Source organism: Halichoeres trimaculatus, unplaced genomic scaffold, assembly GCF_033239565.1.
Source record: "Halichoeres trimaculatus isolate MK-OKI-2021-1 unplaced genomic scaffold, fHalTri1.1 fHalTri1_scaffold_2, whole genome shotgun sequence".
Classification (NCBI taxonomy): Eukaryota; Metazoa; Chordata; class Actinopteri; order Labriformes; family Labridae; genus Halichoeres; species Halichoeres trimaculatus.
This window is the reverse complement of record NW_027437180.1, coordinates 4,470,547-4,531,494: the sequence shown is the minus strand read 5'-3', so window position 1 is coordinate 4,531,494 and position 60,948 is coordinate 4,470,547. Positions and strand designations below refer to the sequence as shown.

Sequence of the window (60,948 nt, the reverse complement as noted above, 5' to 3'; positions counted from 1 at the left end):
ACGGGCGTTGAGCAAGGCTCCGTTTGAACCCCTGTCTCAAATCTCACCAAAGTTTTTATCACTCAAAACAGCTCTGCTTTTTGCTCTTACTTCAGCTAAGTGAGTGATCTGTCAGCCCTCTCAGTTGCTCCATCTTGCCTGCACATTCAGGGAGATTGCAGCTCGGCTGTTTTACGCCCGAATCCTTCCTACATGCCTAAGAACATTAATAGCTCTTTTAGATCAAGAGTTATTAAGTTGGAGGGATTTTCCCTCCTCCACATGACTCCGAGGAGGAGGCTGCATCACACCTTCTTTGCCCTGTGCGCGCTCTGTCTTGTTACGTGGAGCGCACGGCCACGCTGCGTCACTCTCAGCGTTTGTTTGTGCATCATAGAGAGCACTCGCAGGGGCGCCCTCTCTCTGCTCAGCGCCTGTCACATTGGTTGTGTGAGGCTATTTCACAGGCTTATGTGTCAGCTGGCTGTGTTCCTTCTGAGCACATCAGGGCACATTTTACAAGAGGCTTTTCCTCTTCTGTGGCTTTGCACAGTGGGATGTCAGTGGAAGATATCTGCGCTGCAGCATCTTGGTCTTCCCCATGCTCATGTGTGCGGTTTTATCTGAGAGATGTCTCTCTCTTCTCTATGTCCCACTCTGTTAGGGATCCTATCAGAGTGATGGTTGTGACATGAATGAATTCATTCTGTTTTCTGGATGAGACAGGCGTGTTATTGGGTCTGTTCTGTTCATTGTTTGACTGTTACAATGCATAACGATCGTCTTCTCTGCTTTTCAGCAACAGACAGATGTGTTTTAGGTCTGTTCTGTTCATTGTTTGACTGTTACAATGCGTAACGATCGTCTTCTCTGCTTTTCAGCAACAGACCAGCAGAGTCAGCTTCATGGATCAGGAGTATTCCTTATCTGGAGGCTGAGACAGATGTGTTATTGGGTCTGTTCTGCTCATTGTTTGACTGTTACAATGCGTAATGGTCGTCTTCTCTGCTTTTCAGCAACAGACCAGCAGAGTCAGCTCTTATGGATCATGAATATTCATTATCTGGAGGCTGATAAGGAACACATCATCAGGAAGTGATTTTTGCGCACGTTTTGCGCATACAGGGCACAGGAGTTCACATGATACAGGATTCTGTGAATGAGCTTGTGTGCGGACCTGAGTTTATTGGAAGCTTTGATGCTGGGTTTTTCGGATGAGGACCCAGTGAGGCATTGACTACATCCTGCTTCGCCTTAAACCCACTAGCGATAGCCTTAAAGGGCGAAGCCTATACGAAATAGAACGTTAGTTACGTATTGTAACTCCAGATTCTATGAGTATAGGCGCAGCCCTTTAAGCTATGGGCCTCACTGGTTCCCCTTATCAGCTGAAGAAAAAGGCTGTTATCGGGAGCAGATTGTATGAACCCGCGGCCATTTATAGGCAAGTAGCGCGGGAGGCCCATCACGTGGGTGGGCGTGGACTAAGTTTTTTTCAGTGCTGCGCTGACGCGCGAGGGTGAACCCACTAGCGATAGCCTTAAAGGGCTGCGCCTATACTCATAGAATCTGGAGTTACAATACGTAACTAACGCTCACGGCGCACGGACAAAGCGGGAATCACTGAGGACTTTAGACAAAGCCTGACCCCCCTTCTCTGTCCAGGCTGCATTCAAACACCAGGTCCAGCCAATCCTGCACAAGCGGCAACTCAGCTTTATCTGCATGGAGGATTTATAAATTTAGCGCTCACGGCACGAAAGAGTCACATTGTCTGAACCACCCTTCAACCATGCCTGATCAAGTGAAAGCGCCCAAGAAGGGCTCCAAGAAAGCCGTCTCCAAGGCCACCAAGAGCGGCAAGAAGAGGAGGAGGACCAGGAAGGAGAGCTACGCCATCTACGTCTACAAGGTTCTGAAGCAGGTCCACCCCGACACCGGGATCTCGTCCAAAGCTATGGGCATCATGAACTCGTTCGTCAGCGACATCTTCGAGCGCATCGCCGGTGAGGCCTCTCGTCTGGCTCACTACAACAAGCGCTCCACCATCACGTCGCGGGAGATCCAGACCGCCGTCCGCCTGCTGCTGCCCGGTGAGCTGGCCAAGCACGCCGTGTCCGAGGGCACCAAGGCTGTGACCAAGTACACCAGCTCCAAGTAAACAGCTCTGCTGACAACACCACCCAACGGCTCTTTTAAGAGCCACCCACTCATATCTAAAGAGCATTTATTCGTGAAACGAACAAAAAACTAAGAACGCAGTATTAAGAATTAATATTATCAGGATGTGAGTTCAAAGTGCCCTGTAGGATTCCTACTATGATTAGTTATGCTATACACTAGCACATGGCCTGCTATTTTGTTTAACTCCACTATTCTTCACTGCTCCAGTCACCTCTCCCAAGCCTCTGCTTCTGAAACATAATAAGTCCATCCAATATGTCCCATTCACAGGCGACACTATTTGCACTGCGTCGAAGTGACTGCTGTGCTGTGAAACATATGAGTATCACCCACTGAAATGCAGGGTTGCCACCTCCTAACAAAAAAGACTGATAGACACTGCTGCGATTATAAATGCCCAATTAAACTACAGACTGAATCTTATTATATTGTATTATCATATTAAGTGTTGTTGGTACAGCACAATAACAAAGACTTTGTGTTCATCAGTTATTCATTTGTAATGTAAAGTCGTATGAGTCCCTTTCCCTTTTGAGTTTTCCTGGTGTACTCACTCTCTCTCACTCCATCAAGCAAATCATTGTTGCGCTTAAGGTAAGGTTATTTATATATTCTACATGATTACTGACGAAGAATTAAAAAATATATTATAAATGTAATCATAAACATAATCGCTTTAGTTATCGCCTGACCTGCGGACAGCTCTTTTTTTCTGGAGCAAACAACAACGGAGCCATTACGCGGGAAAAACGCAAACGTGGCAACCCTTCTGGATTAGGCTCATTTAGTGTGAGAGCTGTGTGGCTCTTAAAAGAGCCGTTTTGTTTCTTAATTTGATGTCAGGTGATAACAGCTCACTTCTTCTTGGCTGCTGTCTTCTTGGCTTTGGGCTTGGCCACCTTCTTAGCAGGCGCTTTCTTGGCTGCAGGGGCCTTCTTCGCAGCCTTCTTGGGGCTCTTGGCGGCCTTGGTCTTCTTGGGACTCTTAGCGGCCTTCTTGGGGCTCTTTGTTGCAGCTTTCTTGGCCGCTGCGGGTTTCTTGGCCTTCTTTGGGGTCGCTGCTTTCTTCACGGCCTTGGGCTTCTTGGCCGCTGCAGCTTTCTTGGCTGCTGGCTTCTTGGCTTTAAGAGCGGCTTTCTTTACGGGCTTCTTGACCTTCTTCTCTACCACCTTCTTGTTCATCTTAAAGGATCCGGAGGCCCCGGTCCCCTTGGTCTGGACCAGAGTTCCCTTTGCAACAAGGCTCTTGACAGCGGTCTTGACGCGGGCCTTGTTCTTGTCCACATCGTATCCTCCGGCAGACAGAGCCTTCTTGAGAGCAGCCAGCGACACGCCGCTCTGCTCCTTGGAGGCAGCCACGGCTTTGAGGATGAGCTCGCCCACGCTGGGGCCGCTCTTGGCCGGCTTGCTGCTCTTCTTCTTGGCCGCTTTGGCCGGAGCAGCGGCGGGAGCTGGAGCTACTTCTGCCATAGTTTACTCAGTTCAGTGAACGCAACAGGAGACGTGAGGAGGATTCTCTGGGTGTAGAGTTGATAAATCCTGAGCGGGAGGCTGTCCTTAAAGCACACATGAGAACCGTAGAGACTCAAGCAAGCAGCAGCTCGTCCACTCAGTCTGAATGTCGGACAACTTGTGTTTTCTCTTTCCCTAAAAATGCTCCAAACTAAGTGTTCTTTAAGAGATCGAGGCTGATTGTTAAAGTAGGAGATACTGGAGCTTTTCCTCTTCACACTGAACTCATGTTTGTCTCTCAGGTTGTTGAGCTTTTGTTCAGGGAGACTCCAAACATCACAGATTGATCATGGTGATAGCAGCTGCTCATCGACTTGTCCTTCTCTTTTCTTTAATAAATTCATGTAAAACGCATCACAACTCAAATACCTCCGCCTTTTCTGTTATTTACAAGTGTATGTAGAGACAGAAAAGCAGAAAGGTCATCTACTGGTCGTTGTTTGTTTAGAATATCACGTTTTGAGGAAGCAGCAAACACACAGATGTAGGATGAGGACTGTACAGTTTCTCACTGTGATTGAAGGTGACTCTTTGGAAACTCAGGGTAAGAAATAATTGATTCAATGTATAATGTATGTTTGTGTTCACTTCTTTAACTGGACCTTTGTTAAGGCAGAACATCATGGACTAAGTAAGTGACGTTTTTAATGATTTTCTTTCTTTAAAGTGGACATATCATGCTTGTTTCTCCTTTTCACTATGCCAGACTAGGATGCCTGTAAAGCATTTCTGTCCTCAGTACAATTCATTTAGGTCCTCCATTGCCCCACAATAGCAAAAAATACAATATGTCATTTTTTTAAATTCAGGGGGTGTAAGGTCTTGTTTTCAAATTTATTAGATTATATGTACGTATTAAATCAGGGATACGCATGGTGTGTCCCCTTTCAACTCTGAACTGGTCCAGAAATGTTCTCACAAATTTTGGCAAAATTTATTCCATATTTCAAGCATTCAATAAAAAGAGTTATCAACTTTATGATTTATTTTTATTTCACCCCACAATTGCCTCTTTCAGCACTTGAACAAAAATATTATCAATTTCATATTTGAAGTTGTTTATAACAACTTTGTTTCAGTGGTTTTCAGGTATCCTGGTCTGAATTTCTTTCACTTGTGGATCAAACAAATAAAAGACTAAAAACAGAAAACTGTGTCTTTTGTCCATATCTGAACTTTATAAATGTTTATATTAGCATTCAATAAAATGGCCACAGTTATATATATATATATATATATATATATATATATATATATATATATATATATATATATATATATATATACTCTATTTAATTTGTCTGATCATCGTAGGTTACGTTATGTGATCTATGTTAACAAATGGGACATTGAAAAACAAACTAATTTTCATTTATTTGTTTTTAATTCAAGAAGGAAAAAAAACAATATTTTGTATTTAAATTTGTATCTAAATTTAAAACTGAATATCAAAGGAACACACAGATATCTTAGCGGCAATGTTTTGTCACAACACTTGTATAAGCTTGAAGTTTGCTGCCTCGCTACTAAATGTATCCATCCTGAACTTCAGACTTTTTCATCTGACACCTTTGTGAATGATCTATAGATAACAATAAAGCAGAACAGTCCTCAGGCTTTTATTCGAGAAGAGCTGAACTGCCATCCATGAACAACAATACAGATGCTGCAAGACGATTGAAGCTTCGCTTTTGTAGCAGGTCCAAAGGTAAACTATGGCCCCAAGACAAATAGAAAGAAAAAAAAAGTGTAACACATAAGTTTAGAAATAATTTCCTAAATATTTTTCAATAAATATATAAATAGAACATATACACCAAGGACTAATTACTGACCCTGGTGTTGTGTCGTGCTAAGAAGATGCAGCTCTCAGAGCAGCTTTCTCCAGAACAGCTGACTCCCAGTGTGTGAGAGCTGGACCCACACTTTCTTCCTTTGGTTGCTCAGCTCTTACTCAGTCACTCAGCCTTGCTCCTGGTACTTTCGTTTTTATTGAAGGCATGACAGCAGTGCTTGTGAGGATACAGTATTGTACCCAGACGAGTAGCAACGAAGGGGACACTAGGGGTCTTGTCTCCACTCAAGGAGAGAAGACACCTGTGAGGACAGCATGTAATGTTGCTTAATGCAAATCAAAGAGACACCTGCAAACAAGCACCTGAACCAGCAGGTGTCTATTTCTGTGCATAGTGTGAAGAGATTTAAAATTTCCACAGAAGCACCAATTGCAGCACAAATGTCCTAGATGAGGAAAGTAGAGGGCTCCTTCTAGAAACACTGAATGAAACAGGGTTAATCAAAACACCAGTCATATCTACCAGGATATGCTAAACCATGAGGCTCCAAAACGTACCAGATTAGGAGCAGCTCAGGAGCTGTAAGAACCCGCTCTTCTTTAAGAATAGAGATTTAAAAAAAACACACACACAACACTTCTAGTAGTGCAGAACTGTTCATTGCGGTGAACATCACTTCTGCTTGTACTCCAGTCTACTTGTCTGTGCAAACCCTCATTGAACAATCAGAGACAATACTTAAAATTGAAGAATTCTGCTCTTCATGGAATTATGTGTGTGGCCCTGAAAAGGACCTTTGGTTTTCTAGGTTGAGAGGTGTCGATGGTTTAACCTCCGAATCCGTACAGAGTGCGTCCCTGTCTCTTCAGAGCGTAAACCACGTCCATGGCGGTCACGGTCTTTCTCTTGGCGTGCTCGGTGTAGGTGACGGCGTCACGGATCACGTTCTCCAGGAAGACCTTGAGCACCCCGCGGGTCTCCTCGTAGATCAGACCGGAGATCCGCTTGACTCCGCCACGGCGAGCCAGACGGCGGATAGCGGGCTTGGTGATGCCCTGGATGTTATCACGGAGGACTTTACGGTGACGCTTAGCGCCTCCTTTACCGAGTCCTTTTCCTCCCTTTCCTCTTCCACTCATTTTCAATAGTCAGAGGTGACACACGATGTGAAGCTGATCAGATCAGATCAGATAGATACATGGTCCTGGGAAGACAGCTCAGGGCTCTGTTGCCCTTTTCTGTCCATTTTTTGAGGGGGAGGGCAGAGGAAAGGGAGGCAGAGGACTCAAAAGGATAATGGCATAAAACAGCAACAATGACTTGCAAACATGAGGACCAAGGCACCAAAACACAATTGTTTTATAATCAATGTTTTAAAAATCATGGAGAGAAAAGACTAGTTGACAGGTGTCTCTGTACAACTAGTGGTTCTTTGGTTCTTTTTCTTTATTTTCATTATTATTATCATTATTTTAAATATTTGTTTTGTCAGTTTCCTAGTGTTTTTCGAATGATTTAATCTATTTTATTGTTTTTTTTTGTTTTGTTTGTTTTTTTTTTGTTTTGTTTTTTTTTTCTCTTTAAATTGATAAATAATTAAATAGGTATCTTAAAGGAAAGTCACTGAAAAATTAATAAAAACAAATGAGGGGAAAACTTGAGGGGAAACAAGATCAATTTGTCAAGTTGTGTGTGTGTGTGTGTGTGTGTGTGTGTGTGTGTGTGTGTGTGTGTGTGTGTGTGTGTGTGTGTGTGTGTGTGTGTGTGTGTGTGCGTTTGTACGTATGTGTGTGAGTGTGAGCGTGTGTGTGTGTGTGTGTGTGTGTGTGTGTGTGTGTGTGTGTGTGTGTGTGTGTGTATGTGTTCAGTGTGCGTGTGCGTGTGTGTGCGTGCCTGTGTGTGTGTGCGTGTAGTGGAGCATCAGGCAACATCTGTGGCTCATGGTGGGTCTGGTGGCTGAGGGTCTCGGTCAAGTTGCAGGATGTATGACAGAGGGGTGTTCTCGGTGTGACGGGCTTCCTTGACAGTTTTCCTCAGGGCGGGGTTATTTATGGCAGATGACAGAAACTTGCAGGCTATTGTTTGGTGACGTTGTTTAATTGTTTTAATGCCCGATATGGAGTGGACATAATGGTTGTTGATGTATGATGGAAGTCTGTGGGCCAGTTTGAGTGCTTTATTTTGGATTAATTGCAGGCGGTGGAGTTGGTGATTGGAGATGGTGATCCAGGCGGGAATGGAGTATTCGAATAACAGTCTGATGTATGATAAGTAGACTTTGATGACTGTGGAGGGTGATGCGCCATGCTTTCCGCAGAGGGCTTTAAGGTGGTTAAGTCGGTTGTTGCCTTTTTGTTCCAGGTTACTGATATGTTTGGTCCATTTCATGTTGCTTTGGAATGTGACTCCAAGAAAAGTTGCCTCCTGGCTGAGGTTTATTGTCTGGGTATTGAGTGTGAGGTTGATGTGGGTAGTCTGAAAGCGAGGGTTTCTGGTGAAGATGACAGCCTGTGTTTTTATGGGGTTGAGTGAGATTCTCCAGAGATTAGTCCATTCTTGTACTTTGGTGATGCAGTGTTGTAATTTGGAAGCTGCGAGCTGTGGGGATTTTGAGGTGGTCCAGTAACAGAGGTCATCAGCAAACTGTGAGACTTTGGCTATGGTGGGTGGAGGGTAATAGATGTCAGAGATGTAGATGAGGAAGAGAAGGGGACTGAGGATGGAACCTTGAGGAACGCCAGCTTGTGGTGTGAAGGGGGTTGAAATGGAGGTGGAGATTTTGACCTTTATTTGCCTGTTATTGAGGAAGCTTGAAATGATGGATTGAGTGGGTTTGGGGAGTTTGAGGTTATTGTCAAGTAGTCTGTAAATCAGTCCATTATGCCATACCTTATCAAATGCTTTTTCAATGTCAAAGAATATTGCCAGGGTTATTTGTTTTTTGTTGGGGGTTTCAGTTTCACAAGTCACAGTGATTTAAATGTTAGCTGAGAACTTGAAAGAAGACAGGGTGCATGTTTTCTTCTTCTTTGAACTTGGATGGCGTCTGAAAACTCCTCCGCGGATCAGCGCCATCTGCTGAGCTCTCCGCAGAGCCGGATATTAGGACTTTATATCTGGGACCAGAATTGTCACAACTGTTGTTGTTAATGACCTTACCTGCGGTGGATTGATTTCCATTTTATCAGTCATAACTTGTAGGACACCCGGTGTTTTGTTCAGCTGCAGGTGTTCACACACAGAAAAGCTCAAAGAACATGTTTAAAAGTCTAAAAATCTGTTAGGGAGAACATTGTCATGTCTTTTAGAACAAAATGTACCGATGTGGTTTAGTTTCCCCACTAGTACGGCACTGAACAAACCATCACGGGTTATAAGAACATTAGATGCAATCCTTAATCCTGTATTTATTCATTTATTCATTCATTCAGTCAGTCATTCAAATGATCAGCTTGTCATCAACGCTGCTTGAGCCTGATAACGAGCCATTCATTTGAATCAGGTGTGCTGGAGTGGGGTAAGATCTAAAACATGCAGGGCAGGGGTCCTCCAGGACCAGAGTTGGGAAACACTGCTTTATACTGTCCACAATAAAAGGCCACTCTGAAATGTGCTTTTTTCTTTTCTTTTTTTTTTTCTTTTTTTTTGCTTTATTGGACTCAGGACCAGTCAGTATCTGGTGTGACCACCATTTGCCTCATGCAGTGCAACACATCTTCTTCACATAGAGTTTATCAGATTGTCAACTGTGGCCTGTGGACTGTAGGTCCACTCCTCTTCAGTGGCTGTGCAAAGTTGCTTGATATTAGTGGGAATTGGTACACGCTGTCGTATATGCCGGTCAAGCACATCCCAGACATGCTCAATGGGTGACATGTCCGGTGAGTATTCCAGGAATTGTGTATAGATCCTTGCAACATGGGGCTGTTGTTATCTTGCTGAAACATGAGGTGATGTTCATGAATGTATAACACAACAATGGGCCTTCGGCCTCATCACGGTATCTCTGTGCATTCAAAATGCCATCAATAAAATGCATCTGTGTTCTTCGTCCATAACAGATGCCTGCTCATACCATAACCCCACCACCAGCATGGGCCACTCGATCTACAACACTACAACATTGACATCAGCAAAGCGCTCACCCACACGAGGCCACACACGCCGTCTGCTATCTGCCCTGAGCAATGTAAACCAAGATTCATCTGTGAAGAGAACGCCTCTCCAACGTGCCAGACGCCATCAAATGTGAGCATTTGCCCACCTGGTCTGCAGTTGTGAGGCCGGTTGGATGTACTGCCATATTCTCTGAAACGCCTTTGGAGACAGTTTATGGTGAAGAAATGAACATTCAATGCTGGAGCAACAGATCTGGTTGACGTTCCTGCTGTCAGCATGCCAATTGCGCGCTCCCTCAATGCTTGCGACATCTGTGGCATTTTGCTGTGAGGCAAAACTGCACATTTCAAAGTTGCCTTTAATTGTGGACGGTAAAAGGTACACCTGTGCACTAATCATGATGTCAGATCAGCATCTTGATGTGGCACACCTGTGAGGTGGGACGGATTATCTCAGCAGAGCAGTAGTGCTCACTATCAAAATTTTAGACAGATTTGTGAATAATATTTAAAGGAAGTGGTAATATTTTTTTATCTGGAATGAATTTAAGATCTTTGAGTCCATCTCATGAAAAATGAATGAGGGCAAAAACAAAAGTGTTGCATTTATAGTCTTGTCGAGTGTATATCTATCTACCCATCTATCTATCTATCTATCTATCTATCTATCTATCTATCTATCTATCTATCTATCTATCTATCTATATATATAAGTATATATATATCTATCTATCTATCTATCTATATTAGGGATGCAAGATATTATCGGCACAATATCGGTATCGGCTGATAAAAGCTTAAAAACACTTTTATCGGTATCGGCAGATATATGAAAATTTCTGCCGATATACACAGCCGATAATGTGCTATTCAGTTAGGATTGTTACTATTTTCCATCTGAAAAATAAGCTCCTTAAATAAAATGTAGCACTTCATTTATTTGTACTGCAGAGCTCTGTGTCTGTCACCAGGTTGTTACAGTAGCTCTAAAATAATCAAATGCAACTTGGTTACGTTTGAAAATGCTTTGTACATTTAAAGTTCATGTGGTCTAAAGAAATTATTTTTCTGTATTTCAATACTGAGTGTCTTGAGTTTGAAAAAACAATAAACAAAAATACATTTCTTATTTATGGTAAAATCAAATGTATTTTGTCTTGTTTTATGTGTGTCTCTTAAACAAATAAGACCGTCACAATTAGAGTAACATATAAATTCCAGTACAGGATAGACTAAGCTTTCTTTACAATGAAAAAAACAAACAAACTTGTGATTATCGGTATCGGTATCGGTATTGGTATCGGCCAAAAGGGGTTGAGTTCATCTTCACACTGTCTGACTTTAACCCAATAAAAAAAAATAACAGAGAAATATGCTGAAAGAGTTCAGTGTATGAGACCTTTGCAAAAACAAAAGTCAAAATTGTATCCTCTATCAGTTTGATTTTTACAATCAGCAAGTCAAATACAGTATGTGATCAGACTGTAGGCAGTCTCTCACACAGATACACTCAGTGCGTGTTCCTACAGAGTTTGTGAAGACTGTGGACAGATACTCTCTTCAAGTTTAAGAGTAGGAGTAGAAGTAGCTCTGTGACTGTACTCCAGCAGAAGTAAAAGTTCCTTTATTTACTATTGACTTAAGTATGACGTATTGAGCACTTCTTTGTAAAGTGGGTAATGAGGCGGGGTTAAACTTCTAAAAAATGATCTCACCTCTCTGTGTGGTGCTAAAATGAAAGGGGGCTATTCATCCCAATCCAATTAATGAAACGTTATCTGTGTAAAAAGAATGATGACATCCTCACTAAAACATTTACTCAGCCTTGACCAGGTGAACACAAGGTGCATCATGAAAATCATCAAACACGACAAAGAGCTCACTCTAGTAGGACAACCTGTTACAGCACACACTGAATACAGAGGCTCTTACAGGAGAAACATAATCATTCAGCAAATGATACACACCTTTGTTCTTTTGCTCATAGCTTCACCTAGAAAATAGCATCTTATTAGTCCTGTTCCCACTGAAATATTTCACACTGTATCTTCTTCACCACGGCGCAACCTGTCCAAGTCTCTTCAACCACATATTTATGAAGCGCTCTGCTGCAGAAGGTGTAACACAGCCCAAAGCGTTTCTGACCTGCTGCTTTTTTTTTTTTTTCTTCCAATACACATTTAAGTGTATTAATATTTCCCATAGGAAAATATATTAAGTATAGATTTTTTAAGGAGAAAATTTATCATGAACAAACACATTTAAGTGTATTAGAGCTCAAGAGACATAAAACCCCCACATGTTTAAACCATTTAAAGAAATATTAACGTGCTGGGGTATGAGTAATTCAAGAATATAGTATATAATGATATAGTATATGATATATAGAAATGTTGTTTAACTGTTCCAGTGGGTGGCCTGCTGCAGGTCAATGTGTGGAAACACTTAGTGAAAACATCCTCACAGAGTAATCATCTCTGCCGTGGGGTAAATGAGGTGGTTCTTTGAAGAGCTTTAATACAATTGACAGCAGGTTTTATCTGTTGTTGTTCAGCACCTCGGACAGGGACAGCAACACCACACTCCCAGAGGAAGAGGACACAGAGGGAGTGAAGAGAAAACTTTCTGTGAACAAAGGGAAATCACAAAAACAAACAGGTAACAAAACACTGGTTTCTGCTGTTAATGTCAACTCAACACCATGCATAAGTTACTGTGTGATGTAAACGAATGAGAGAAACACAAACATTATGAAGCTGTTTTAACAGCTAAGAAAAACAGGATTCCCTTCTCCAGTCAAAACTGAAGCAAACATTTCATGGTGTATCTGACTCCTTGCTTGATGTTTTTCAACAGTTCAAAGTCTACAGTCAGTGAAAGCAAAAGCAGGTGTGTGATCCACATAGGAAGGATGGTCTCTTTGTTAAGTCAACACAGGATTTATTTCTGTGGCTTAGAAAGTATTTACTGCTCCTTGGCCATAACCTTATTAGAACATAAAATAATTCAGTTATTGAAGAAACATTTCTGCTGTATTCATCATTTTCAATTTGAAATTGAAGACTCATTGCAGGAGTTACAAAGCACCACTGTGTGGGAGCATTGGGCTGTTTCGTGGAGCGGTGCTTAGGACGTGTGGAGGAGAGCTCTTTCCTGCCTCCTTAACCTGTATTTACTGTTTCTTCAGCGTTGGAGTTAATACCTTTGATTTCACATTTAGTGAAAATAAAATATAAGTAGGCCTGAATCATAGTTTTTCACGATGCCTAAATTTTTTATAATGTTTTTTATTGCATTTAGAATGTCTTTTAGAGACTTCCGTTTGATTTATATTTTCTGTGGGATTGGGCTCTTTTGTTGGTGTGGTGGCTCTTAAAAGAGCCTTTGTGTTGTTGTCATTGAGCTGTAGGCTGTCTAAGCTCTCTCAAAGAAGGACAGAGGTCTCTGGTGCTCTAAGCTCAGTGTGTGTTGCACTCAGCTCACTCTGTCTCTGCTGTATCCACCAGAGAAAGAGAAATTACACCCTGAGACTACAGTGAAGTCATATCCTGTCCTCCTCTCCTGCTCCACATATTCAAATGAAGCGCATAAATTAAATAAACCTTTCTGCCAGATAGTAATTAAAGAAGGGAAAAAAGCTGAAAGTGTGTGTGTGTGTGTGTGTGTGTGTGTGTGTGTGTGTGTGTGTGTGTGTGTGTGTGTGTGTGTGTGTGTGTGTGTGTGTGTAAGCGTGATGGTGTGAGTAGGCAGTGAGAGTTTCTCTACATATGGAAGTCAGCTTAATTGGTTGACTTCAGTAAACTCACCTCTGTCATGAAGCACACTGAGTGGGTGCAAAAACCACACACACACACACACACACACACACACACACACACACACACACACACACACACACACACACACACACACACACACACACACACACACACACACACACACACGTCGACTTGGCTCAGGCTTGATAACTTTCCTTTGCTTGTCTGTATTTTGGTGTTTTATCAATCCTTCTCCATAGTAGACTAATCTATGGTAGGTTATAATTAGGTGATGATATAACCAACAAATCCAGGCGTCTTCCGTATTGATCCTTTTTCTTTCTCAAGGGTCCTTTCTGTGTAGCCCGGTCTGACCTGTTTCTTGTGCTTCCCTGTCGCACCTGCCTCTCTTAAAGTCTCTGCTCCTTTCTGCCAGCTACACATTGCAGAGTCAGGTCCAGTCAGCATCAGCTGTCAGTCATTGCCTTGATTATGTGCATAGGAGGTCCTATCAGATAAATTTAATAACACTTAAACCACACTTTTAAACCACAAGTTATAAAAAATAGTGCATAATTAATAAAAACTCACTGTGACACATTGAGAAATGGGTATGGTTTTGTTTGGCAGTTTTTGTTTAGAGAGGTGTGATAGCACAATAGCTAGGTACTTGCCTGCTTTTGAGCAGTACCATGTGGTACTACTGTGCTAATGCTCCATACAGTGTCTTTCAAAGGCTCAAGAACTGAGATTTCTGATGACTCAAACCGTGCACTTGACTCAACAATGCTGGGTAACATGGACATTTCTGCCTCACCCACCCTGGACAACATGGACACTCCTTGCTCACCCACCCTGGACAACATGGACACTCTTTGCTCACCCACCCTGGACAACATGGACACTCTTTGCTCACCCACCCTGGACAACATGAGGGACACTCTTTGCTCACCCACCCTGGACAACATGAGGGACACTCTTTGCTCACCCACCCTGGACAACATGGGGGACACTCTTTGCTGACCCACCCTGGACAACATGAGGGACACTCCAAAAAAAACTGGCATCAGTCAACAAAGAAATGGTAGAATATTAAAGGCACCCCCCCAAAAAAATTGTTGTGATTAATTATGATAAAAAAAGATGCATTCTTCTTGTGCATGGCAGTATATGGGCATGTGCTTTTATCATAATACATATTGTTACTCATTCCTCTAAATTCCCAGAGAAACTTAGTACTCAAGGTTTCATCAACATCCTCTAATGGAACGGTTTTGTTTAGAGCTAGGTGATGGTACTTATATACTTATATAGCACTTTTCAAGTCTTTCACCCAATCACACCACATTCACACACTGGTTGTGGTCTGGTTCTATGGCATGAGCCATCAGTCATATCTAATCCATTCACTCAAACTCCACTGAAAACCAGTGTATCCTAATCTGCATTGTTGACTTTAGTAAAGCCTTTGTTTGAGTTTTAAGAGATTTTCTTTTTTCCCACTTATTACAGCTAGGAAGGGGAGAAGCAGGTGGACCATTGAGGAGGTGAAGGCAGTTGAAAGGCACATGTCACATTTCATCACAAGTTTTAAAATACCAGGTAAAAGTGACTGTGAGTCCTGCCTCGAGGCTGAGGCACGGGCTCTGAAAAACAGAGATTGGGCTGCCATCAAGTTCTACATTCACAACAGAATCATATCATTAAGAAGGAAGATGAATAGATAAAACTAAATAAAGGAAAAATGTGGCCCAGGTTGAGTTCATATAAGGTTGAATTTTTTTTTGCTCTTTTTTGTCGTTGCCATTTTTAGATTTCTATGTTGCTCTGTGCTGCAAAATGCTTGGAATAATCAGCATGTTTTTTTTTCCTTCAATCCCCATTCTCCTGGTTCAGTTTCATCCTGTGAGAAAGTTTCAGATAAACCGTTCTTTGGAATTGTTACATCCAGGCATATACACAACATTCTTTTAACTGTGTGTTGTTTGGCTGTTATTTTGCCTTCCAAGTTTAGAATGCGTTCTAGTCAGTCAGTACATCTGAGTTACTGGCTTGAAGGAAACAAAGCTAGGTTTGAATATTTTGTGGTCTACATATGTAAATGTACATATGGTAACAATTAAAAATTCAAAAAGGTAGAAAGTCATTCAAGTTTTTATTTGCATCAACGAATACCTCAACTGGTATAAATGCAATACAATTATAACATTTTAAAAGTAAACTGACCACATTTTTAGCTGTCAACTTAAAAGTTGCCTCATTCAGGTCAGTTTTACCAAGTTTAGTCAGGCAACTCACTATTTAATAGTTTATTGTAGCAGCAAGCAGATGTATGTTTGGTGCCCAGGCTCCTGCCCCATCACTCCTCACAGTTAAGTTGATAAACACAATCCCTGAGCCTGCAGGTGGATGCTGGGATGGTGGTGGGAATGAAAGAACATACAGCAGTACAAATGCAGGGCAGCAGAGACATTGACAGGCAGAGGGAGAGATGGGACATTCCCAGATTAAATAGACCACCAAAATAAGAGACAAAGGATGTAATTGGAAGATGGTTATGAAGAGTGGGACACAGGATATGTGCATAGCAGTGCAACTTGAGTTGTCTGCCTGAACTAGCTCACAGGCTTCGCTCCATTTGTGTTAATTGGAACATCAAAAAAATCTTTTAGAGTTAATGTATGCCTATTAGTTGGATATTTCACACATGAAGCAGAATCCTAGTTAAAAAATACTCTACTTTTACTAGTCTTTAGAAGTCCTGTACACCTGAAAAATGTGTGTGTCCAGGGGTTTCAAATTTCACATAAACCTGAACTATCTGTGTGTGATGGTTTGTCTCTTATATGGTACAAAAACATGACGGTGTCCTCAACAGTAGCAGAACAGTCAGGCTTGACCAAAATATTGCTCTAGCCAAAATCTCAACATATACTTATTCCTGGGGTCAAAGAAAGTAAAGCTTTTGGTCCCCAGGTCTCTAGGAGCTTGGCAAAGGCGTGTCCTCATTTTTCACAGATTAGTCAAACGTCCTGATATATGCTATAAACACGTGTTTGTGTGTGTTTGATGTGCTAAAGTTCTCAGCTTTCTGTGGATGTATGTATGTATGTATGTGTGTGTGTGTTTCATTTGTTGGAGTCCTCAGGCTTCTCAAGACCAGACACAGCAGTTATGTGTTTATGTGCTTGTTTATGTGTGTGTGTGTGAGTGTGTGTTTGTTTGTGTGTGTTTGTGTGTGTGTGTGTGTGTGGGTGTGTGTGTGTGTGTTTGTGTTTGTGTATGTTGCTACAGCCTATAGCTCACTGAGGAGCATGTTTCTGAGGTTGATTTTAGCAGCATTGAGGACTGAGAGTCAGTTCTATTTCGTATAGGCTTCGCCCTTTAAGGCTATCGCTAGTGGGTTCACCCTCGTGCGTCAGCGCAGCACTGAAAAACCTTAGTCCACGCCCACCCACGTGATGGGCCTCCCGCGTTACCTGCCTATAAATAGCCGCGGGTTCATACAATCTGCTCCCTCTTTTTCTTCAGCCTCATGAAGCAGCACTAGAAGAACAACAGTAGCAGCAGGTATAGCTTCGTCAGAGTCCTTCAGAAGCTTCAGGCACCGGTGGCTACATAAGCTCCCATCACTAGAGTCGAGGGGCTCAAGGATGAGGGCTTCCCGCCTGTTCCTCCATTAGATCCAGGCCTGGCGGCTGTCTTCGGGGTTCGACCGAACCTAATTTGCGGCCAACGACAGGCCCTCCCCTCTCCCCGGGCCCAGATCACAGATCATTTTCACAGACAGGTCCCACCAGTGTGCCAGCCAGGCGTCAGCAGCAACTAACAACATCACTCTGCTGGCGTACTCCATTACGCAGACAGCAGCGGAGCCTGAGTAGCTGACTGAACGAGCAGAGGAGCTTAGCAAGGCAGCGAGCACGATCATCCCGCTCTGCGCCTCCGTAGTGGTGGCATCAGCCCGCGTCATGGCCTCGCAGCACCAGATACACCGCAACATGTGGCTCGGTCTGTCCATCTCGATCCCTGAGCAAGTTAAGAAGGAGCTGCTGGAGGGCCCCACCTCCGCTGACGCGCTGTTCGGCCAGCATCTGCATTCTCTTGTTGAGCACATGCAGAAGACGTCAGAGGAAGAGAAGATCTGGAGGCATGTGGCCGGCTCTCAGCGCCCAGCGGGTCGCTGCGTCACTCTCAGCGTTTATTTGTGCATCATAGAGAGCACTCGCAGGGGCGCCCTCTCTCTGCTCAGCGCCTGTCACATTGGTTGTGTGAGGCTATTTCACAGACTTATGTTTCATCTGGAGTGCATCAGAGCACTCTACGAGAGGAATTTCCTCCTCTGTGGCTTTGCACAGTGGGATGTCAGTGGAAGATATCTGCGCTGCAGCATCTCGGTCTTCCTCATGTTCATTTGTTTGGTTTTGAGGGACGTCTCCCTCTTCTCTATCTCCCACTCTGTGCTAGGAATCCTATCAGAGTGATAGTTAAGGACATGAATGGATTCATTCTGGTCTTGGATGAGACAGATGTGTTATTGGGTCTGTTCTGGTCATTGTTTGACTGTTACAATGCGTAACGGTCGTCTTCTCTGCTTTTCAGCAACAGACCAGCAGAGTCAGCTCTTATGGATCATGAATATTCATTATCTGGAGGCTGATAAGGAACACATCATCAGGCAGTTGGCTTTGCGCACGTATGCGTATACAGGGTACAGGAGTTCACATGATACAGAATTCTGTGAATGAGCTTGTGTGCGGACCTGAGTTTATTGGAAGCTTTGATGCTGTTTTTTTCGGATGAGGACCCAGTGAGGCATTGACTACATCCTGCTTCGCCTTTAACCCACTAGTGATAGCCTTAAAGGGCGAAGCCTATACTCACAGAATCTGGAGTTACAATACGTAACTATTGTTTGCTATCCATCATTGAGTGTGTATAATTGTGTTATTTTAATACTTTTTGAGCAGCAGATCATAAACATCAAAACCACGCAAAAAAAAAATCACTTTAGCATTAAGTGTTTTTTGATCTTATTTTGTTAGATACTCCTTCCCATACCACCGTGCTGTCTTTAAATCACACATCCTCTCACTCGCAGATCTTCTATCAGATGTGTGTATGAGGCTGTGATTCTACTCTGTTTTCACCATCTTTGTGTTTGTTTGCTTTAAAGTCGACTGATGGATCGCTTGTAAAGGATGCGGACTTGTTGTCGTGTGGTCGTCTCTGCTCATCTTGATCAGGGCAAACGCAGCAGAAGAGAAACTGATTCAGCAGAGGGCGCTGATCTACCAGAAACATCGAAATCCACACAGACGACAGAAAGGAGAGGAGGGAGAAAAGCGCTGCCTCGGAGCTCTGGCACGTCCTCATGCAGTGTTTAATGCAGCGAGCAGTGTGTCTCAGCTCCACATCGTACGCTACAGCTGACTATCGGAAATGAGTGGAAGAGGAAAGGGAGGAAAAGGACTCGGTAAAGGAGGCGCTAAGCGTCACCGTAAAGTCCTCCGTGATAACATCCAGGGCATCACCAAGCCCGCTATCCGCCGTCTGGCTCGCCGTGGCGGAGTCAAGCGGATCTCCGGTCTGATCTACGAGGAGACCCGCGGGGTGCTCAAAGTCTTCCTGGAGAACGTGATCCGTGACGCCGTCACCTACACCGAGCACGCCAAGAGAAAGACCGTGACCGCCATGGACGTGGTTTACGCTCTGAAGAGACAGGGACGCACTCTGTACGGATTCGGAGGTTAAACCATCGACATCATACTGCTTCAAAACTCAAAGGTCCTTTTCAGGGCCACACACTTTGTTCTGTGAAGAGCAGATTTTTCCCAATTACAAAGCATCGCCTGTGATAGTTCGATGAGGGTTTGTGTAGATAGGTACTGTGACGGTAGCAGAGGGGATGTTTATAGCAAAGGGACAGTTCTGCCCTATTTGAAATATAGTGTTGTTGAGCTCTCAAAGAAGAGCGGGCTCTCACAGCTCCTGAGCTGCTCCTAATCTGGTACGTTTTGGAGCCTCATGGTTTTGTATATCCTGGTAGATATGACTGGTGATTTGATTAACCCTGTTTCATTCAGTGTTTTTAGAAGGAGCCCTCTACTTTCCTCAGTTAGGACATTTGTGCTGCAATTGGTGCTTCTGTGGAAATTTTAAATCTCTTCACACTCTGCACAGAAATAGACACCTGCTGGTTCAGGTGCTTGTTTGCAGGTGTCTCTTTGATTTGCGTTTGGCAACATTACATGCTGTCCTCACAGGTGTCTTCTCTCCCTGAGTGGGGACAAGACTCCTGATAGTGTCCCCTTCTCTGCTACTCGTCTTGGTACAATACTGTATCCTCACAAGCACTGCTGTCATGCCTCAATAAAAACAAAACTGACATGAGCAAGGCTGAGTGACTGAGTAAGAGCTGAGCAACCAAAGGAAGAAAGTGTGGGTCCAGCTCTCACACACTGGGAGTCAGCTGTTCTGGAGAAAGCTGCTGTGAGAGCTGCATCTTCTTAGCACGACACAACACCAGGGTCAGTAATTAGTCCTTGGTGTATATGTTCTATTAATATATTTATTGAAAAGCTTCATAGATGTTTTAAAAAAATATATTTCTAAACTTATGTTTAACACTTATTGTTTTCTTTATTATTTGTCTTGGGGCCATATTTTACCTTTGTACCTGCTACAAAAGCTGCTTCAATCGTCTTGCAGCATCTGTATTGTTGTTCATGGATAGCAGTTCAGCTCTTCTCGAATAAAAGCCTGAGGACTTTTCTGCTTTATTGTTATCTATAGATAATTCACTAAGGTGTCAGATGAAAAAGTCTGAATTCAGGACGGATATATTTACACCATCAGGCCTCTACCTAAAGAGACAAGCACTCACAAGAAACCTGCTGCATAATAGTAGAAAATTCCTGAAACCACATGGCTCTTAATGTTCCCCATGACCTGAAAAAAAAAAAGTTTGGTCATAGTGAGGCAGCAAACTTCAAGCTTAAACAAGTGTTGTGACAAAATAATGCTGCAAAGAAATCTGTGTATTCTTTTGATATTTGGTTTTGAATTGAGATACAAAATACTGTTTTGTTTTTGTTTATTTTATAAAAACAAATAGATGAAACTTTGTTTTTTAATGTCCCATTTGTTAACATAGATCACATAAAGGGCAGTTTAATTACGGGTTGATTTTGATTTTAGTTTTTTGTTTGTCAGATCATTGTTAGTGGGGAGTTCTTTCACTTGTTGATTTTTCTTTTTCCTTTTTTTTTTAAATTAAAAAAGCTGTCGATCCTAATGCATGCAAGCAACTAGGTCAACAACCTACGATGATCGGACAAATGAAATAACAAAGTATGTGGATAAAAAAGCTTGTGGCCTGTAATTTAACTCACCTTTATTTGTGGAAAAAAGTGGGATATATATAAATATTTCCCATTTTAATATAAACATTTTTAAAGCTGAGATCTGGACAAAAGGAACTGTTTTCTGTTTTAGATCTTTTATTTGTTTGATCCACAAGTGAAAGAAATTCAGACTGGGATACCTGAAAACCACTGAAACAAAGTTGTTATACAGACTAAAAATATGAAATTGATAATAGTGTTGTTCAAGTACTTAAAGAGATAATTGTGGGGTGAAATAAAAATAAATCATTAAGTTGATGACTTCTCTTATTCAATGCTTAAAATATGGAACAAATGTGTCCCAAAATTTGTAAGAACTGTGAGAACAGTTTAGAGTTTAAGAAAAAAAAAAATTCAAAATGTCAGTTATTTTGTCCATGATGTTCTGCTTAAACAAAGGTCCAGTTAAAGAAGTGCACACGAACACACATTATACATTTAAAACCAATTATTTCTAACACTGAGTGTCCAAAGAGTCACCTTCAATCACAGTGAGAAACTGTTCACTCCTCAGCCTACATCAGTGTGTTTGCTGCTTCCTCAAAAACACCATATTCTAAACAAACCACGACCAGTAGATGACTTTTCTACTTTGGTGTCTCTACAGAAACTTGTAAACAACAGAAAGGAAAGGTGTTTTAGTGTACTGATGCGTTTTACATGGATTTATTAAAGAAAAGAGAAGGACAAGTCGATGAGCAGCTGCTATCACCATGATCAATCCGTGATGTTTGGAGTCTCCCTGAACAAAAGCTCAACAACCTGAGAGACAAACATGAGTTCAGTGTGAAGAGGAAAAGCTCCAGTATCTCCTACTTTTACAATCAGCCTCGATCTCTCAAAGAACACTTCGTTTGGAGCATTTTTAGGGAAAGAGAAAACACAAGTTGTCCGACTTTCAGACTGAGTGGACGAGCTGCTGCTTGCTTGAGTCTCTACGGTTCTCATGTGTGCTTTAAGGACAGCCTCCCGCTCAGGATTTATCAACTCTACACCCAGAGAATCCTCCTCACGTCTCCTGTTGCGTTCACTGAACTGAGTAAACTATGGCAGAAGTAGCTCCAGCTCCCGCCGCTGCTCCGGCCAAAGCGGCCAAGAAGAAGAGCAGCAAGCCGGCCAAGAGCGGCCCCAGCGTGGGCGAGCTCATCCTCAAAGCCGTGGCTGCCTCCAAGGAGCGGAGCGGCGTGTCGCTGGCTGCTCTCAAGAAGGCTCTGGCTGCCGGAGGATACGATGTGGACAAGAACAAGGCCCGCGTCAAGACCGCTGTCAAGAGCCTTGTGGCAAAGGGAACTCTGGTCCAGACCAAGGGAACCGGGGCCTCCGGATCCTTCAAGATGAACAAGAAGGTGGCAGAGAAGAAGGTCAAGAAGTCCGTAAAGAAAGCCGCTCCCAAAGCCAAGAAGCCTGCAGCCAAGAAAGCAGCAGCGGCCAAGAAGCCCAAGGCCGTTAAGAAGGCAGCGACCCCGAAGAAGGCCAAGAAACCCGCAGCGGCCAAGAAAGCTGCAACAAAGAGCCCCAAGAAGGCCGCTAAGAGTCCCAAGAAGACCAAGGCCGCCAAGAGCCCCAAGAAGGCTGTGAAGAAGGCCCCTGCAGCCAAGAAAGCCCCCGCGAAGAAGGTGGCCAAGCCCAAAGCCAAGAAGACAGCAGCCAAGAAGAAGTGAGCTGTTATCATCTTAGCATCTAATTAAGAAACAAAACGGCTCTTTTAAGAGCCACACACCTCTCACACTAAATGACAATTTCCTGCTCAGCACAGGTTGCCATGTCCGCTTTTTTCTCGCTCAGTGCAGCTCCCAACCCTAACCCTTTTTGTTCGTTTCTTTGTTTCTTTGTTTTTTGCATTTGTCTGTTAGAGAAGTGAGTCTCAATGGGTGTGGATTATAAATAAGCAATAATGTCCAAAGAGATCGTACTGCAGATAGAGAGAAACTGATACTGGAAATGTCATCATCAGACCCTTGGTGTCAGCGTCCACTGATTACTTTAGAACACAGAAGCAACAAGTATTAATCTGAACCAGGTCATGACTGAGACCATTTTCCAGGGGCTATGTGAATCACAATCATGATTTTATCACAACTCAGCAAGGTTGCCATGTCCGCGCTTTTCCCGCCCAATCCAGCTCCTTTCTTAACATTTGATTTCTGTGTGGGCTGAGTGGATGTTTGGGCTTGGATTCAGTATTAATAATACAAATGAATATCAACATCGATTTTCCTTTTCCTTATTATTTATTTATTTTAAAACAATCAACTTGATGAATCTATTATCAGGTAGGATAGTGTAAATGTAAAAAAAAAAAAAGTGATTATTTAGTGCAGTGTTTCTCAAATCCGGTCCTGGGCCCCCCTGCCCTGCATATTTTAGATGTTACCCTACTCCAGCACACCTGATTCAGATGAATGGCTCGTTATCAGGCTGGAGCAGACTTTGATGACGGGCTGATCATTTGAATAAAATTAAAATTAGAGGGATTAATCTGGTTCATGCAGAAAAAGACCACATCTGTTCTACACCTTTATTTGAACTTTGATGTTTTCAGGAATGACTAAGAAATGTGAGCAGTGAAGACTGATCTACATCAGATATATGTGACAATAGTTAACTCAGCTTTGCATTGAGCACGCTGCTCGGATTAGATCCTCATTGAAGGTGTAATAGAGCAGAGTTCAGCCCTGAGGAGCAAACTGTGCTATGCTGACGTGGGATTCATGGGATATCACTATAACGGGTGGTTGACATAACTGATACAAACCCGGATGTAGGCGCCAAATCCACGCAAATCTGGATGAACTCACTGAGCGTTTACTCATAAGAGGTCGTGGGAAATTGAATGCATTGGCACTCGATCAATAATATGGGTACAAGTACGAAAAGTTGAGTCATATTTATTAACTTCATTGGTTAAAGGATCTCTTTAGAGGTGAGTGGGTGGCTCTTAAAAGAGCCGTTGGGTAGTGTTGTCAGCAGAGCTGTTTACTTGGAGCTGGTGTACTTGGTCACAGCCTTGGTGCCCTCGGACACGGCGTGCTTGGCCAGCTCACCGGGCAGCAGCAGGCGGACGGCGGTCTGGATCTCCCGCGACGTGATGGTGGAGCGCTTGTTGTAGTGAGCCAGACGAGAGGCCTCACCGGCGATGCGCTCGAAGATGTCGCTGACGAACGAGTTCATGATGCCCATAGCTTTGGACGAGATCCCGGTGTCGGGGTGGACCTGCTTCAGGACCTTGTACACGTAGATGGCGTAGCTCTCCTTCCTGGTCCTCCTCCTCTTCTTGCCGCTCTTGGTGGCTTTAGACACGGCTTTCTTGGAGCCCTTCTTGGGCGCTTTCACTGTCTCAGGCATGTTTACTGTCTGCTCACTCAGACTATGAGGGGCAGCAGCCGGGGGCGCTTTCTTAGAGGCTCCTCCATGCAGATAAAGCCGTGCTGCAGCTCATGCAGGATTGGCTGGGACTGGAGTTTGGACTGTGGTCCGAACTGAGGGGGGAGGTTTCGGCTTTGTCTCAAATTCTTGCGCGGTTCCCGCTTCATCCGTGCGCCGTGCGCCAAATTTCTTTGTGCGTCCTGACAAAGTGATTTGTCTTCGTGTCCTGATTCTGAGTAAAAGCAGGACAGAGAATGATAAGAAGAGTTTGAAAAAAGGAAAAGCAAGTTTTCAGCAGCTGCAGCAGACTTTTAGAAAGCACAGAAGGCTTTGGAGATCATTTTCCTCCTGTGATAAAAGCTTTGTGCAGTTTGTCAGATTGTTATCTGGTCTGATTTATTTGAGATTTATCACTAGAACATACAGCTCCAAATTCTTACTAATAATCAGGGTTTACTTTTCCCCAGCGTTGAGCACACATTCTGAAAAACACAAGCACTCAAACATCCCAAATTATGGAATTATTTCTGTGTCATCAGAGTTTGAATGTGAATTTCTAACACTGCTTTATTTTTCAGCATCAAAATCAGACTTTGTATTTTAAAAAAAACTTCATATTTCTAGCACCTATTATTTTGTCTTACTTTGATTCGATTTCAATGTTGAAAAACTTCGAATTGATTAAGCAGTTGGTTTTTAATCCTAAATCAGATGTGTTCTGTTATAAAACTGAGTATCTGTTTTTTAGCAGTTTTCCCCCTGGGTAGAACTTTATATTAAAGCCTGTCTTTAGTGGATTTTCTGCAACAGTGTGACACAGTGTTTAAGGGACACTGAGCTTACAACAAATATTAAAAGTTTTCATATTGTAGTTTCATATGACAGAGTGGATTTCAAACTGAATATTAAAGCTATATAGAAATAAAATAAAAACTAAAAGCAACATTGGTTCAAACTCTGGAAGCATCCATGGTAATGTGTAGATAATCATTTTCAGATGAATGATGATGAAGAAGAAAATGTTTATCCATCCTCTAGTTTCCAAAGCCACACTCAGAATTATTACACTATGGCACTACAGTTACTCATTGTTCTCAGATCAAAGAAAAACTTTAAGGTCCCTTAATGTTTAGGGAACATCAGGCTTTGTTAGGTTTCAGTGTAAACAAGAGGAACGTCCTGATTTGGTTCTGACCTTTAGATAACCACAGGTTGACGTTCTCCTTGGGTTCTGTGTTCCTAGAGTCAGTGTAAAAGAAAATCATGTCTCAGAATATCCAGTTTTTGAAAGTTTCACAGTTCTTCAAACTCCAAAACATACAGCATTAAAAATCACCAAAAAAACCCTCAGTGTTAAAAAAGGTCATATGAAGCAACATCTTTTAGTGATGATGACGTCAGCTGATCACCTCTGGATCATCTGTCAGTCAGCTCTAACAGCTGTTTGTGTGTCTGAACATGTGCACTGTAATAACCCAAACATTAACAACAGTAACAGAGCTTTGTCTGTGTTTTTAACCTGCTTAAAAAAAACCTTTCACCTGAAGAAAACCTGCTCTCTGTTTATTTTGTGACCTGAAGAAGCACAGGGATGACTTCACCAGTAAAATGCATCATTATAAGATTATTTGTTTACTATTTAGCCTGTTAGTAGCCCTTTGATGCACCTCGGGGTCCAAAGTGAATGAAATGTACTTTTATGTGCAATATCTTTGCAATTACCTATTTTTTTATCATTCAGGGTTTGAGGAATTTCTCAGTGAAGTTTTTATTTATTTTTATTAATTTATTCATTAATTTTTAAACACGATTCTTACTTCTCTTAATTTTTCTGTAATAACTTTTTTAATAAAAATACTTTTTGAACCACTTTCCTTTTATTGCACAACATGGGTCCAAAATGACCCGAGTGCTTCTGTGCTATTTCTGTGAAGTGAATGTATTAATAAGGCATAATGTATAATGTGTTTTTATTTGCTATGCCATGTATGTGGTATATATATTCTTTCTTTTTTGCCTGGCACCAATCATCATTTTTTCCCTTACTTATTTCTATGAGCTGCATAGATTTTGTCCATGGGTCAAAAACAACCTAAATGAATTTAAAATGGAATTTAGTGGGAACCTTTGCAATTTGTATGTTTGTTATTAGGAGCATGTTTACTGTAGACAACTAATTCCCTGATACACTTTTGACTCAACACATCTCCTTATGCACATCTGATACACATCTATTTGTTCTAAACACTAATTATAAAACTGCTCAAGAAAACATTTGATGACTTGAAAGGTAACTGTGTATAATAACTGATTAGTTGTAAGTTGAGAATATGGTACTTTTACTCATCTGAAAGGAAAATATCTTTAATTATTATTAGCTTATCGTTACAAAATCACAGTGCTCTGAACTGGCCCTCAGTGGCATCATGACCACAGTGAGCTATGAGCAGAAGAAGGGAAAGCCTGCTGTCCTCCTGTGAGTACCATGCATGATGAGACAACAGTTGATGACAGCAGTCACATCTAAGAAACTATGGATAAAAGTGGATTCATTTATAATATATGAAACCAAAACAGCCGCAGATCAGTGATCAGTGTAGGTCTATTAATTTCAATGGATTACTTATGAGATTGTCTGACTGCATTCTTCAGTGAAGCCTTGACTCTCTGGTACTCTGGGTAGGAAATTGTCTCTCTGGTGGTGGTGGGTGGCTCTTAAAAGAGCCTTTGTGTTGTTTGCAGTCAAGTATGAGACTTTACTTCTTGGCGGCCTTCTCGGTCTTCTTGGGCAGCAGGACAGCCTGGATGTTGGGCAGCACGCCGCCCTGAGCGATGGTCACTCCGCCCAGCAGCTTGTTGAGCTCCTCGTCGTTGCGCACAGCCAGCTGCAGGTGACGGGGGATGATACGGGTCTTCTTGTTGTCACGAGCGGCGTTTCCGGCCAACTCCAGGATCTCAGCGGTCAGGTACTCCAGCACAGCCGCCAGGTAGACGGGGGCACCGGCTCCAACACGCTGGGCATAGTTTCCTTTGCGCAGCAGTCTGTGGACACGACCCACGGGGAATTGGAGCCCGGCACGGGATGAACGGGTCTTGGCCTTAGCTCTGGCTTTGCCGCCGGTTTTGCCTCTTCCACTCATGATTAGTCTTTCGTGAGTCGGGATTCACAGATATGATGCGCCCTTTGGCCCAAAGCCCCCCTGATATAGGCTGAGAGCGCGCGCATTTCCCCGGCGCACCAACCAGTACAGAGGCTTGGAGCAGAGCAGCAGAGGGCGGCCCGAGCTCAGCTCCGCTCCACCACACTCTCCAATGAGCAGCGGAGCCTTAGCGGGGGCTCTGTCCCCCTCCTCTGCGGGGCTGAGCTCCAGGAGCGGCCTCTCACCAATCAGCAGCTGCAGCTCTCAAGCAGCGTCACCGTTTCACAGCCGCTCCTCCGCTTTAAGAGCAGCAAGGCTCCGCTCTGCTTCATATATTTCTCCAAGTCAGAGAAAGAAGACAGCATGGCAAGAACCAAGCAGACCGCTCGTAAATCCACCGGAGGCAAAGCTCCCAGGAAGCAGCTGGCCACCAAGGCTGCCCGGAAGAGCGCCCCGGCCACCGGCGGCGTCAAGAAGCCTCACCGTTACAGGCCCGGGACCGTGGCTCTCCGGGAGATCCGCCGCTACCAGAAATCCACCGAGCTGCTCATCCGCAAGCTGCCCTTCCAGCGCCTGGTCCGAGAAATCGCTCAGGACTTCAAGACCGACCTGCGCTTCCAGAGCTCTGCTGTCATGGCTCTGCAGGAGGCCAGCGAGGCTTACCTGGTGGGGCTGTTCGAGGACACCAACCTGTGCGCCATCCACGCCAAGAGAGTCACCATCATGCCCAAAGACATCCAGCTGGCCCGCCGCATCCGTGGAGAGAGAGCTTAGACTGTCTGCAGCTCAATAACAACACAAAGGCTCTTTTAAGAGCCACCACACCAACAAAAGAGCCCAATCCTGCTGAAAATATCAATCAAACGGAAGTCTCAAAAAGACATACTAAATGCAATGCATCTGTCTCCCATGAATCACTCATTTAATCAATTAACATAATATTTTTTTTAATTAATTGATGGCCCCCTCACGCAGCACATCATGAATTAATTTTATCTGTCACTCTCACCCATCTATCTCAGTGGATGGGACTTACAATGGTCAAGTCACGGTTGCCAGACTCAGCAGTCCCCTGTCAAACAAACTAACAGCAGCTATCACTGAGGGTCTGCATGAGCTCTACACTGAGTTAATAACATATCTTTTAGACCCAAGAGTGTTTGCTAACTTAGAAGAAGTTCTCCATTGCTTCTCCCGTACTGGGCTACCAAATACACGTGGACCAGAGCCCTGTTCCTCCAGGCTAACTCAGTTAGCTGAATGACTTCAGGATCATCATCACACAAGCTTTCTCTGTGCATGGAAGCAGGTGAAGCTACAATAGTGTAGCAAAAGATCACTTAAACCTGCTCCAGGAAATGTTTATTTCAAAAAACTGGACATCCGTCTCCAATCCCCCTCTGCATGCTGAGCTGCAGCTCCCTTCCAGGGACAGTTTGTTCAGGAGCTGTGATCTGTGCTGCTTTTCATATGAACGGTTGGGCCGGTGTTGTGCCAAGGTAGCTACCCATGCCAGGATTCCTACCCCCTCCACGGAGGAGAGCGCCTGCGCTGGGTGACGACTGTGGCCGATACAACAAAGAGAGAGAGATAAAGTTAAGATTGTGATACATAGACTAACCCCGTGGTGGCTGGAGGAGTTGTTCCTCACATCTCATGTGATCATCTTCAATTGTCCCAACTCCTGTTTCCAAGCTCACTTACCTGACTGAAGGCTTTTTACTCAGATGGGTTTTTAACTCAGGACTCAGTCGAACCATCGACTAATGATGCTTCAGTTTGTTGGTGGAGGAATTCCTGTCCAGTCACAGCTCCATCAGCTTCATGATGTTTGTGTTTCTCTCTTTGCTTCTCTTCAAGTTTATTTTTCTTCATATGCTCACACAGTTAGGCCACTCACACATAGTGAGGAGTGCACAGTAACATTTCAGATTCAATGTTTCTTCAATTGTGTCTTTTACCTTCATCCACAGAGTCCATCACTCCCTCTGTGTCCTCCTCCTCTGGGAGTGTAGCGCTGCTCCTGCTGTCCAGGGTGCTGAACCACATCAGATAAAACCTGTTCTGTGAGTTAAATCAAAGCTCTTTAAAGAACCACCTCAGTCCACACAGATGATGTCCCCTCTGTGATGATGTGTTCACAAAGCGTTTCATACACACTGACCTGCAGCAGGACATCCATCACAACAGGAATGTCCTCACAAAATAAAACTTTGGTGGCTTGTGTGTAATAAGCCACAACACCCAACAAAAGAGCTGACATACCTAGAAAATGTGAATCAGACAGAAGTCTTGATAAGACATCACAAATACAATCACTAAATCATTATCCAATGGTCGACATTGTGACGTGTGACTTCAAGTCAAACAGAAAATATACACTTTGACGATGGAGTAAAAGTTTGTATAGATTAATGAGCCAGTCAAGAGGTCAACAATCACCTCAGCAGATCACTGCTCCATTGAACAACCCAATGCTGCCACACAGTGGTGGTTTGGAGCTCCTGCGTCGAACCTTCAACCTGGAATTGAAAGCGATAACCACAGCAGGAATTGTGCTTTAAGTACTGAATTGTTTTAGATTCTAAGAGGAAATAAGTTGATGAAAGACCCAAACAAATCCTGTGTTTGCTTGAGGAAGAGTTATTCAGAAACCATGTGATCCTCTATGAGGGTCTCAAACACACCTGCTTTAGCTTCCCAGACGGTAGACTTTTAGCTGACACAAAATTCCAAGTAAGGACTTAGACCATGACTCACACCACGAAAAACTGCTTCAGTCTTGACTGGAGGAGGGATTCCAAACAGCTTCAGCATTTACATCATAGGATGACACTGCAACTTACACATGATGTGGAGTCTACAGTAACATCTTTTGATGTTGAACTTTTAATGACTCTTTGTTTTTGTTACTTCTTGCTACAGAAACAGAAAGTTTTCTCATAGTTCACTCCCTCTGTGTCCTCCTCCTCCTCTGGGAGTGTCGCCTTCTTGTAGCTGTCTGAGGTGCTGAACAACATCAGGTAAAAAAAGAGGATGATGGCCTTCCTCATGGAAAATGAGATGTCAAGGCAATAAAACTTTGTTGGTCGCCGTGGTAAGCATGGATTCAATGGATTACAGTTATTCGAAGTTGTGTACAGTATGTTTACTGTCATGGGAAAATTCAATCATCTGTCAGCTCATCTTCTGTTTGCAAATAAAAAAAAGCCTGATGGCTGTAGGTATGCTGGATCTTCTCTGTGGCAGTTTAAACCAGAGATAGGAGATATAAAGCAGAGAAGGATGAAGACTAACAGAGAGAGGAAGAGGAGAAGCAAAGCCTCTTCACCCCTCTCAGCTTTAGTCCTTCTCTCTATGTAAGTCTTTATTAGGGGGTGCACACAAGCCAAAATATTATTCATCAAGTTACACATCCTGATTCTTCTATTTCTCCTGAAGAGATTTTGATAAAAACAGTAAATTTGGGGACAAAATATTAAGAGGATACTTTGGGGGCCCGCAAGGTCCACCTGATAAATCCACCTTGACAAAGTGCCTTGAATTAGACGATAAGAGGCACACTCTTATGCTCTTTCTGGATGTCACTTACAGGAAGTTTGAAAAAAAAAAACAAATCTCTCTCAGTGATTTCTGGACATATTCAGTTTTTAAAAGTTTGACTTAAAAACAATCAAACTTCTAAAAAAATATATACAGCAAGACAATTCATCATCTCACAATACACCCCACTGCTCACGTGACACACATATTTCCGTCATTTACATTTCCTCAAGAGTTGAGAAAGTTTTGTTCATGAGCATGGGATTTGTAAAGCAAAACACAATTTCTGTTCTCCTGAGATTTAATGAATAACTTATGTCAAATGCCCCTGTGTCACCATAAACCAAGTTAAATTAATTAGTTTCTGGGTTACAATCAGGTGTTTATTAGTTAAATGCTAAATGAATAATAAATAATCTTATAATGAATCCGTGTGCTTGTTGACAGGTCACAATAAAAAAGAGAGCAGGTTTTCTTTGTATGAAAGTGTTTTTAAGCAGGTTGACGAAGCACTGTTACTGTTTATGTTTGGGTTATCACAGTGCACATGTGCAGACACATGCAGGTTACTTCCAGGTGTTTTTGCCTGTAAAGCTTTCACGATAAGCCTGAAGGAAAAAATTACAACTTTGTTGCAATGACAAAGTTCTATTCCCTGAATTTCTCCTCCTGGATAAATAAACCATATTCTATTCTATTCTATTCTATTCTATTCTATTCTATTCTATTCTATTCTATTCTATTCTATTCTACTTAAAGGAGACAATCCACCCACCCTACCCCGAAAAACATCAAAGTCAAAGGAAATATTTGTCACTCAAAAAGGACAATGCACTGAAGGAATTTAATCTACAGGTTGATGTTCTGCGTAGCTTGAATTGAACACGGGAAGGAGTGAAACACTGGATTCCACAGAAAACGGGTGCATAAATGATCACAGAGGTGAAATGTGGCTAGTGATGATCCGCTGATACCCGAGGCTCCGACACATGCGCCGTAGCTCATGGAGCAAACGTATCGAAGCACTGTGCCGGAGCGTGTATCGGTCATGTGCCAAGTGATGTCCGAAACAGTTGAGTGACGTATGAAACATTTGAGTGTATCGAACTACTGCTGTGGCTCGGACATCAAACGAAGCACCTGACTGGCAGAGGTTCGGTTTGACATTTACATTCAGTACTGAAGATCAAACATAACATGATAGACTACTCTGAGTAAAGTAAAACAGTTATTGTAGGGCTAAGCATCATAATATGAGAATTACATATCACACAGAATCACGTCACATAAAGGTGTTTTGTAGTGAACTGCTACTATCATGGACTCGTAACTGGCATTTGTGAGTTCAAGTCCTGTCCAAACATGCCAATGATAATATATTTTAATTAGTGCTTTCCAGCGATTAAAAAAAATTAATCTAATTAATTACAGGATTTGTAATTAATTAATCAAATTAATCGCATTTTAATCTCATATCTGCTTAAGGTCCCAAAATAAAGATTTTGAATTCCAGGACATTAAAATACACCAAAAAAACATTTAAAAATAAGGTGGGAATATTTACAACACATTTTTAGGTACCCTGATGCATAAGGAGCACATGAAAAAAGTTTTATGGTTCTATTTTTATTCGATTTTTCTATCTACTTATTCCTGCACCTAAGATAAGTTGATTTGATTTTTAGGACGGTTTTTGCTTTAACTCAATGTTAACTCGATTTTCACTGCAATATGAACTTCTATACTTCTATGAGGTCAGGAGAACCAGGGCTAAAGGCTAAAAACTGTGAGGAACTATGTACAAAACACTTATTTCAAGTCTTAGATCAAAGAAAAGTGAAGTATTTTCAGTTTTACATGCTCTGAACTCACAAACTGTTGCTCATTGGTGCAGAGCAGCCCCAAGCTGAAACATGACACCAAGAAGATGGAAGGAAATTTTCAAAGAATTCTTTAGATTTAAATACAGGATATATATCAATTACTCAGGGCTTGTTTGATGCAGTAAAGATTGTAAAATTATCTGTTTTTTACAGAATTGAGCTAGAGCAAACGGTTGATTTTCTGCAGATTTTCAAAAAGGACGTGCGAATAAACGCGATGTGGAAGCAGTCTCGCTTCCCTCCCTCAGGTTTTTTCGAGTGTGATACATTCAGGGACCGTCGGAAATTTGAAAATCTGACGAGAACACCTCTTTTTCCAAGTAGGACACATGGTTTGTAAATGCCAGACATTTAAATATAAGTGCGTCTTTGAATGCCCCGCGGGTTTGGGATCCAGATTAATCTGCATTAATATTTATAATGCTTTAATATGCGGTGTAATTAATTAAACTAATTTACACGTTAAAATGACAGCCCTAATTTTAATCTTAAAAAATGAGACATCTGGCATCAAAATCATCATCAAAATCTTTTAAGCTATGTGATATTTAAATTTGTTTTAGGGTGTTATATGACTACTGTCAGGCTTAAGTATGGAGCTACTGTGAACCTCAATCAGACGTCACAAATACATTGTCTTTATTTTTATTTTTCAAAATGTATCTTATTGTGTTTGTGAGCGTGAAACCATTCATTCATGCGGTGTCCGCCAACAAAAACGCATTAGCGGCTCAAATCCCAAATGACTCATGAAACAATTAGTGCGTCCCAAATCACATACTTCCATACTCAAATACTCAAAATTTCGAGTATACTGCGTCAAAATGAAAAACAGTATGCATAGTATGTGAAAAATGAGTATGCAAAAGTACCAGGATGATGTACTCAAATCGGCCCGGATTTTGAGTATGCAGCTGTGGACACTTAACGCACTCATTTCATCCTCTGGCAGCAATGTATAAATGTAACTTATTGATGTTGTTTTTTACACGTGTTGTTTCCACCAACCACCATCAGCTGTTCACGTTGTGTATGTGGTGTAACTTGTTTTTGTTTGTTTTGTTCTGCGAATGATAGGCTATGCCAGTGTTTCTCAAATCTGGTCCTGGGGACCCCCTGCCCTGCATGTTTTAGATGTCACCCAACTCCAACACACCTGATTCAAATGATCACCTTGTCATCAAGCTCTGCTCGAGCCTGATAACGAGCCATTCATTTGAATCAGGTGTGCTGCTGGCGCTCGGCAGTATGCTATTTGGGACAGCACTACACCCTCAAAATTTGCGCACTAAGCCAGTGAGTATGTAGTATGCTTAGTACACTAAATTTGAAAATTTTGAGTACACAGTATGGAAGTATGTGATTTGGGACACACTGAATGACTTCATCATCATTTCAATTGCACTTCATTTTATTGACCACTAGATGACCTACTCGAGCATTGTATCATTGAAGCCTCGAGCAATGAAGCATTTTTTCAAATCTGGTGTCAGAGCCTCAACAAAGCCTCGAGCGCCCATCACTTAATGTGGCTGGAAGACAAAAAAGGAGGGGAAGCTGGGCTTCACAAACGTCAATATGTTCATTGTGGCAAGAATTTCCCTTCTATGTGCAAATCTAGAAACCAATATCAGCTCTGCATATCACAATGCTGAACATTGTAACTAAAATGATTTCAAATATGAAGATGATTTCCCTCCGATCACCACCTTGATTTTCTCTCTTCCACAATAGGCTTGAATCTGTTTCTGAACACAATCCTCACCTTCACGTATTAAAGATCACATCCGGTTGGTTCCAGACACTGTACAGAGTGAACATCACAGGCTTTGAGTGGGTGAACCTGACAGGTCGGAGTCTGCTCTGTGTAATCCGAGTTAAATGAGGATGCTATGCTATAATGTTCCTAATAATAGTATCATTCGCTGAGGGATTATGTGCTCTTCACATGAGGACAGTGGGTGGTCCTGAAAAGGACCTTTGTTTGTCATAAGCAGTCAGATAAATGGTTTAACCTCCGAATCCGTACAGAGTGCGTCCCTGTCTCTTCAGAGCGTAAACCACGTCCATGGCGGTCACGGTCTTTCTCTTGGCGTGCTCGGTGTAGGTGACGGCGTCAGGGATCACGTTCTCCAGGAAGACCTTGAGCACCCCGCGGGTCTCCTCGTAGATCAGACCGGAGATCCGCTTGACTCCGCCACGGCGAGCCAGACGGCGGATAGCGGGCTTGGTGATGCCCTGGATGTTATCACGGAGGACTTTACGGTGACGCTTAGCGCCTCCTTTACCGAGTCCTTTTCCTCCCTTTCCTCTTCCACTCATTTTCGTTAGTCAGATGCGGCACACGATGTGAAGCTGAGACAGACTGCTCACAGCTTTGAACACTGCATGAGGACGTGCCAGAGCTCCGAGGCAGCGCCGTTCTTCTTCCTCCCTCCTTTCTTTCGTTCATGTGGATTTCGATGTTTCTGGTAGATCAGCGCCCTCTGCTGAATCAGTTTCTCTTCTGCTGCTTTTGCCCTGATCAAGATGAGCAGAGACGACCACACTACAAGTCGTCCGCATTTACAACCGACTCATCAGTCGACTTTAAAACGTACAAACACCAAGATGGTGAAAACAGAGTAGAATCACAGTAGTAAGGGCATTTTATCCGATATTTGACAAATCTGGAAACTAAATTGTTACCAAGAAATTTCTTCACCTATGTGTTTCTAAAGGTGTCATGTACTAAAAGTTTGAAGTTCAACTCCTGTGGGAAACCTCTCAAAAAACTTCTCAAAGTTGGAGTACTGATAACCGATTTTCAAAAATTCAAAAGTGCTTAAATTGGACTTAAGTGACCTGTGAAGGGTCAAACTAGGGATTTTTCATGATTCTGAGCTGATTGCAAACAATTATTTTTCAGCAAGGCAACCCCCTAGTGAAAAAACTCCCAATAACCCCCACTCACACATACCCTGCAGGGTACACTTAAATTAAAAAACAGCATTTTTTTTTAATGGTAAATAGGCCTAGTTTCTGTTTAATGGTGATTGCTGTAGTTGGTTGACATTCAAGTTAACATTAGCACCAGACATGCTGAAGTCATTTGGGTCCTTTTTCCCTGTTGATCATGGACAGACAAAATATCTACTGCTTTAACATCCGATAAGTATTATCAGCATTTTTTTAATGCGTTCCTTAGGAGTAAGTGATGTTGTTTGTTTCCTTATCTTCACAAGTGTAACGTGTGCATTCTATTAGTTATTTGACTTTCATATATATTTTGTAAGAATGTGTTTCATGTTTGAGTTATATTTTGATGTTTTCAGTAATATTTGGTGTTACTGAGACATATTGATATTACAAAATATTAAATCTATATTTTCATTTTACTTTGCATGCTTTGATAGTCTAAGATTAGGCTATAATTGCTGTACTATGGATGAAGAGGTTACTCCAGCTCTGCTTTATCGTTTCATCTGTGGAGGCCCAGATACACCAGCTGAGAGGCTTATACAAGGAACTCCCTAAGGCTACTCTACTTTTTTGAAACATGTAGAAGCAGTTGGAAATGCTAGGATTTTGGAGCTTATGCAGGGGTATGACCAAGAAGGAAGACTTAGGTACCACAAAAAGTAGAGGTGTCCCAATCCGATATTGATATTGGATATCGGTCCGATATCAGCAAAAAAACAAGTATCAGTAACGTATCGGAATGCATCTAAAATCTCCGATATGAGCAGTTTCTGTTACCCATTGGTTGATAATAAATGGGTCAGTTTTTCCTCATACCTACTGTTGCTGACTACTGTTCTTTGTTTGAATAATATCACTTAAGCCTTTTCTAACATGACAGACATACTACAAAATAAGTAATAAAAGTATTCATGTTTAATGCTGATATCGTATCAGATTAATATCGGTATCGGCCAATACTCAATGCTGCTGTATTGGTAACGTATCAGACGTGAAAATGTAATATCGGGACATCCCTAACAAAAGTGTCAAAATGATTTGTACAACAAGTTTGTCGAGGTCACGAAGAAGTCAGCTAAAGCATCAAAGGCAGAGAAAGAGTCAGCAAAGCTGCAGCGAAGACTCTGAAAAACAGAGACGCTAGCTGATCTTTTCTCATGCCTTCACTGGGTGTGATACGGTTTCTGCTATCGCTGGCCATGGGAAAACAACTCTGTTTGACAGGTAATAATAATATTATAAATAATAATAATAATAATAATAATAATAATAATAATAATAATAATAATAATAACAATATATCATAATGAAATATTTGTATACTAAAAGGTCTGAAACAAACCTGAAGTGCTTTCTTTTGCAGATTTGCAGATTAGAAGCCAGCTGTGTAACTGTCTCTTCATTTTTTCCTCCTATTAATGACAAAGGAACAGATTAAATCTGTCCTGGGAGCTGGCCCACACGGTGACGCGTTTCGTGTCCTCCAATGTGCCCCGCTGTCCATTCTCCTGCTGCAGGGACAGCAGCTCTGACCGTCTCCACTACCGGGTCATTCCAGCACACTTTTCTGCAGTGTCTAGGATCAGTCAGACCAATCAGACGTTTGCCTCGGCTGCAGCACATTTAGAGGCTAGGAGAGGCGCTCATTTGATTGGTGGAAACAGCGCTCGGCTGTGTTAAACCCACTCATGGCTTTTCTCCTCCCTTTCTGGAGGCGTGGAGGCGTGGACGCGCACCTCTGCGCTCCTCTGCGCCTCTCTTGGCACTGCAGGAAACTTGCAAAGTGCGCCGGTCACGCCCTGTCCACACAGCGAAGGCCAGCACAGGGCAGGTGCACCTGCGCTTGCGCCTGGTCTATGAAATTAGAGCCCTAGGTGTTCATGGTTATGAGCCAGTTCCCACTCTAGACCCCATAGCTCCTGAAGAGCTACTCCAGTTCACAAGCTGCAATTGCAATTCTTCTTGCAGTAACCGGCGATGCAGCTGCAAGAAGGCGTCAAGTGCATCTTAGCTTGTATAGTCTGTAAAGGCATTATCTGCAAGAATGCCATTCATGATGGTTTTGATGATGACTCACGTCGACACCTAAAGCATTTCAGAGCATGGATAAGTATTTGCTCTAATTATTGTGCTACTAATTGAAATAAATGCAACTTCATATGTAAATGCAAAGGTGGGTGTGTCATTTTTTCCACTAAGGAATGGTTGTGGTGAAAAATAAATGATAGCAATCAACTCAGAATAATGAAAAACCACTTGTTTGACCGTTCACAGGTCACTTAAGTCCAATTTAAGCACTTTTGAATTTTTGAAAATCAGTTATCAGTACCCCAACTTTGAGAAGTTTTTTGAGAGGTTTCCCACAGGAGTTGAATTTCAAACTTTTAGTACATGTTATAAGACACCTTTAAAAACACATTGGTGAAGAACTTTCTTGGTAACGATTTAGTTCCCAAATATTCAGATCTTTCCCTTACTACAGCCTCATACACACATCTGTTAGAAAGATCTGCGAGTGAGAGGAAGTGTGATTTAGAGACAGCACGGTGGTATGAGTATCTAACAAAATAAGACCATCAAAAAACACTGAATGTTAAAGTGTTTTTTTTTTTTTGCGTGGTTTTGATGATTATGATCACAAGATTGATTAAAACACAATTATACACACTCAAGGATGGATAGCAAACAGTAGAGAAACAATCATTGGATTTGCCATTCTTTATCTCTACCCACCTCAATAACGTGTTACAGCACAACTTCCTCATCAAGAATTTTTTTTTTCTATTTGTTCGATTAATGAAACAGGAAACTCTTGGTGGAACTGGTGGGTGGCTCTGAGAAGGTCTTCAGAATTATATATGTATTTTGTTTAATGTAGCCAATGGTGGATGCTCATATAATGTGGAGATATGTTGATTTTAGATTGTTTGTATCACTGGAGCATTCAAAACCAGGAATTATTTCAGCTCAAGCTCAATATTGAGGTTTGAATTGTTCAGAGAGCTCTTCCTGGAGCGATTTTTGAAACTTCTTTGAGCAGTTAATCACTAACTTTTCCTCTTGTGAAGACGGTTAAACTGTTTCCATTGTACAGAGGACTGAATTATCATAAAAACCACAAAACAATAGAACCAACTGCCTTATATTACGTCAGACAAAAAAACATTTTTTAACATTTAAAATGAACTTTGTGATCACACTCATGGGAATTAATGAGGACAGTTCAGGTTTACATGGTAAAATAGCATACAAGTAACTTGTAAATATGTGACAAGACAAGTTTATTAAATCGCAAGCAAAAGCGCAATCGCAATATTGTCCACCTAATCGCCAATCGCACCTTTTCCCCAAATCCTGCAGCACTAATCTACAGCCAGGTGATATGGTGATGGCAGACAAGGGCTTCATAATTAGAGATATCTTGCCAGAAGGAGTTTTATTAAATATCTCCTCTTTTCTTGTCAATGGACAGTTCACTCAACAGGAAGTTAATCACAACAAGCGGATCTCAAGTGCCAGAATTCATTTTGAGCGCTCCATCCACAGAATTCATGTTGACCCTTTAGTCAGTAAGCTTCCTGGCCTTTTATTTTTACACCTTTCTGCTCAACTTCTAGGCCTGATCTCAATGTGGATTCTGGGAGCAGACAGAAGGGTGTGAACAGGACCTTTTGGGGCGTTTCTCTCAAGCATAAATGTGTAGCTCAAATTATGTTTTGAGGTCTTTCTTCACTTTGACCGCTCGCGTGTTGACTGACTTTTTTCTTTGCAAAGGAAAATAAAACCTTGCTGGCCGGCAGAAGTCTCTATTTCATTCTTCACCAGAAACAGGAAAATTTCCACAACAACCCGGAAATGGGTGAGACGTCACAAATGACATAGGACTTAACAACTGGATCATCAATCACGACAAAGAGCTCAATCTAGTAGGAAAACCTGTTACAGCACACACTGAATACAGAGGCTCTTACAGAAGAAACATATTCATTCAGCAAATGATACACACCTTTTTTCTTTTGCTCATAGCCTCACCTAGAAAAAATAGCATCTTATTAGTTCTGTTCCCACTGAAATATTTCACACTGTATCTTCTTCACCACGGCGCAACCTGTCCAAGTCTCTTCAACCACATATTTATGAAGCGCTCTGCTGCAGGAGGTGTAACACAGCCCAAAGCGTTTCTGACCTGCTGCTTTTTTTTTTTTTCTTCCAATACACATTTAAGTGTATCAACATTTCCCATAGGAAAATATATTAACTACAGATGTTTTAAGGAGAAAATTTATCATGAATAAATACATTTAAGTGTATTAGTGCTCAAGAGACATAAAACCCCCACATGTTTAAACCATTTTAAGAAATATTAACGTGCTGGGGTATGAGTAATTCAAGAATATAGTATATAATGATATAGTATATGATATATAGAAATGTTGTTTAACTGTTCCAGTGGGTGGCCTGCTGCAGGTCAATGTGTAAAAACACTTAGTGAAAACATAGTTACAGAGTAGAAATGAACTTTGCCGTGGGGTGAAATGAGGTGGTTCTTTGAAAAGCTTGAATATGACTGACAGAGCAGTTTTACCTGTTGTTGTTCAGCACCTCGGACAGCGACAGCAACACCACACTCCCAGAGGAAGAGGACACAGAGGGAGTGAAGAGAAAACTTTCTGTGAACAAAGGGAAATCACAAAAACAAACAGGTAAAAAAACACTGGTTTCTGCTGTTAATGTCAACTCAACACCATGCATAAGTTACGGTGTAATGTAAATGAATGAGAGAAACCCAAACATCATGAAGCTGTTTTAACAGCTAAGATAAACAGGATTCCCTTCTCCAGTCAAAACTGAAGCAAACATTTCATGGTGTATATGACTCCTTGCTTGATGTTTTTCAACAGTTCAAAGTCTACAGTCAGTGAAAGCAAAAGCAGGTGTGTGAGCCACATAGGAAGGATGGTCTCTTTGTTAAGTCAACACAGGATTTATTTCTGTGGCTTAGAAAGTATTTACTGCTCCTTGGACAAAACCTCGTTAGAACATAAAAGAATTCAGTTATTGAAGAAAAAAATCTGCTGTAGTAATAGTTTTCAATTTGAAATTGAAGACTCATTGCAGGAGTTACAAAGCACCACTGTGTGGGAGCATTGGGCTGTTTCGTGGAGCGGTGCTTAGGACGTGTGGAGGAGAGCTCTTTTCTGCCTCCTTAACCTGTATTTACTGTTTCTTCAGCGTTGGAGTTAATACCTTTGATTTCACATTTAGTGAAAATAAAATATAAGTAGGCCTGAATTATAGTTTTTCACGATGCCGAAATTTCTTTAATGTTTTTTGTTGCATTTAGAATGTCTTTTAGAGACTTCCTTTTGATTTCCATTTTCTGCGGGATTCGGCTCTTTTGTTGGTGTGGTGGCTCTTAAAAGAGCCTTTGTGTTGTTGTTCAGAGGTGCAGACAGTCTAAGCTCTCTCTCCACGGATGCGGCGGGCCAGCTGGATGTCTTTGGGCATGATGGTGACTCTCTTGGCGTGGATGGCGCACAGGTTGGTGTCCTCGAACAGCCCCACCAGGTAAGCCTCACTGGCCTCCTGCAGAGCCATGACAGCAGAGCTCTGGAAGCGCAGGTCGGTCTTGAAGTCCTGAGCGATTTCTCGGACCAGGCGCTGGAAGGGCAGCTTGCGGATGAGCAGCTCGGTGGATTTCTGGTAGCGGCGGATCTCCCGGAGAGCCACGGTCCCGGGCCTGTAACGGTGAGGCTTCTTGACGCCGCCGGTGGCCGGGGCGCTCTTCCGGGCAGCCTTGGTGGCCAGCTGCTTCCTGGGAGCTTTGCCCCCGGTGGATTTACGGGCGGTCTGCTTGGTTCTTGCCATGCTATCTCCTTTCTCTGATTTGGAGAAATATATGAAGCAGAGCGGAGCCTTGCTGCTCTTAAAGCGGAGGAGCGGCTGTGAAACGGTGACGCTGCTTGAGAGCTCCGGCTGCTGATTGGTGAGAGGCCACTCCTGGAGCTCAGCCCCGCAGAGGAGGGGGACAGAGCCCCCGCTAAGGCTCTGCTGCTCATTGAAGAGCATGGTGGAGCGGAGCTGAGCTCGGTCCGCCCTCTGCTGCTCTGCTCCAAGCCTCTTTACTGGTTGGTGCGCCGGGGAAAAGCGCGCGCTCTCAGCCTATATCAGGGGACTTTGAGGCGTTGAGGACATTTCTCTGGATCCAGGCTGAAGAAGAACCAACCATGAGTGGAAGAGGCAAAACCGGCGGTAAAGCCAGAGCTAAGGCTAAGACCCGTTCATCCCGTGCCGGGCTCCAGTTCCCCGCGGGTCGTGTCCACAGACTGCTGCGTAAGGGAAACTATGCTCAGCGTGTTGGAGCCGGTGCCCCCGTCTACCTGGCGGCTGTGCTGGAGTATCTGACCGCTGAGATCCTGGAGTTGGCCGGAAACGCCGCTCGTGACAACAAGAAGACCCGTATCATCCCCCGTCACCTGCAGCTGGCTGTGCGCAACGACGAGGAGCTCAACAAGCTGCTGGGCGGAGTGACCATCGCTCAGGGCGGCGTGCTGCCCAACATCCAGGCTGTCCTGCTGCCCAAGAAGACCGAGAAGGCCGCCAAGAAGTAAACTCTCATACCTGACTGCTAACAACACAAAGGCTCTTTTAAGAGCCACACACCTCCACCAGAGAGACCACTTCCTGTCAAGAGTACCATGGAGAAAACTATTATTAGTAAAGTAGCAGTCATGGTACCCCTTGAAAGGTACATAAAATGGTCGTTAATCATCCATCCCGTAGGCTACCGACACTCGAGCAATAGTGCCTCGATCATTTAAGTGTTCAGCCATCTTCGACCATGTAAGCCAAAAACAAAGTTTTTGTGTGTGTGAGAGAGGGAGAAGTTTCGACGAGTGGAAGTAAATAGCTTGCCATTACGCACAGAGATGACTGGGAAAGAATGATTTATCTTGGACAAATGTCCAAATGTGACTGTTAGTTGCAGACTGAAAATAACATTAATAAGACTACCAACTACAATTAACAACATTCATGGGGCATTCTACCGAAAGTGTCCAAATTGCTATTCCCTGACATCGAAAGAGTTAACAAAATGTCTTCAGTCATATATGGTTGCAAAGGTCTTTTCTTATAAACTATTTAAACAAAAACAATAAAATAAGACAGAGATAACCAAAAAATATATTTTAAAAAATCATCTTTTTTTTTTCTTTAGGATAGGCCTACTTTCTATTGAGCTGTCCCTTGACCAGATCTCTAAAATTCAAGTCATGTAAACAACACCAATTTTTTTTTTTTTTTTTTTTTTTTTGAACTACAAAAAAATTTCTACACGTGAGTACACTTAATGGATAAAACGTCTGCCCTCAATATTAAGCTAGAAAACAATATTGAATTGATATTTTTTAAGCTTTCACTGCATTAAATCTTTTAAACTACTTCAGACCTATCTAAAAATATAAAGTTTTATATAACTTTTAACTTTCCTGAGCTCCTGCAGGAACAGACGCCTCTTGAAGAGCATCCTTCTGTTCCAGGAGGGTTGAATAGATGTGAAGAGGATGAAAGCATTAAAGCAGGAGACGTCAACCATGTGGAAGAACAGGCACACAGGCCAGCGGCATGTCTTCCTGCGGCAGGAGTATGTCCCACATGCAAAAGGTTAAAAAAAAGGGGAAAAGCAATAAATAAATAAATGTGAAAATGTTTTTACACATCCTGATTAAAAAATACAGAAAGAAATAAAGAAAATAGTTTATTGCTATAATCACACAATAACATGAAATGAGTAACAGTAAAAAAAAAATTAAAAAAAAAAGAGTTGTGTAATTACCTGGTCCAGATGGTCGACACCCCCTTTACATCAGTTGTAGTCCAGGATAATTTTCGGTTTTCTGGATCCTGATGCTTCAACCTCTGGCTCTCTGTGTCGTGTGCTTAGGAGGAGGACGTTTATGTTTTTTTTTAGGCACATATGACACGATTGCCTTGTTTTGAGCAAAGGCAAACAAAGATGAGGGAACATGTCTGCCCCTCATTTCAACTAGCTTTTGGTGAAGCTCAGGCTTGTTTGCCCTGGGTTAGGGTTAGGCTAACCCTAACCTAACCCTAACCCTAACCCTAACCTAACCCACTGTCCCAACCAGGGCCATCTTGTTTTTCAGAAGCTCCTCAGCCAGGGGGGAGGAGTAAAGAAGTTGTTGGTTGTTACTGTGTAGCCCTGGAGGCCATCCGTGAGCTCCAGCAAAACTCACATCCCCTGTTGACGTTCTGGTGGAGCAGAGCCAGACGTCCCCGTGTAGACCTGGAGCCTCAGCACATACAACATCTTAACATCACAGAGGGCCCAGATCTTTAAGCCATACTTGGCTGACTTCGATGGCATATACTGGCGGAATGAGCAGCGGCCCCTAAATGGGACCAGCTGCTCATCAACACAGATATCCCTCCCTGGGTTGTACATCATGGGCAGCAGGCTGCTCCACCTGGCCCACAGATCGCGAATTGGGGCCAGCTTTTCTCTCCTATGGCGTTGTGGTCGGGAGAGTTTGTCGTCAAATCTCAGAGCCTGGTTAATTTGCATAAAGCGGTCCTTGGGCGTGGTAGCTGAAAAAATTGCTCTGCCTGTATCATTTTCCCACAAGCTTAAAACGGATTCGTGCAGAGATCTATACAGGCCAGCCAGAATAAGTATCCCCAAGTAAGCATGCAGCTCAATCATATCCAAATCTTTCCAGCTTTCCACTGACCTTTGGCCCTCCAGGTTGGTATAGCCCAGGACCAGCTGCAGGATGTCTTCTGGGAAAAAGACATCAAAGGCACTCTGAGGATCCCTTATTCTTGCAACAGCAAAAAGTGTTGGCCCTGGGCTCAAAATGGCAGGCAGGTAATATGGCAGGATCTCGTGGTGTGATGGAGACCACAGGTTTGCTCCATTTTTGGATTTCCACTCAGTGCTGGACTGTGCTGCTGCCTCTACCTCCTCTTGGTCGTTGTCCTCTTCCTCTTCTTTGTCCTCCTCCATTACCTCCTCCATCTCCTCCTCCTCCTTCATCTCTTCATCCTCTGTCTCCTCATCCTTTGTCTCCTCCTTGTCCCTCAAGCTGCCGGGCCCAGGCAGGTACTCCTCCTCTGAAACCTCCTGGCTCCAAGGGGAGTCTGGGCTGCTAAGTTCCTCCTCGGTTTCTTCAGAAGCCTGAAGACATGCTAGCACTGCCTGCCCCAAAGTTAGATGTCGCTTCATGGCTGCTCTTCTGGGAAATGACCAGCCAAGCTCTGATTTAGTTAAATACTTGCTTGATCAAAGGATTTTTTTTTTTTTTGTTTGAAGTTTAATTTTTCTATATATATCAAAGGAAATCATAAGAGATCAAAGGGTAGCCTACACTCCCCAACAGTCAGATGGCATAGAATGCTTTTGCAGGTGCGAAGGATGTTTGTTTGCATTTGTGTGTGTATGTGTGTGTGTTTCATTTGTTGGAGTCCTCAGGCTTCTCAAGACCAGACACAGCACTCCGATACAAGGCACCTTTTTCAGTGTGTGTGTGTGTGTGTGTGTGTGTGTGTGTGTGTGTGTGTGTGTGTGTGTGTGTGTGTTTGTGTGTGTGTGTGTGTGTGTGTGTGTGTGTGTGTTTGTTTGTGTGTGTCTGTGTGTCAGTGTCTGTGTGTGTGTGTGTGTGTGTGTGTGTGTGTGTGTGTGTGTGTGTGTGTGTGTGTGTTTGTGTGTGTGTGTGTTTGTGTGTGTGTGTGATACGAATTTGTTTTCATGACATATCAGTACATTTTTATGAAAACACACCTTCAACATGAGGACGCTGGGAAAAATGAGGACATTTTTGATATCCTCATTTTTCAAGACATTCTTGCATTGTAGACACACTTCCTACGCTCTCAGAGAAGCAAACTAAGTACATTTATGATGCCCTATGTTTCTTAAGTATTCTACAGCATTCAAAATCGATCCAACATGCTCCATGACCATAAAACTTGAATGTCCTAAAATATCACAGTCTATGAAATTCAGTGTGTGTGTGTGTGTGTTTGTCAAGTTTGCTCACTGTCGGCCACGCCAACTAGTGGCCAGTTTTGGAACTTAACACACTTTTCACACACTTTGACTGACGTCACTCAGTGAGTACTCAAATGTCACTAACTCTCTCTTACACATTAAAAGAAGGTTTGAATACATTATTAACAGTCCAATAAAGTATATTACCCCTCTGCCCTCTACCCCTTCTTTCTATTGCACAGTTTTGTTGTAGGCTACCTCTTTTTTTATCATATATATATATATATATATATATATATATATATATATATATATATATATATATATATATATATATATATGACTTTATCTATTTGTATTAGTATTTAGCACCTTTAAAAACAAAATGTTTACAAAGTGCTTTGACATATAAAAACATGGCAGAGGAATAGAGAGATGGGTTTCAGGCTGAGGGATTTTACAGAGCAGTTATGAAGCCAACAGGATAGAGAAAAAAATAACAATTGAAATAATAATAATAATAACAATAATAATAATAATAACACTTCAAAATAAATAGATAAATAAAAAATAAAAAGAGGGTTCGACTTTCTTACGGACCCTGCTCTCCAGTACCCCCGAATAGACCTTACCAGGGAAGCTGAGGAGTGTGCTCCCCCTAAAGTTGGAACACACCCTCCGGTCCCCCTTCTTAAAAAGGGGGACCACCACCCCGGTCTGCCAATCCAGAGGCACTGCCCCCGATGTCCACGCAATGTTGCAAAGTCGTGTTTCCAGTGAGGGTTGGACTCCGCCAGGGCTGCCCTTTGTCACCGATTCTGTTCATAACTTTTATGGACAGAATTTCTAGGCGCAGCCAGGGTGTCAAGGGGGTCCGGTTTGGTGACCTCAGGATTGGGTCACTGCTTTTTGAAGATGATGTGGTCCTGTTGGCTTCATCAAGCCGAAACCTTCAACTCTCTCTGGAGTGGTTCGCAGCCCAGTGTGAAGCGGCTGGGATGAGAATCAGCACCTCCAAATCCGAGTCCATGGTCCTCAGCCGGAAAAGGGTGGAGTGCCCACTCCAGGTCGGGGATGAGATCCTGCCCCAAGTGGAGGAGTTTAAGTATCTCGGGGTCTTGTTCACGAGTGAGGGAAAGATGGAGTGAGAGATCGGCAGGCGGATCAGTGCGGCGTCCACAGTAATGTGGGCTCTGCACAGGTCTGTCGTGGTGAAGAGGGAGCTGAGCCGGAGCTGTGTTTAGGTGGACATACTCATTTGGTCTCATCTAGTGTCATAAGAATGTGTGTAACTCTGTCCTCATATTGTTAAAACATGTGACTGTGCTTGGAAGGGTGTTCTCATTTTGTCTCAACTAGTGTCTGAAGAGTCTGTGTAACTGTGTCCTCATATTGTTAGAACATGTGACAGTATGTTTAGGTGGATGCCCTTATTTGGTCTCAACTAGTGTCTGAAGAGTCTGTGTAACTGTTTCCTCATATTATTAAAACAATTGACAGTGTGTTTAGGTGTACGTCCTTATTTGGTCTCATCTAGTATCTGAAGAGTGTATAACTCTGTAGTCATATTGTGAGAAAAGTGACAGTGTGTTTAGGTGGACGTCCTCATTTGGTCTCAACAAGTGCCTGAAGAGTTTGTGTATCTGTTACATCATATTGTTAGAAAATGTGACAGTGTTGTCACGACCTGGCTCAGAGGTCGCAACAAAAATAAAGGGGGAGCACACGATCAACTTAACTTTAACACATATTTATTTAAAGAATGTACAAGCGTTTAACTGATCAATATAACGATGAGGTGTGTGCGTCAGTAGATCAGTGTGTCTGGTGTGGGTGAAGTGAATATGTGTGTGTGTCATGTTGTCCAGGTGCAAAACTAAAACAAAAAGAAGGCCGAAGCCAACCAAATGAAAAGCATGCTGCCACTCAGAGCGCCTGGAGAGAATGAGAGAGAGAGAGAGCAAGTGATCAGGTACGGCTTAAATCCACCTGGGAGACTGGCCAGGTACTCCCAGGTGTGCTGAAACCCCGCCCACCAGCAACCTGCAACAGATGAGACAAGACAGAACCCGGGAAGGACAAACACAAACGACAGCAGGCCCTAATAGGAGGGCCGTCACACCCCCCTCCATAAGAAAGGGGTTCTAACCCCAGAACCAGGTCTTATTCTACATATTCAGCATACACAACTTAAACTTACCTAAATTAAACCTACCATTTGAAGCTTTAACTTTTAACTTACTTGAAAAAAAAAGAAAATGCTTAAAGCACATTGAATAACTACAAATACAAGCACAATTGCACAATTTTAATTACTTTACTTACTTACTTAACATTACTTTGTTCATTTCAATTTACTCACTTGAATACTTAATTTGGAAATTTTGCAACTTAACTGATTACCTGACCTGAACCTTGCCACCTGCATCCTGCATTTTCACCATCACCTCCTCCCATCTCGGCAACCTGGTACCAAGGGAAGCATATTTAAGAGAGGGGAGAGACGCACAAGGGAGCAAGATTGCAAAGTAACGAGAAATCACTTAAGCAGGGCTACTAACGAGGAACCCTAGACAACGCGTCTGCAACCACATTGTCAGAGCCTTTTATGTGTCTTATGTCAAGCCAGTAGGACTGCAGAAACAATGACCATCTTACCAATCTCTGGTTTGGACACTGCAAAGAATTCAAGAAGGTTAAAGGATTATGGTCGGTGTAGACCACCACAGGTACAACACCCGAACCAATGTATACATCAAAGTGTTTCAGGGCCCATACCAAGGCCAAAGCTTCTTTTTCGATAGTCGAATAATTCAACTGGTATGAGTTAAACTTCTTCGAAAAGAAGCTCACTGGTTTTTCAAATCCAAAGTCGTCATTCTGCAGGAGGACCGCCCCTACCCCCACATGACTGGCGTCCACCTGGAGGGCAAAGGGACGATCAAACCTGGGAGCAGCCAACACCGGTGCAGTGCACATCAGTAACTTTACTTTTTCAAAGGCCTGTTGGCACACTGGAGACCAATCAAAAGTGGCACTGGCTTTAAGCAGGTCAGTCAGTGGTGCTACCACCTCTGAGAAGTTCCTGCAAAAACTCCTATAGTACCCGACCTGACCTAGAAAACGCATAAGATCTTTCTTAGTTGATGGCACCGGATAATACATCACAGCTTGGACTTTTTCCTGCAAAGGACAAACAGCACCCTGCCCCACCACCCGACCGAGGTACGTCACTGTCGCCTTAGCAAACTCGCATTTTGCAAGGTTCACGGTGAGGTGCGCCTCAGCCAAACGGGTGAACAAAGCATGGATGCGTTTCACATGAGAGGACCACGTATCTGAAAAGACCACAACATCATCCAAATAGACGGTGCAGCCTTCCAAATCTGCCAACACCTTGTTCATAAGTCGCTGGAATGTTGCAGGAGCGTTACGCAACCCGAAAGGCATCACTTTGTAAGAATATAACCCTGTTGGAGTGATGAATGCAGCTATCTCTTGCGCCCGTGCAGACAAAGGGACCTGCCAATAACCTTTCAGTAAGTCAAACTTACTGACATATTTAGCCTGTCCAACTTGATCAATGCAGTCTTCCATGCGTGGAAGAGGGAAAGAGTCTGGTTTAGTTACTGCATTTACCTTCCGAAAATCACTGCAGAACCTCGGTGTATTATCAGACTTCGGAACCAGTAAGCACGGTGAAGCCCAACTGGATGAAGACGGCTCAGCTATGCCATTGTCTAACATATACTTTACCTCCTTGTCCAGATACTTACGCTTCTCAGGGTTGACACGATAAAACCTTTGCCGGATTGGCTGCGCATCTCCGACATCTATATCGTGTTCAATCAAATGTGTCTGATTGGGTGTGTCACCAAACAAACACGGAAACAAACTAATCAAATCCGTCAGATCGGCCTGTTCAGACTCAGACAGATGACTCAGCAAAAACTTCAAATTCCTTAACGACTCTGAGTTGTTGAGGCGGCCTTGCAAAACTGCTGGATCAGGAGAGGTTAAACCATCCTCTACCTCAGCTGCAACTGTCTGCGGAGCATGCACAGTTGACACCCTCCCCACAGAACACGCCTGGTGAACGGATATAGGACTGCATGATCCCTCCACCTTATCTGAACCTGTTGACCCCCGCTCAAAGTATGGCTTCAACAGATTGACGTGACAAAGTTGTGTTTTCTTCCTACGTTCTGGTGTAGCAATGATGTAATTATGCTCAGACGTTTGCTTCAAAACAGTGTATGGGCCTGCATACTTAGCCTGGAATGGTGAACTAACAATAGGCAACAAAGCCAACACCTGATCCCCTTCACTGAACGTTCTGTGCTCAGCCCGTCTGTCATACAGATTTTTCATTTTTCCCTGTGCAGCAGTAAGGTTTTTCTTTGCCTGCTCACCAGCAGCATACAACCTATGACGGAACCCATTGACGTAGTCGATTAAATTCTTCGGTGGATCTGTCTCTTTCCACTGGTCATAGAGAAGATTCAAAGGACCACGAACAGTATGCCCAAACACCAGATCGTTACAACTGAAACCTGTGCTTTCCTGTGTTACCTCACGAGCAGCCAACATAAGCCAAGGTAACCCCTCCTCCCAGTCACCATCCATCTCAGTGCAGTAAGAGCGCAGAAGAGACTTTAATGTCTGATGGAAACGCTCCAGCGCTCCCTGACTCTGAGCGTGGTAGGCAGATGCCTTGTTATGCTTAACATGAATCTGTCGCAAAACTTGGGCAAAAAGACGAGAGGTAAAGTTCGAGCCTTGGTCAGTTTGAATGATCTTAGGGATCCCAAATATTGAAATGAACTGTGACAGCGCGCGCACTATCGACCTCGCAGTTATGGAGCGTAAAGGATACGCTGCGGGATAACGGGTGCTCTGGCACATCACCGTCAACAAGTACATTGCCCCCGATCTAGCGCGCAGCAACGGACCCACACAGTCCACAATTAAATGCTCAAATGGTTGACTAACAACAGGAATTGGGAACAGTGGAGCAGGTTTCCCAGCTTGGTTTGGCTTACCTGTAAGCTGACATGTGTGACACGATCTTATGTGTGCTGCAACATCTTTCTTTAACCGTGGCCAAAAGAAATGTCGTAGGACCCGATTGTACGTCTTTCTGACGCCCCAATGACCGGACTCATCGTGAGCTAACTTCAACACAGACTCACGGAACTTAGACGGCACAACAATCTGAATAATGGGATCACCTATAAACTCATCCCCATGAGGCACCCATTTTCGGACGAGCAGCTCATCATGCAAAAAATAACCATGGGAATTATTTTCCACCTCTTCTGCGGGCAACACCTGGTCAAAACACCCTCCCAGAGACGGATCTGTACGCTGCTCACATCTGAGCTCCTCCTGTGACACCGAGAGAGGAACATCAGGTAAAGACAAAACACATGATTGATCAGCTTTCACCTTGTGTGACTCAGAGTTTGTATGAGAAGTTTTCTGTGCCATGGAACGTGTAACTGCACATGCTGTAAAAACTTCAGGAAACATTTTCTCGTTGTCATCAGGTTGCTTTCTCACCAGCGGGACAGAAGACACTACCGGAGACGGTGGTGGAGCATCAGCCCAGACACGCTCACCTGCCACTCCATTTCCCAGAATCAGTGTGATTCCATCTATCGGCAACGCCGGACGCACACCCACTGATATTTGTCCCTGGAATAGATCAGAGTAGAGCATAATGTTGTGCAATGGGACCTGTAACATCTTCATCCCCATGCCCAGTACTGGCACAGAGCATCCTGTATCACTCTCCTCAGAGAAAGGTAATACTGAAGCCTGAATAAACGAATCAAATGCAGCAGTATCTCGTAAAATTTTGACTGGTTTTTTTATGTCACTTCCTACCAGAGACACACACCCATCTGATATAAATGGCAGGAAACTCTCCAGCTCACAAGAAGACGACTTCTCCTGCTCTTTCAGACTCTCAATACTTACTGAAGTTAGTTTAGATCCGGACACAGCGAGGCACGCCCCTTTTGGCTGGCCCGCAGGTCCACTCTGCGGAGTCCTATTCTTAAGAGCATAACAATCAGCTTTTACATGTCCTTTTTTGTGACAATAGTGGCATAATTTCTCCGCAATTTTTCCCGTACGATCAGTGAATTCGGACTTACGTGTGGAGGGATAACTTACCCCAGCTGTATCCACACGTTCGCTGTGATCTGAGTGTCGGGCGCGTACTCCAACAAAAGAGCGCTTGTGCGTCAACACATAATTATCTGCTAACGCAGCAGCTTCCCATGCAGTCCTTACCTTATGATCGTTAACATGTTGAGCAATATTCTCAGGTAATGAATCTACAAACCTTTCCAACACAATGAGGTCACACAGCTCCTGGAAAGTTTCGATATTTAATGCAGTACGCCAGCGCGTAAAATGACAATTCAAATCACGGGTGAACTCAAGATGTGTCTGTCTGTCTCCCTTTCTCCACGTACGGAAACGCTGACGATATGCCTCTGGAACTAACTCGTACACTTTCAACACAGCTGTTTTCACAGTGAAATAATCCTGACTATCAGCCGCAGATAAGGCAGAATATGCTTCCTGCGCCCTACCCGTCAGCGCGCACTGAAGCATCAACGTACGCGCAGCATCAGGCCACTGCCTCGACTCCGCTACGCGCTCAAACAGAGAGAAAAATGTCTCCGGCTCCCTTTCATTAAATTTCGGCAACAACCGGAGATTATTCCAAACATCAAAACAGTCACCAGGCGCCTCGGGACAAATCGGAAACGAATCCATGCTCCTGAGAGGCTCCTTTACCAACTTACCACTCTTGATCAGTTCTAGCCTGGACTGTTCTAAAGACAGCTTCGCCTGCTCGGTCTCAAAATGTAACCGTTCAACAGCCAACTGCCTTTCAATCTCTGCTGCCTGCTTCATTTTATCATGTTCTAGCTGCAACATCAATAATTCTTTCTGCTGTTCAAAAGTTAAATTTGTAGTTGCCACGACAGGGGAAAACACACCTGTTGAAACAGCAGGAGGAGGCTGCTCTGTACTTACGGTTAACACTCCCATTTCACTTAGATTGGCCCTCAAAATACTTTTTACTGTGTCCTTTAACCGTTTATCTGAAATTTCGATATTATAATGGTCAGCAATTCTCAGTAATTGTTCTTTGGTGCACTTATCCAAAAATTCCTCCGTTGGAGCACAAACAAAATCGGCAATCTCCGACATTTTTCTTTTTTTTTTTTTTTTTTAACTGCAACAAACCAAAATAATCAATGCTGAAGTCTCTCAAATATACGGTTACCTACCATACAAACCTGTTAACCGATGTAGTCGGGATTAAAACACCACCCCGCCGACCCAGCTAGAGCCCACACACACACTGGCAACACACGGTCAATTCGCCTCACTGCAGCTCCGTCCCCCTCACTACCTGACCATGATCTTACTAAACTCCCTCCCTAGTCTTCAGGTGATACTTATGGTGGGTTTTTATGCACTGCATTGCCAGTAATAATCAGAATTATACCTGCAATGACGATAGCCCGTCAGCCCGGAAAGCAACCATCATATGGCGACTTTCCCGCAGCAGCGGAAGTGCTCCCGAGACAACCGCTCCAGCCACTTTCACACCACACTAATCAACCCCCCCCTGACGACCTCCAAAGGGAGTCCGCCCTACAGCCTAGCAGGGACAGAGGTACAGCGACTTCCTAACGACCATGGACAGCCTTGTGGACTTCACTGAGAAGACGAAAGCTGGCAAAACAAACAAAAAAAAACCACTCACAATTCCCGACCGAAACCATCAATTATATACTCACCGGCGCAAAGCAACAACACAGATAACACCACACTACTTACGTTTAAACAGCTGATCATACACTCAACCTTTTATTCAGAAACTACACAACAAAGCGCTTACGCACAACCGCCCGCATGCAGCTATCCGTAGTAAACAATGACGCGACTTCATTCACAAACTTTTCAAAGCACACACTACTCACCCAATGAATGAATCACAAAATACAACGGCTGGACGAGCCCCCAATATGTCACGACCTGGCTCAGAGGTCGCAACAAAAATAAAGGGGGAGCACACGATCAACTTAACTTTAACACATATTTATTTAAAGAATGTACAAGCGTTTAACTGATCAATATAACGATGAGGTGTGTGCGTCAGTAGATCAGTGTGTCTGGTGTGGGTGAAGTGAATATGTGTGTGTGTCATGTTGTCCAGGTGCAAAACTAAAACAAAAAGAAGGCCGAAGCCAACCAAATGAAAAGCATGCTGCCACTCAGAGCGCCTGGAGAGAATGAGAGAGAGAGAGAGCAAGTGATCAGGTACGGCTTAAATCCACCTGGGAGACTGGCCAGGTACTCCCAGGTGTGCTGAAACCCCGCCCACCAGCAACCTGCAACAGATGAGACAAGACAGAACCCGGGAAAGACAAACACAAACGACAGCAGGCCCTAATAGGAGGGCCGTCACAGTGTGTTTAGTTGAACATCCTCATTTGGTCTCAACTAGTGTCTGATGAGTTTGTGTAACTGTGTCCTCATATTGTTAGAAAATTAGACAGTGCATTTAGGTAGAGCTCGTAATTTGGTCTCAACTAGTGTCTGAAGAATGTGTGTAACTCTGTCCTCATATTGTTAAAACATGTGACTGTGCTTGGAAGGGTGTTCTCATTTTGTCTCAACTAGTGTCTGAAGAGTCTGTGTAACTGTGTCCTTATATTGTTAGAACATTTGACAGTGTGTTTAGGTAGATGCCCTTATTTGGTCTCATCTAGTGTCTGAAGAGTGTGGTACTGTGTCCTCATATTGTTAGAACATGTGACAGTATGTTTAGGTGGATGCCCTTATTTGGTCTCAACTAGTGTCTGAAGAGTCTGTGTAACTGTTTCCTCATATTATTAAAACAATTGACAGTGTGTTTAGGTGTACGTCCTTATTTGGTCTCATCTAGTATCTGAAGAGTGTATAACTCTGTAGTCATATTGTGAGAAAAGTGACAGTGTGTTTAGGTGGACGTCCTCATTTGGTCTCAACAAGTGCCTGAAGAGTTTGTGTATCTGTTACATCATATTGTTAGAAAATGTGACAGTGTGTTTAGTTGAACATCCTCATTTGGTCTCAACTAGTGTCTGATGAGTTTGTGTAACTGTGTCCTCATATTGTTAGAAAATTAGACAGTGCATTTAGGTAGAGCTCGTAATTTGGTCTCAACTAGTGTCTGAAGAGTTATGTGTAACTGTGTCCTCATATTGTAAGACCATGTGACAGTGTGTTTAGGTGGACGTCCTCATTTGGTCTCAACTAGTGTCTGACAAGTGTGTGTAACTGTGTCCTCATATTGTTAGAAATTGTAACAGTTTTTTGAGGTTGACATACTCATTTGGTCTCAACTAGTGTCTGAAGAGTCTGTGTATTCTGTCCTCATATTGTTAGAAAAGTGACTGTGTTTAGGTGGACGTCCTCATTTGGTCTCATCTAGTGTCTGAAGAGTATGTGTATTCTGTCCTTATATTGTTAAAACATGTGACAGTGTGTTTAGGTGGATGTCCTCATTTGGTCACAACTAAAGTCTAAAGAGTATGTGTAACTGTGTCCTCATATTGTTAAAAAATGTGACAATGTTTTCAAGTGGACGTCCTCATTTTGTCTTTTCTAATGTCTGAAGAATGTATGTAACTGTGTCCTCATATTGTTCAAACATGTGAAAATGTGTTCAAGTGGATGTCCTCATTTGGTCTCAACAAGTGCCTGAAGAGTTTGTGTATCTGTTACATCATATTGTAAGAAAATGTGACAGTGTGTTAAGGTTGATGTCCTTATTTGGTCTCAACTAGTGTCTGAAGAGTCTGTGTTACTTTTTCCTCATATTGATGGAACAATTGACACTGTGTCTAGGTTGACGTCCTCATTTTGTCTCAACTAGTGTCTGAAGAGTCTGTGTAACTCTGTCTTCATATTGTTAGAAAAGTAACAGTGTGTTTAGTTGGATGTCCTCATTTGGTCTCAACTAGTGTCTGAAGAGTGTGGTACTGTGTCCTCATATTGTTAGAACATGTGACAGTATGTTTAGGTGGATGCCCTTATTTGGTCTCAACTAGTGTCTGAAGAGTCTGTGTAACTGTTTCCTCATATTATTAAAACATTTGACAGTGTGTTTAGGTGTACGTCCTTATTTGGTCTCATCTAGTATCTGAAGAGTGTATAACTCTGTAGTCATATTGTGAGAAAAGTGACAGTGAGTTTAGGTGGACGTCCTCATTGGTCTCAACTAGTGCCTGAAGAGTTTGTGTATTTGTTACCTCATATTGTTAGAAAATGTGACAGTGTGTTTAGTTGAACATCCTCATTTGGTCTCAACTAGTTTCTGATGAGTTTGTGTAACTGTGTCCTCATATTGTAAGAAAATTTGACAGTGCATTTAGGTAGACCTCGTAATTTGGTCTCAACTAGTGTCTGAAGAGTTATGTGTAACTGTGTCCTCATATTGTTAGACCATGTGACAGTGTGTTTAGGTGGATGTCCTCATTTGGTCTCAACTAGTGTCTGAAAAGTGTGTGTAACTGTGTCCTCATATTGTTAGAAATTGTAACAGTTTATTGAGGTTGACATACTCATTTGGTCTCAATTAGTGTCTAAAGAGTCTGTGTATTATTATCCTTTTCGAATGATGCGCTTCTAGCGGTAGCAGCAAAGTTTGGCAGCTCTCTGTTATTACTCTGCTTTTTTAGCTATATTTTTATCTTTAATTGTTTCTTTTGCTAATTTTTGCTCAATACTGGACTTTTTTGACAACAACTCATGGATATGTCTGCTGGAAGGAGAGTTTATTCAAGAGAGGAGCTTCTTGCATTACGATGGAGCAAATCTGGAGGACATCACCCTATTCCTGCTGAGATAAAGAAGCCTTTCCGAGGATGTCGTGCTGGTGCAAAGTTAAAGGCCAGGAGATGGAGATACAAGCCCTTTCTTCCTTCAGTCATCATGGGGAATGTCAACTCTCTGCCCAACAAAAAGGATGAACTAGAGATACTGGTGAAGACACAAAATGTATACCGTGAGTGCAGCCTCATGTGCTTTACTGAGACCTGGTTGAATCAAAACATCTCTGATTCCTGTGTGGATATCCCTGGCTTCATGCTGATACGTCTGGACAGAGACACCAAAGCTAGTGGCAAGTCAAAAGGTGGAGGACTGGTTTTATACATCAATCAGAGATGGTGTAATCCTGATCATACTACAGTCAAGGTGAAGATGTGTTCTCCGGACATTGAACTGTTGGCAGTTGGGATGAGGCCATATTACCTTCCCAGAGAATTCAGTCATATAATAACAATCCTCGTGTACATTCCACCCAAAGCAACTGCTGAAGTTCCATGTGATGTTATACAAGAAACTGTTGCCAGGCTACAGACTCAACATCCTGAGGCTCTCATAATAATATCTGGAGACTTTAACCATGTTAGCCTCTCCTCTCATCTCACTGGATTTAAACAGTTTGTTAATTGCCCAACCAGAGTGAACAGAACACTTGATCTTCTATATGCCAACGTCAAAGATGCATACAGTGCCACTGCATTACCACCACTGGGCAGGTCGGATCACAATCTGGTTTTACTTCAGTCTTGTTACAGACCCTGCGTATTGAGGCAGCATGCAACTACTGTAACAATTAGAAAATGGACACCTGAGGCCAGTGAGGCTCTGAGAGACTGCTTTGAGTGCACAGACTGGAATGTATTGTTAGAAACAGATGAAAATAGTATAGATATTGATAAACAGGTTGACTGTTTTACTGAATACATCAACTTCTGTAAAGACAATATCATACCATCAAAGACTGTACTCCGTTTCCCCAATAACAAACCCTGGATCACAAGTGACATCAAGGGTATCCTCAATCAGAAAAAGGAAGCCTTTAGAGATGGCGACAAAGAACGGCTCAAACTGGTGCAAAAAGTGCTGAAGAGGAGATTAAGGGAGGCTAAGGTGAAATATAAAAAGAAAATTGAGAGACAACTACAAAATAATAACATGCGGGAGGTGTGGAGAGGAATCAACAACATCTCTGGATATAACACAAAGACAAGGCAGCCAATTGTGGGTGATGTTGAACGTGCTAATGAATTCAACCAGTTCTTCAACAAGTTTGACACAGCGACCACTTCCTCCTCTACTGCTGCTCCTTCTACACATCTGTGTCTCTCCACCACTCCTGCTACATCCCCTCTTACACCTGTGCCTCTTCCACCGTCACCGTCTGTCACAGCTTTAGGAGTGAGGTTAGAGTTAGGAAGACTGTGCTCAGGGAAGGCTGCTGGTCCAGATGGTGTGTGTCCAAGACTGCTTAAGGACTGTGCTGCCCAATTGTGTGAACCCCTTCAGAGGATCTTCAACCTGAGTCTACAGTTGGGTCAGGTCCCGGCTCTGTGGAAAACATCTTGTATTGTGCCGGTACCAAAACTCAAATGCCCAGCTGAACTCAACGACTACAGACCAGTTGCCCTCACCTCACATGTTATGAAAACCTTTGAGAGGCTGCTTTAACGTCTGTTGAGACTTGAGGTCAAAGACACACTAGAACCTCTGCAGTTTCCATATAGAAATCATATTGGAGTGGATGATGCAGTTACATACATGCTCCACCGTGCCCTGTGCTATCTAGAAGAACCTGGCACCTATGTAAGAATTATGTTCTTTGATTTTTCAAGTGCATTTAACACCATCCAGCCCATGATATTGAGAGATAAGCTCAAAGACATAGGAGTGAACCCATCCTTTGTCTCCTGGATCACAGACTATCTCACAGAGAGGCCACAGTTTGTCAGGTTGGGAAACTGCGTCTCTGGGACGGTCATGAGCAGCACGGGGGCTCCACAAGGAACTGTTCTGGCTCCATTCCTATTCACACTTTATACTGCAGACTTCAAATACAACTCTGAGTCCTGCCACATCCAAAAATACTCCGATGACACTGCTATTGTGGCGTGTATCCAAAATGGACAGGAATCTGAATACAGGGATCTGATAAAAGCTTTCTGTGACTGGAGTCATAGAAATTGTCTCCTACTGAACACCTCAAAAACAAAGGAAATGATTGTGGATTTCCGAAAGTCTGGGCTCTGCCATCAGCCAGTTAACATCCATGGGGTGGACGTGGAGGTGGTGTCAACCTACAAATATCTTGGTGTACATCTGGACAACAAGTTGGACTGGTCCCTTAATACAGATGCACTCTTTAAGAAGGGGCAGAGCCGTCTCTTTTTCTTAAGGAAGCTCAGATCAATTGATGTCTGTGGAAAGCTGCTGCAGATGTTTTATCAGTCCGTGGTAGCCAGTGCTTTGTTTTATGGTGCAGTCTGCTGGGGAAATAGTTTAAAGCAGAAGGACAAGAGGCGACTGGAAAAACTGGTGAAGAGAGCTAGCTCCGTGGTTGGATCCAGTTTGGAATCACTGGAGGCTGTGGTGGAAAGGTATACACAGAAGAAAGTGGAGGCCATCATCCGTCACTCTGATCACCCACTTCACAACATCATAGTCCAGAGGATCAGCAGCAGGGGACGCCTTACCTCTGTGCGCTGCAGGACCGAGAGGTTCCGAAGATCATTCCTCCCTGCAGCCATCAGAGTGTACAATTCTCTGCTTGGAAGAGTGCCCAAACAACTTGAATTTCCCTCCGGGGATTAATAAAGTATGACATATCTTATCTTATCTTATCTTATGTCCTCATATTGTTAGAAAAGTGACTGTGTTTAGGTGGACGTCCTCATTTGGTCTCATCTAGTGTCTGAAGAGTATGTGTATTCTGTCCTCATATTGTTAAAACATGTAACAGTGTGTTAAGGTGGATGTCCTCATTTGATCACAACTAAAGTCTAAAGAGTATGTGTAACTGTGTCCTCATATTGTTAGAAAATGTGACAATGTTTTTTAAGTGGACGTCCTCATTTTGTCTTGTCTAATGTCTGAAGAATGTATGTAACTGTGTCCTCATATTGTTCAAACATGTGAAAATGTGTTCAAGTGGATGTCCTCATTTGGTGTCAACTAATGTCTGAACAGTCTGTGTAGCTGCTTCCTCATATTGTAAGAAAATGTGACAGTGTGTTTACGTGGTTGTCCTCCTTTGGTCTCAACTAGTGTCTGAAGAGTCTGTGTAGCTGTTTCCTCATATTGTTAAAACATTTGGCAGTGTGTTTAGGTTGACGTCCTTATTTGGTCTCAGCTTGTGTCTGAAAAGGGTGTGTAACTGTGTCCTTTTATTGTTAGAACATGTGACAGTTTGTTAAGGTAGATGTCCTCATTTGGTCTCATCTAGTGTCTGAAGAGTCTGTGTTACTTTTTCCTCATATTGATGGAACATTTGACACTGTGTTTAGGTTGACGTCCTCATTTCGTCTCAACTTGTGTCTGAAGAGTGAATGTAACTGTGTCCTCAAATTGTACAAAAATCTGACAGAGTGTTTAGGTGCATGTCAACTAGTGTCTGAAGAGTGTGTGTAACTGAGTCCTTATTTTGTTAAAACATTTGACAATGTGTTAAGTTTGACATCCTCATTTGGTCTCAACTAGTGTCTGAAATGTCTGTGAAACTCTTTTTTCATATTATTACAAAAGTGACAGTGTGTAAAAGTCTGTGTAACTCTGTCCTCATATTGTTAGACAATGTGAGAGTATTTTTAGTTGGATGTCCCCATTTGGTCTCAACTAGTGTTTGAAGAGGGTGTGCAACTGTGTCCTCTTATTGTTAGAACATGTGACAATGTGTTTAGATGGACGTCCTTATTTTTCTCAACTAGTGTCTGAAGAGTGTGAGTAACTGTGGCCTCAAATTGTTCGAAAATCTGACAGTGTGTTTAGGTGGATGTCCTTATTTGGTCTCATCTAGTGTCTGAAGAGTGTGTGTAACTATGTCTTAATATTGTTAGAACACCTTATAATTGTTTCATAGCTAAAACTACAAAGACCTAGGGGTTAAAGGCACTTTAAAAGTCCCAATAGTAATAAAAGGAAGTCAATCCTTGGTTCTTGTGGAAAGACATGCCTTATCCTCTGCAGCACCTCTTCAGCCCTCTTTGCGTCTCTTTAACTTCTCTGCTACGCTACTCTTTAAGGAGGAGGAACTGAGTTATGGGCCCATGTGTCCTGACACACACACACTCCAGTAAGCAAAGGTTCAACCCCTTTCCTTAGCTTTATAATGAGAGTTTTATCATTCTCTTTGTAGTTCCCGGTAGTCCTTTGCGTCCCTCACCCACGTGTTGT

General features: G+C 42.9%; 11 protein-coding genes across 11 annotated transcripts; 5 read left to right on the top strand and 6 right to left on the bottom strand.

Annotated features, from left to right (window-relative positions):
• The first annotated feature begins 1,771 nt into the window (after positions 1-1,771).
• On the top strand, positions 1,772-2,140 carry LOC141806702 (histone H2B 1/2-like). Its single transcript, XM_074692345.1, has one exon. It carries the CDS (start codon positions 1,772-1,774, stop codon positions 2,138-2,140), a length of 369 nt encoding a protein of 122 aa, XP_074548446.1.
• An 877-nt stretch (positions 2,141-3,017) lies between these two features.
• On the bottom strand, positions 3,018-3,632 carry LOC141806017 (histone H1-like). The gene has a single exon (XM_074691240.1). The coding sequence runs from the start codon at positions 3,630-3,632 to the stop codon at positions 3,018-3,020; it is 615 nt and encodes a 204-aa protein (XP_074547341.1).
• Positions 3,633-6,274: 2,642 nt separating this feature from the next.
• Positions 6,275-6,617, bottom strand: LOC141806793 (histone H4). The gene has a single exon (XM_074692473.1). The coding sequence runs from the start codon at positions 6,607-6,609 to the stop codon at positions 6,298-6,300; it is 312 nt and encodes a 103-aa protein (XP_074548574.1). The 5' UTR covers positions 6,610-6,617; the 3' UTR covers positions 6,275-6,297.
• Positions 6,618-18,788: 12,171 nt separating this feature from the next.
• LOC141806912 (histone H4) lies at positions 18,789-19,351 on the top strand. The gene has a single exon (XM_074692630.1). It carries the CDS (start codon positions 18,789-18,791, stop codon positions 19,098-19,100), a length of 312 nt encoding a protein of 103 aa, XP_074548731.1. The 3' UTR covers positions 19,101-19,351.
• Positions 19,352-21,754: 2,403 nt separating this feature from the next.
• Positions 21,755-22,757, top strand: LOC141806085 (histone H1-like). The gene has a single exon (XM_074691319.1). The coding sequence runs from the start codon at positions 21,799-21,801 to the stop codon at positions 22,411-22,413; it is 615 nt and encodes a 204-aa protein (XP_074547420.1). The 5' UTR covers positions 21,755-21,798; the 3' UTR covers positions 22,414-22,757.
• A 971-nt stretch (positions 22,758-23,728) lies between these two features.
• On the bottom strand, positions 23,729-24,097 carry LOC141806739 (histone H2B 1/2-like). The gene has a single exon (XM_074692405.1). The coding sequence runs from the start codon at positions 24,095-24,097 to the stop codon at positions 23,729-23,731; it is 369 nt and encodes a 122-aa protein (XP_074548506.1).
• Positions 24,098-26,858: 2,761 nt separating this feature from the next.
• On the bottom strand, positions 26,859-27,266 carry LOC141806449 (histone H2A). The gene has a single exon (XM_074691997.1). The coding sequence runs from the start codon at positions 27,256-27,258 to the stop codon at positions 26,875-26,877; it is 384 nt and encodes a 127-aa protein (XP_074548098.1). The 5' UTR covers positions 27,259-27,266; the 3' UTR covers positions 26,859-26,874.
• A 355-nt stretch (positions 27,267-27,621) lies between these two features.
• On the top strand, positions 27,622-28,032 carry LOC141806318 (histone H3). The gene has a single exon (XM_074691770.1). It carries the CDS (start codon positions 27,622-27,624, stop codon positions 28,030-28,032), a length of 411 nt encoding a protein of 136 aa, XP_074547871.1.
• A 6,662-nt stretch (positions 28,033-34,694) lies between these two features.
• LOC141811362 (histone H4-like) lies at positions 34,695-35,006 on the bottom strand. Its single transcript, XM_074699395.1, has one exon. It carries the CDS (start codon positions 35,004-35,006, stop codon positions 34,695-34,697), a length of 312 nt encoding a protein of 103 aa, XP_074555496.1.
• A 6,096-nt stretch (positions 35,007-41,102) lies between these two features.
• On the bottom strand, positions 41,103-41,513 carry LOC141806309 (histone H3). Its single transcript, XM_074691756.1, has one exon. It carries the CDS (start codon positions 41,511-41,513, stop codon positions 41,103-41,105), a length of 411 nt encoding a protein of 136 aa, XP_074547857.1.
• A 359-nt stretch (positions 41,514-41,872) lies between these two features.
• On the top strand, positions 41,873-42,256 carry LOC141811336 (histone H2A-like). The gene has a single exon (XM_074699361.1). The coding sequence runs from the start codon at positions 41,873-41,875 to the stop codon at positions 42,254-42,256; it is 384 nt and encodes a 127-aa protein (XP_074555462.1).
• The last annotated feature ends 18,692 nt before the right edge of the window (positions 42,257-60,948 follow it).

Excerpts from the sequence above, each read along its gene's own strand:
- LOC141806318 (XM_074691770.1), top strand. The coding sequence starts at position 27,622 with ATGGCAAGAACCAAGCAGACCGCTCGTAAATCCACCGGAGGCAAAGCT.
- LOC141806449 (XM_074691997.1), bottom strand. The coding sequence starts at position 27,258 with ATGAGTGGAAGAGGCAAAACCGGCGGCAAAGCCAGAGCTAAGGCCAAG.
- LOC141811362 (XM_074699395.1), bottom strand. The coding sequence starts at position 35,006 with ATGAGTGGAAGAGGAAAGGGAGGAAAAGGACTCGGTAAAGGAGGCGCT.
- LOC141806793 (XM_074692473.1), bottom strand. The coding sequence starts at position 6,609 with ATGAGTGGAAGAGGAAAGGGAGGAAAAGGACTCGGTAAAGGAGGCGCT.
- LOC141806085 (XM_074691319.1), top strand. The coding sequence starts at position 21,799 with ATGGCAGAAGTAGCTCCAGCTCCCGCCGCTGCTCCGGCCAAAGCGGCC.
- LOC141806017 (XM_074691240.1), bottom strand. The coding sequence starts at position 3,632 with ATGGCAGAAGTAGCTCCAGCTCCCGCCGCTGCTCCGGCCAAAGCGGCC.
- LOC141806912 (XM_074692630.1), top strand. The coding sequence starts at position 18,789 with ATGAGTGGAAGAGGAAAGGGAGGAAAAGGACTCGGTAAAGGAGGCGCT.
- LOC141811336 (XM_074699361.1), top strand. The coding sequence starts at position 41,873 with ATGAGTGGAAGAGGCAAAACCGGCGGTAAAGCCAGAGCTAAGGCTAAG.
- LOC141806309 (XM_074691756.1), bottom strand. The coding sequence starts at position 41,513 with ATGGCAAGAACCAAGCAGACCGCCCGTAAATCCACCGGGGGCAAAGCT.
- LOC141806739 (XM_074692405.1), bottom strand. The coding sequence starts at position 24,097 with ATGCCTGAGACAGTGAAAGCGCCCAAGAAGGGCTCCAAGAAAGCCGTG.
- LOC141806702 (XM_074692345.1), top strand. The coding sequence starts at position 1,772 with ATGCCTGATCAAGTGAAAGCGCCCAAGAAGGGCTCCAAGAAAGCCGTC.